The sequence below is a fragment of the Larus michahellis genome, chromosome 1 (assembly GCF_964199755.1).
Source record: "Larus michahellis chromosome 1, bLarMic1.1, whole genome shotgun sequence".
NCBI lineage: Eukaryota > Metazoa > Chordata > Aves > Charadriiformes > Laridae > Larus > Larus michahellis.
In genome coordinates, this window is record NC_133896.1 from 24,952,129 (window position 1) to 25,024,217 (window position 72,089).

The 72,089-nt window shown below is 40.7% G+C and overlaps 1 protein-coding gene across 1 annotated transcript; it reads left to right on the plus strand.

Moving 5' to 3' along the window:
* The first annotated feature begins 8,611 nt into the window (after positions 1–8,611).
* Positions 8,612–34,118, plus strand: SLC13A1 (solute carrier family 13 member 1). The gene is made up of 15 exons (XM_074596124.1): positions 8,612–8,716; positions 10,580–10,708; positions 11,441–11,577; positions 15,605–15,792; positions 16,887–16,944; positions 17,035–17,101; positions 17,620–17,783; positions 22,295–22,414; positions 23,617–23,715; positions 23,805–23,906; positions 30,248–30,351; positions 31,263–31,372; positions 32,036–32,197; positions 33,645–33,782; positions 33,884–34,118. The coding sequence occupies exons 1-15, from the start codon at positions 8,618–8,620 to the stop codon at positions 34,025–34,027; spliced, it is 1,821 nt and encodes a 606-aa protein (XP_074452225.1). The 5' UTR covers positions 8,612–8,617; the 3' UTR covers positions 34,028–34,118.
* The last annotated feature ends 37,971 nt before the right edge of the window (positions 34,119–72,089 follow it).

Genomic DNA, 72,089 nt, shown 5'->3' on the forward strand with positions numbered 1-72,089 from the left:
TTAGCGTGTAATTCACCTCAGCCTGGTATAAGCACCACAGTTTAGCAGGAGGGAAGTACTTACATCTCTCTGTAGACTGTGAAAAAAGGTTATGGTGACTAGTTCAGATATGGATGTGTAAAATTAGCTGAGTGGTGCAGTTGATGCCTGAGGGATGGGATACCGTCCAGAAGCACCTGGACAGGCACGAGAAGTAGGCCCATGTGAACCTCATGAGGTTCAACAAGGCCGAGCAGGGCCTGTTGCGATAGGACAAGAGGTAATGGCTTTAAACTAAAAAAGGGTAGATTTAGACCAGATACAAGGAAGAAATTTTTTACAATGAGGATGGTGAAACACTGGCACAGGTTGCCCAGAGAGGTGGAAATATTCAAGGTCAGGTTGGATGGGGCTCTGAGCAACCTGATCTAGTGGAAGATGTCCCTGCTCATTGCAGGGGGGTTGGACTAGATGACCTTTAAAGGTCCCTTTCCAATGCAAACTTTTCTATGATTCTATAATATAAACTTTCTGTTACAGTAATTAGTCATATATTGGTATAACAAATACTTTGCTGCTAGATTAGATGTGCTTCTCTAAAATATTGCTTATCTCATTCTATAAAGGTATAGTGCTCATCCCATATGATCAACATTTGACAAGGAAATACCGATTTATTTTTATTTCTCCACATTTCCAAGGATCCTGCCCTGCTGAACAGTGTATTAAAATTTTTCATGCTTTTGAAATTCCCAGGAAGTATCATTTAACTGAAGTGTTACTCTTAGTTTTGTACAGTAGTATTACCATTGTATCTGTTATGGACAAATGGTAAATGCATGGTAAAGTGGAGAGTGGTAATATAACTTAAAAGGCCAATGACAAGGTGTGGTGGGTTGATCCAGTTCAGCAGCTAAGCATAACCCAGCTACCTACCTGCTCTGTCCCGAACGGGACAGGGGAGAGAATAGGAAGAGCACAAGTGAGAAAACCTGTGGATCGACGCAGTTTAATAAGCAAAGGAAAGTGGAAGAAAAAAACCAAAACCAAAACAATTGACGCAAAAGCAATCACTGACCACCTCCCACAAGTAGACTAATGCCCAGCCAGACTCTGAGCAATGCCTCCCTTCCCAAAACGCCTCTCTCCCTCAGTTTTTATTGCTGAGCATGATTTTGTATGGCATGAATTATCCCTTTGGTCAGTTTGGGTCAGCTGCCTTTGTTGTGACCCCTCCCAACTTTTTGCATGCCTGCAACCTACTCATTGGGAGGGCAGAGTGGGAATGCCGTGATTCTGTGGAATGACTGCTCAGTAGCCAAAACACTTGTGTGTTATCTATGTTATCACAAGATACAAATCAACACCATACGGTCCACTATGAACAAAATCCAACCAACCCAGCCAGACCCAGTGCAATCTCCACCCCTTATTCCATACCATTTATGTCATGCTCAGGTCTTACACTACCCTGAACATCCCTATTAAGCACCACCCTCCTTCCTGTCATGTGATAAATATGTATACAGATATCATTCTCTTAGTCTATGGGCCATGCCTATAAAATGTTCATAAAATGTCCATTGAGTTAATTTAATCCATGACTTGGGCTTCATATGTTATTGTGGTTGCTCCAGACAAGAGCGATAGCACATTGTGTTAAATTATTGGCTCAGGTTGGGTCACTGCTGTACTTGCCTGGCTTCTTGCGAGGCTTGTTCTCCGTTGGTTCAGGTGATTCTTGATGTAGTGCTTCCTATTCTATGCAACTCATCTCACATATTATTTTCCCCCAAGGTTTAATCTTGGGGTACACACTAGATTTCCCCATTCTTCTGCATTACCCACCCAGTACCCAGGTCTTTGAGTGAAAAAACCCTAAAGCCTGACCTTGGATCTCTCCAGGTGCTTTCTGCCAGAGGCTCCAGTTGAGGTCATGTGTCCTGGCAGCAGCATAGAGAACATTCGTCACATCTGATCCTGTCTGGACTGGCCCATGGGCTACTGCATGAACTATCTGCTCTTTAATCTCTTCCAACAGTTTGTTGTTACTCAGGGCCTCAGTCAAAATAGTTCTTTTGGGTCACTCAACAGAGAGGACTCACAAGCTGACTGTAACCTGGAATATGCATTCCCCAGAATCCCATATGCCTAGGAAAGTTTGGGTTTCTTTTTTGCTAACCAGTGGGGGCATGACTTTTATCTTATTGATCATATCTATCGGGATGTGACGATACCCATCTTGTCATTTTATTCCCCATAGCTGGATCTCTTATGCAGGTCCTTTGATCTTGCTTAGGTTTATGGCAAAATCAGCTTTTGGAAGAATCTGAATTTTTCTTTCCTCTTTCTCAAACACTTCTTCCACTGTGTTGCCCCACACAATGATGAGTTTCTGAACACACAAGCCCTTCTTCAGGTATGAAAGAGAAATAGTAGTCCTCAGTCAAGTTGCAAACTCAGCTATCTGGACAAAGCTTCAGCATAAAAGGATCACCCCCACAGGCTTTCCTGAGATCTGGAAAGATGAACCACAAAACTCAATTTAGCTTCTGAGAAAACACACAGGAGCTGCCCACAGTTAACTCAAAACATAACAAAAATAAATAAAGCATTCCAAGAAGGCAAGGGAGTGAGGGATCGATACTGACCCAGACCTGCTAACAGTGACTGGTGTAATGAAAAATAATCTTTCTCCCTACAAACTTCACCTCCTTTCTGTTTTTTTCGCTGTTGCAAACACATCCTTGTTTTTCAAACTGAATTTACCTTTTTTTCCCCCAATCATTCAGTAATACCTCTAATTAGAAGCCCTTCCCTGTTCACATGCACACGTATGTTTAAGGTCCCTGTAAGCAGCTTTCCATATCCTTGCTTGTTCCTGGTTGCTGCCTATAAGGAAAGTTTTGTGCCAAATTCCATGGTCTCTCAGAAAGCCTTTGGCCTTCCTCCACTAAACTGACTCCACCAGCAATTCATTATTGTGGTAGGTTGTCCTTGGCTGGTTGCCAGGTGCCCACCAAGATGCTTTACCACTCCCCTGCTTCAACTCACAGCAATTCCACAATGAAGGGATCTTCCAAGAGGCCGGGCAGGGTAGACTACTGTTTGATCTTCTCTGTGTTCACAATGGCTACACCAAAAGTCCATTGGTACCTCTTTGGGTCCTTGAAGTACACTCTCCTGAGGTAGTCTATGCCAAAGATAAGCAGGGCCTCTGGGCCCGTCAGAATGGAGCACTTTTGCCGCTTGTCCCCTGTTAAGCTCACCTCAGCCTCCAATATAGACAATTCTTGGCATCCTCCTGTCACTCCAGAGATCCAGATGGGCTCTATGCCCCTATACCCTGGTGGCACCAGCACACACTGTGCATCGGTGTCTACCAAAGCCTGATACTTCTGTGGGTCTGATGTGCCAGGCCATCAAATGCACACCCAGTCATCCCTTTCCTCCTCCTGGTGGAAGGCAGGGACCTTCTATTCCCGCTCCTGGTCAGAGTATTCAGTGCCTGACCCTTGCAGTGCCAGACAAGTCCCCTCACCAGGATCAAGGGAGGTGATCTCAGTTCTTCTATGTCTGGGAGATTGCTGATTGGCTTTTTGTGTGTCTACAGCAACTAAGCTGACAGCCTTCTTGGGTGGCCCCTTCTTACACCGCTGTCTTCCCCCTCAGTTTGTATATGGTCTTCCAGTCTATAGGTGGTTTCACCATCCCACTTCCTCATGTCCTCCCCCTGGTCATGCAGGAAGAAACAGAATGCACCCCACTGACTGGGGCAGGAGATGATTGATTTCTTGGGGCACCCCTGACAGCCAAATCGCCAGCCTGTAGGGATGAGGAGATACAGAGATTATCTTCAGTGTTCTGGAGCCAAGAAGACACTCTCTCCACAGATGATGTATCCATATCCAGGCGATACATCGCTGCCAAGAAGTTAAAATACAATGCTGAGGCACTTTGAATCACCTTCCTCCACATAGCCCACGTGCACAGGGCACCCTCTGGACCTAATCATAGTCTAGATCACAGTAGATGACTTCCAGCACCACTAATTCTCTCAGGTACCAGATGCCTTCCTCTGTGGTAGTCCACTTTCCTTTGGAATTTAAAAGATCTTCCTTGAATGGATATCTTGCCCTCACACTTAAAAGGAGTTGTCTTCAGAGACTACAAATTGCTGCCTCTTTTCCAATTCCTCTCTCAATTCCCCAGTTATCTAGGAAGGGGTCCCAGCTGTTGGGCTTCCTTACCTTCCAATTGTTGACTGTTGACTCCGTTATCCCAGCACCAGAGCAGTCGGGCAACAATCCACTCACATGACTGGCAGCTGTAATCATTCCACACCTCTAGAAGTTTTGATGAGGTCAGGAAGTGGGTAGTTTCCGCTTCCTCTCTGAATTCTCTCACTCCTTCCTCCAATTTTTTTGTCGAAGGACCAGCTTCTTGATCAGACCTTTCCTCATCCTCCTCCTCCCTTACTAATCGATGATATGGACCCATTGTTTTCCTTGACCACTGCTTCTTTTTCATTATGGGGGCAATTACTGTAGTAGTTGGTGGTGGTGGTTTTGTTGTTGTTGTTGTTGTTGTTGTTTGGGTTCCTGCGTCAACCACAGTCCTCTGAGAGTACTAAACTGTGGCTCGATAGGCACAGGCCAGGCCCCAGTACAGTGCTAGAAGCTGCTGATTTTCACTGGGGTAGGCAAGACACCCTTCTATCACATAGAAGGTCGCATCACTTTGCCAGAGTTGCTTGCCTGTTCAGGTTTAAAGTCCTAGGTTATGGGAGGCGATAACCACCCTAGGAACCTGCCCAAATCCTTCCACACATCCCGCCACCCAGGAAACTGCTGCCTCAGAACACATTTCAGATTCCACAAAACCTGATTCCACAAAACCCGATTCCACAAAACCCATAACGTGCTATCAGTGTTAATTAGTAGTATTAAACAGCTTATGTAAGGGTGAACAAGGACCTTGGGAACCTGCATAATAAAACCATTGACATCAGTCCCAGGTAAGAAGAGGGTAATGTATTCCCTCATCTTCCTCCAGCACAGCCAGGCTATCAACGCCAGGGCAAAGCACATAGACGTCGTTTGCGCTAGCATGTTCCCAAGCTCAGCCACATGAAGAGGTAAGCCGTGCAGCCGTCAAACTCCATGAACCGCACAGGAGCTTGCCACTTAGTAACTACTATAGCTGTAGCATGTGTAATGCCAAACTGCCCTTGTCTCACGCCTTATGTTGGGTGCCAAAAAGGGCTGTGGTGGCTCGACCTTGGCTGGATGCCAGGCACCGACCAAACAGGTCTATCGCTCCCCTTCTCAGCAGAATGGGGAGCAGGAGGACAAAATAAGATGGAAAAAAAATCATGAGTCAAGATATAGGCAGTTTAATAAAGCAAAAGCAAAGCTCGCACAAGGAAGCAAAGGAATACAAAACATTTATTCTCTACCTCTCCTCAGCAGGCGATGTCCAGCCACTTCCTGGTAAGTAGGGCTTCAGTACATGTAGTGATTGCTCCAGAAAACAAACACTATAATGACAAATGCTCCCCCTGCTTCTCCTTTCTCTTAGCTTTTATTGCTGAGCAGATGTCGTACGGTATGGAATATCCCATTGGTCAGTTGGGGTCAGCTGTCCTGGCTATGTTCCCTCCTGAGGTCTTGCCCACTCCCAGCCTACTGGTGAGGGGGGAACGTTGGTGGGACAGCCTTGATGCAGTGCGAGCACTGCTCAGCAGTAGCCAAAATACTGGTGAGCTATCAACACCTTTCCAGCTACCAATACGAAGCACAGCACTATGAGGGTTGCTGTAGGGAAAATTAACTCCACCTCAGCCAGACCCAATACAGTTATGTAGCTGAGCATCTATCTGTTGATCCACTCTCAGGTTACCTGTAAAAGCTTGACCGCTCCAGAAACATCTCGGTGTAAGTTTGGAAGGAAACCTCTTCCTTGTAACTCCCAGTTTTGCCCGGGCCATCTCTGGTGGCTGACTGCAGGTCTCAGATCAGGGCCCTGCAGACAGGCTTGAGAATTTCAATGCTAATTCTGCAGGCCAGTTTCTACAGCAATAATTCCCTTGGATTAGTACTGGAAATCTCTTTCCCATTTCTCTTTTGTTCTGAATTGCGTACACCTATTTCCACATAGCATTTTGCTGTAGCCATGATCATCTGAGAATGCTGGAAAAACAGCCTTTATGGTCTAATATAAGCTAGAAGGTATTATCTTTGTCCTGCCCATTGCTAGTTTATGATTCAAACTACTAATGAAAATATGGGCTAGAAAATTAATCAAAATAGACCCCTTAAGGACATCATTTGAAATGTCATCTAAGTATAAATGTGAAATACTCGTAACTGCTCTTCGAGAACAACTTTTTTTGACCAGCTGTGCACCCAACCATAATTTCACCTAGAGAATTTCTTATATGCTTATTTCCGTATTGCTCTTAGCTCATCTAAAAAGTATATTAAAATCAAATAAAATGCATATATTTTACGTCTTCAATCACTAAGCTAGCTGCCCCATAAAATAAGAAAATTAGATTGAGTTCATGTGACGTATTAGCCGTATTTCATCTCCATGTATGCCTGACCAATTTTCTAGGAACTTGCAATCCTCCACAGTTTTTCAAATATATGGCATATCAGAATATATTCAAATATATTCTAAAATAGTTCTCAGATTACTGCATCAATTCTCACCCATGAATTATGGGTGAATTTCATCTGGAACTGTTGCCTTGAATACATATACTAAATCTAAATATTCAACACTCCCACTAGCACTGTGCCCATAGTGCATTCCCTTTTCCACGTTAAAATTAATTTCATTAGAGAATTGACTGTCATTTACCTTTGTGAAGACTCAAGCAAAGTGATGAATACTTCAGAATACTGTCTGCAGCTTGTCTTCCCTTCTGTTTACTAAATCACTCTATTGTTCTCTTCTTACTTTTGAGTTTTTTGTAGAAATTTTCTTTGACATCTCCAACCGAAATACATTTCACGTCACACCCTTCATAAATACATCCGTCTATATTGTTGTTATTCCTTTATAGCAGCCCTCAGACACATGCCAATTTTTCCAGATGTCATACAATTCCTTTTTCATTTTTGGATATTTGAAGCTTTCCTGATGGGAACACACCATAGTGTCCCTCTCTGCTCACTGTTTCTGAATTCTTTAAACCAGGTTTGTCATTATATATTTAGAATAGCCCCTTTCAAAACCTACCAGTTCACTGGAACTTCTTTATCCCTTGTATTATCTTCTCAGGAGGTCTCAGTTTCTGCTCCCTCGGTTGTGTCAAATCTGTTTTCCCAATTCTTTCTGTGCAGCAGTAGAGGCTTTTATTTCATTATTACTTTCATCCCCAAAGTATTTCCCACCTTTGGGTTTTCAATCAATCCTTTCCTGTTAGTTAGATTTGAAATACTGCTTCCTTAGTAAAACCGAAGTCCTGCCTTCCTGAAACCAAAAGTTTGTTTGCAACACTGGCAATCTTATCACTTGGTTTTTCTGTACCCTGACACATGGGATCCTTATAATCAAAAAGTTATATGGGTAGCAAAAATCTACCTTATTACCTGGCCTTTGGATGGTTCTGATGGCAGCTCAAAGACTCCGTCTGTCTCCCCTTCCAGTTTTCTGCTTCATGTAAGATCCTGAGCATGAAACAGTGTGTTCTTTTCCCTTTTGATCTTCACCCACAGATAGTGTACAGCCTCTTTCCTACCTTTTTCTCCTCTTTATTTGATGCTATTCTGTTGTATTACAAAGTCTGTACCAAGTTTGCTTTTATTGAAAATGGGAAAATTCAGGCAAAAGGGTTTATTTATTTTTTACTTTTGTCTCCAAAACTCTCCTATTCTTAGCCTTCCTCAAAGCTTTATATGATGTACATGGAACACCTTATCCTGTTTCTACATGAGAAGAGAAAAAACTATCATACACTCCCTTCCAGGCAAGACAGAAAAAACCCTGTTTTTCTCATGTATTTCAAATTCTAGACAGACAGAATCAATAGAAAGATTAAGGCTGGCAGGGACTTCTACAAGTCATCTAGTCCAACCTTTTGCTCAAAGCAGAGCAAAGTTCAGAGCTAGGTCAGGGTGCTCAGGACCTTGTCCTATCAATTTTTTAATATCTCCACAGTTGGAGATGAAGATGAATTATTTTTAATTCTGTTCAGTAAAATGATCTTGCTTATGTTTTCACATAATGCCATAAGTGATTTTGAACATATATTCTGTGTATATTAGACATTTTGATTTCCTACTGAAGCCAAGAGTGCCTGGGAAAGCACCTGAAAATTTTAGTTATCTAGTTGTCTAAAAGCTTCTCTAATGACATAAACTTGTTATGAGGAAGGGCAGGAAGAGAAAGTCATGAGGAGGCTGACATCTAGCCTTGGTTTATGATGAACACTTATCTTATCAACCTACTGTTAATAAACTCACTAAAACAATAAAGAGCAAGATTTAATTTTAACTTGTTTTACTGGCCTGCTTTAGCAATGGCTAAAGGTGATAGCTTGGAAAAATATTAATCAGAGTCAGCTATTTAAAGTCAGATCTACTTTTTGGCAGTTTCTGAAGAAAAGTTCATCTACCAGCTATCAACCATGAAGATTCTTAGCTACCTCCTGGTTTACCGAAGGTTCCTGCTCATTGTCCTCACCCCGCTGCTTTTACTTCCACTTCCACTTATCATCAAAACTAAAGTAAGTGACCCGCTTTGAGAGGTAATTATTTAACACCTGCATGTGAAGCCTGAGGTTCCCAGATCTTTTCAGAATCACAGAATCATAGTATGATTTGAGTTGGAAGGCACCTTCAGTGACTTCATGTTTGCTTTATGGATTTTCTTTTTTTTTTTTTTTTAAATTTTTGTCAACTCAGGTTATTCGCATAGAAATGTAGAAAGACAACAGCTTTAATGTAATATTCTGTGCTGGTTCCATGAAGTTCTGAATTATATCTTGGTTTTCTTGTTCAGAAAATATTTTTCTCATTTAACTTCATCTGTACTACCTTGAAAATCCTGTCCTAACTATTACATCTTGGCCACTTTTAAACAGCTCGGTATGATTGGCAATGGAGATGAATTGGTAGGAAGACAGCTGCAATTAACTTTTTATTTGATGAAGGGTTTTTTTATCTTCATTGTATATTGTGTTGTCTGATAGCAAATGACTGGAATCAATGATCTGAGAAATTCCTTCTGGTTCCTCAATAGAGCAAAGGTTATGGCAGGACACAGTTTTATTTTACTTGAAATAAATTCTTCTGGTATTCAATAACTCTTGTGGTAACTCCAGGCTGATGAAACAGCTATCTATAAATTATATTAGTGATTCTATTTGGTACAGCTCTGATGTCAGCAGAATGAAACGCAATTCCCCTGTGATGTATTATCATACATGCATCACACATATCACGTGTGGCAATGCATGAAAGTCCAGTTCAGAAGTCCTTGCCTCACAGACAGATTAGTGGTTACAGAGCAACACGCTTCACGCTGTCTCACATCACAGCTTCAGTATTTCAGTTTCCTCTCTCAGAGGAAATTCTTGAGAAATTCTTAATGCAGTAGGACTTAAGCGAGAGGGACATTTGCTATGTGATAAACGAATTGATATTATCAAATTGTTTCATACATAACGCAAGCTTTCCACAAAAAATAAATGCTAGCCATAGCTGACTGAATTAGATTTAACGTTGTTTTCCAGTCAGAGGTTCCCAGAGCCATTTCATTAAGTCATTCCTTTCCCAATACAAACCATATCTGCTGCTGTTGAATAGTTTCATGCCCTAACCAGTAGCATTAAACGATCTAAACCATTTTCCTCAAGAGCAAAAATACAAACCAAAACTACACAGAAGAGGTTTCTAGGATTCTAGAAGAAGCTAGACTCGCTTCACGTCATTATATTTGGCTGTGGCTGCATTTTACAGGCTGCACTGAAGTAAATCATCCTGAAAAAAAAAAAGAAAAAAACTCCTGTTTTCCAGGAGTTTAAATAAAAGCTGCTCACTGAAATTACAAGTCTTAAAAACAACAACTGTGGGTTTCGTCAGTTTTGCACAATGCTTTTTATATTAGTTGATATCCTTGCCATACTGATGCTGATGACAAAATTTCATTGATTATAGGAGAGACCAAATTTTACTTTTGTTGACTGCCACTACTCCTCGAGGTTTAAAGGTTTGCTTGCAGCCGCAGAATGTTTGTGAGTTATGTTAATTCATGGTCTGAGAATCCTCCAGAATGACCTGTGTGACTAATTGTGCTTGAAGGAAAAGGCAGCTGACTTTTTTTCCAGCTTTCGTAAGTGGTAGAATTAAAGCAATTTTACTGTCTATCTCTTAGGAAAAAAAATCTTTAAAACTGCTTTACAGACTATGTTTCATATTTTATCAGGATTATCATTAGCATTCAGTAACTACCCTAAATTCAGGTCCCTTCGCTCGTACTTATCCCAGGCGGGGGAAATCTCTTTACTGACATAACTGGACATTTTGCAATTGTGATTCTTTTCCTGGATGATCCACTCATATTTTTGTTGGTGCCTTTTGTATTCTAGGAAGCAGAATGTGCATACACGTTGTTTGTAGTTGCCATCTTTTGGCTCACAGAAGCTTTGCCGCTGGGTGTTTCAGCTCTGCTCCCTGCCTTTATGTTCCCATTGTTTGGTATAATGGAATCCAAGGAGGTAACTCTTTTTTCCCTCTCTATCATATTACAGATTTAAATGATAAAATCTCCAAATAAAGAATCACATAATGTTGAAACCTGATGGGCTAATCCATGGATTTGCTGAGTGCCAATCACAGTGGATCTGCCTCAAGACTTGCTTACATGCTTTGTCCTCAGGACTTGTTCGTATTTCTTTAATATTTTTTTCTAGATTGTGAATCAGAGCTTAGATGGGAAAATGCTAGGTAGATATAAAATATCTTTAATGTTACAGAAGCAAGATGACACACTAAAGACCCCATGTGCAAAACGCTGCATATACATCTTCATGTCAATGAGAGAACACAGATGATCATACTCTAAGTCTGTGTTTAAAGTTGTTTTGTCTGTTGGATAGATGAATAAATTAATAAAAGCAGAATTTCATTGGTGATTTAGTTCATATGTGAGATGTGACTGAAGATCTTAGGTTGTTCATATCGTAAGCCTTATTTTTCATTTTGTTTTAACTCTATGGGCCTTAGTGCAGTTACTCTTGTACCATTTGGTTAAATGAAATTAAGAGTCTAAATTAAGAGCAGTTACTCTTGTACCATTTGGTTAAATGAAATTAAGAGTCTAAATTTAAGCCAAAAAATATTTCTTGATATTTATTTCAATACATATCCTTACTGATTTTTTTTTTCATTAAATTGGTAATACCAAATACTAACAGAACATCACAAAATATTTTTTGGTTTTATTTCAGGTGGCGTCCGCTTATTTTAAAGACTTTCATCTGCTGCTGATTGGAGTAATTTGCTTGGCAACGTCAATAGAAAAATGGAATTTCCACAAAAGAGTGGCTTTAAGAATGGTGATGCTGGTGGGTGTCAACCCTGCATGGTATGTGCTAAGCAATGTCTCGAAGGACAATATTACTTGTGGAAAGCTATGTATTCCAGAACTAATTGCCTACTGCTTTTTCTGTAGTAGAAGTCCAGCCTTTCTTTTCTACTGAAACAAAGTAGATGATGTGATTGATTCGTTGGTGACACTTTATTATTTTGCTGAAATCCTAATTGAAATTTCCCTGTGGTGATTCTGTTCATAATAAGGAACCTCCTGAACAAAAAATCTGATGAATTTGTAAATAATGTAAGGATCCTATTTCTTAATGGTGGCGGTACATTATGTACCTGATGCCTACAACTGAAAATCTGTGCTATGCTTACTATTAATTCATGTTTCAATACTGTTTGCAAAATTCTGGACACTTCCCAAAAACACAAGAAGAGTTCAAATACACAGTGAGGGAAAAAATAATAAAATTAAGGATGTGGTGGGGAAGGAAATCACATTAAGCCGATGTCTTCATTTATTTTTTTTCTTTGTCTATCTATGAAGAAAATATCAAAGGAATAGGAACTTCACCAGCTGGATGAGGTGATGAGGGAAATGAAATCACACACTACTTACGCACTATCAGCATATCTCTTACAAAGTGAAAACTCGTTTCTTTCCTTGCTTCACAAACTTGCAGAAAAGCTTCAGGCCCACAGATTCACCTCTCAGCACACCAGTAAGGCTGCAGATAAGACCTGTAGATCAAGTCTGGTTTTCCAGAATACACAATGCTTATGAATCCTTGTCAGGAAACAGACAGTGATAGGAAGTAAAAATTCAGAAAAACAGAAGCCCCCGGTCTAAAAAATGAGATGCCTCTTAGGTGATCTAACTAATAACACCTCTTGGAAATGTTGGATTATTTCTATTTCTCAGTGATTTTTCTGTCGTGATTTTAAATATCACATGTACTTTGATTTTTCTTGCATCTTTTGACAGCGGGTAGCTTTATTTTTGACAAAATGTTCCTTACATTCTTGTTCAACTGCCTCCCATTATCTTTAGCTGTAAGCTTGAGCTATGCATATATTTGAGTTATTTAGTTATTTCAACTTCTCTTTTTTTTGATCACTCCTAAATCCTGGCTGAAACCTTAAAAGGGAGAACATAAATGGATGGTGTGAATACTGAATACTGCAGGGGAACTTGCTGTGGACACAGAAACTTGCAGCCAGCTGCTGAGGATACCTAGAGCAACTCCACGGACAGCTTTGTAACCTGAGGAAGCAGTATTCCTCATAGCCATTTCAGCTCTATCACATTTCCTGATCATGGCAAAAGGATGATAAGATTATGATAAGATGATCTGTGAGGGAGAGGATCCTCCCACCTTTCAGCATCTGCTGCTTGTTCGCTGTGCCCACTGCAAAGTGATGCACACTCTTCTCTGTGCAGAGCCCTCCTCCTCTGCTAGCAGGAGTCCCCAGCCAGCCTCTGCACATTGGAGCCTCATCCAGAGGATGGCAGGGATATCATTGTAGGAGGTTCCTGCGTTAGAGGACATGGGGGATGTAGCAGTGGAAGTAGAATAGTGGGAGTCTGCTGGATTCTGCATTCTTCTGGAGAAACTGGCTTGTATCAGAAATGGTGTGGCCAGCAGGACTAGGGGAGTGATCATCCCCCTGTACTTGGCACTGGTGAGGCCACACGTTGAATAATACTGTGTTCAGTTTTGGGCCCCTCACTACAAGAAAGACATTGAGGTGCTGGAGCGTGTCCAGAGAAGGACAACGAAACTGGTGAAGGGTCTAGAGAGGAAGCCTTGTGAGGAGCATCTGAGAGCACTGGGATTGTTTAGCCTGGAGAAAAGGAGGCTGAGGGGAGACCTTATCGGTCTCTACAACTACCTGAAAGGAGGTGTAGAGAGGTGGGGGTCGGTCTCTTCTCCCAAGTAACAAGCAATAGGACAAGAGTAAATGGCGTCAAGTTGTGCCAGTGGAGGTTTAGACTGGATATTAGGAAAGATTTCTTCACCAAGAGGGTTGTCAAGCATTGGACCAGGCTGCCCAGGGAAGTGGTGAAGTCACCATCCCTGGGGGTATTTAAAAGATGTGTAGATGTGGTGCTTAGGGACATGGTTTAGTGGTGGACTTGGCAGTGTTAGGTTAACAGTTGGACTTGATGATCTTAAGGGTCTTTTCCAATCTAAATGATTCTATGATTCTATGAGTTCCTAAAGATCTCCTGTCATTTGAGCTATGCAGCCTGGCCTACAGACTAGCAGGGAAAGGTGAGTACGTCTATGCACCCTGCAAGGACTAGAATGAGTAACAAAAGATTGATTTTGCATTACATAGCAATGAGTGACTTTATAGTTAAATATGAAAGAAGTTATCATCCAAGGTTCCATGCAGAATATTTTTTAACACCACCACAGGGAGAATAATGCAGAAAAAATGAGGCTGAACAGGTTAGGATATATTTTATTGTTTTTTAAATCAATTTTAGAATCACTCATTAGAGTACATCACATTGGACTGAATGGTTACCTGATCATCAGTCCATCAGATGTTGGAAATTTATGATGAACAGTTTTGAAACATGTTAGTGAATGTCTTAATTTGCTTTGGTTTAAAATCCTCTTGCAAGTTGTACTAAAATTATATTTCTTTATAATGTGAACATTCATATTCAGTGTGCTTAGTATGACCATTATTTTCTGCATAAAAATTTCTCCTGAAAGCACAATTCTTGCCCAACTCCCATCTGAGGACCTAATTAAAAACTACATAAAGTTAATGGGTTTTGTACCACTGATAGCAATTTGTGTCGAATCAGGTCCACCTCTTGCAGGTCTGCAGATCATTTCATCATTATACAATTAATAGTGTACAGAGAAAAGACAAGGTGCCCCTGTTGAGAAAAAAAATCATTTGAAATGTTGCTGTTAGCTGAAATGAAAGGCTATGAGAAGCATTTTGAATGGTATTTTTATGTCATAAAATACTGCTTACATAAAATACTGCTTACTGCTTGTATAAAATCTTGTTTTCATGTGCTGAGAAATCCTTATAGTTTTTGTGAAGTTTTTGATCAAGGCTAGGCAAAGAGCTTTACAAATTGCACAAATGACTTTTTAAAAATGCTGTAACCCCACAGTCCCCCCACTCACAGTTGCTCATGGCAGGCGTTTAATGATACTGCTAACACCTTGGGACAGAGGACTACTCCCATTTACAACTCCAAGAAATGCATTAAAAATGACAATATGTTCTGTATTCTAAAATTACTGTCCAACTTCACCAGATATGACATGGAATATTTTTTAGTGTAAAACTAGAGTGACCCCGGTCTCGGATGCAATTCAGTGCATGGCATAGCTGCAATCAGAAATTGCACAGATGCAATTCCTATTTGGTAGTAAACTTAGCATAAGCTATGCCAAGACCAGACTAAGACTTTGTAATGACCTTCATTTTCCCATTTAATATCAAATACAATGTTTATTGAAGCACAAATGATCCCTACACCTGTTTTGGGGCACTGGTTAAGAACTAAGTTAAGCACCACCTACTGAATTGCTAATATTTCTTCCTATAACACCTGGATTGGTATCTAGAGGACTAAAAGCCTAAGTGATAAGTCAAGGTTTTTGAGCTAGCTTGTACAATACAGTATTAATAGCATTAGCAGTATAGCGATTTTAATTTTCATTTGAACTTGTGACATGCACAGTGCTCCTTCTTCAAAGATGACTCAACTACAGTATCAATCTGTAAATAATCTGTCGAGGTTTAGATTGGGCTGGCCACTAAATGAATGACATTATTGCTTCTGTTTTGATTTATAACATATTTGAACCTTTAACTGTAAAATATGATAATTTCAGTGTCTTTGATCAAGGCAATTTTAATTCATAATCTTCCTCAGAGGTCAATTACAAGCTTTACATTTTCAGTACAACCTTGAAATTTTCAGTGTTTCCTACATGCAACCTTTCTGTTGAAAAAGCTTTCAATTTATATTTAATAGAGCGATGACAGTAGGTGTTGGTGTAACAGCCACAGACTCTTCTCTCCTGTTCCAGGCTGACGCTGGGTTTCATGGTTAGCTGTGCTTTCTTGTCAATGTGGCTCAGCAACACCTCTGCTGCTGCCATGGTGATGCCAATTGTAGAGGCTGTAGCTCAGCAGATCATCAGAGCTGAAACAGAAGCTGATGCACTGGAGATGCCTTGCTCTAACGGCTCCACCAACCCAGCACTGGAGCTAGACGGTAGGCGTGCAGTGCGGTTTTTGCCTTTGCCTACCCTCACTTTGCAACAGGGTGAACACCACAAGAAATGAAGTTGAATGGCTAGGGAAATACTAACATCATTACGTGCTTCACTGTGAGACCTTTCTTGGATTGCTGAGTTTGAAGCCTCTCATGTTCACAAAGAGGGGACACCTTATAGCAGCTTTCCAGTCTCTGAAAAGCACCTACAAGAAAGCTCGAGAGGGACTCTTTACAAGGGCGTGTAGCGACAGGACGAGGGATAATGGCTTCAAACTGGAAGAGGACAGATTTAGAGTAGACATTAGGAAGAAAGTTTTCACTATGAGGGTGGTGGGACACTGGCACAGGTTGCCCAGGGAAGCTGTGGCTGCCCCATCCCTGGAAGTGTTCAAGGCCAGGCTGGATGGGGCTTTGAGCTGCCTGATCTAGTGGGAGGTGTCCCTGCCCGTGGCAGGGGGGTTGGAGCTAGATGGTCTTTAATGTCCCTTCCAACCCAAACCATTCTCTGATTCTATAGTTAATTAAAACTGAACAGGTGCAGAATATGTCAGTGGAGAGGAGAGGAGAGGAGAGGAGAGGAGAGGAGAGGAGAGGAGAGGAGAGGAGAGGAGAGGAGAGGAGAGGAGAGGAGAGGAGAGGAGAGGAGAGGAGAGGAGAGGAGAGGAGAGGAGAGGAGAGGAGAGGAGAGGAGAGGAGAGGAGAGGAGGGAAGGCTGGTTTGTTCAGCCTGGTAAAATGAAGTTTGAAAAGAAATATGACTACAGGCTACAAATTCACTGGGATTTAAATGCTATCAAGAGAAAAGAGCTCTTTAAGCTCTAGGGTGATGCTGGGAGAACAAATGAATCTAAAATGGTTATGTACGCAGCTGGATTGTAAATTAGGAAAAGATTTCTCATCATTAGAAGATTAAGACTTTGGGGAATAGGAGTCATGAAAGAGAAGGGGCAACTTAGCTGTTTTTAAGATTTGCACTTGTAAATGTATTTATGGGATGATGTGAAGGGGTTGCATGGAATGGGACATGCTGGTGGAGCCTTTCCAGTTTTGCTCCCTTAAATGCTTATATGTCTTTCCATCAATGTCTTGCAGAAAATGTAGGAGAATGTCAAAGCAGTGACTGGAAAGAGAAAGAAAAACAAGTTAATGGGTAATAGTTATTCATTTACTAAATTCTGCTCTAAGAATATATCTAAACAAAATATCTGTTTATTACAATACATACCTTTTTTTTTTCCAGATATGACAACGATGTGAGTGTTATTGTGTGCACAACTGAAAAGGAAAATGAAAAAGGCAAGGAACAGGTACTTAAGTTGACTTTTTTTTATTTAATGCAGCTAATGCATGTGACTTAATTTTAACCTGAGTCTCACTCCTATGTAACACCTAACATGGCGTTTTTGGGGTGTGCTAAATGAGATAGCAATGAAGCTAGTTTCATATGATTAAGATATATATGTGTAGATACACATACACATACAATTTGCTTATTTAGTTATTTCATTAATGGCTTTGGCTCCCAGTGTATTTTACGCAAGTTAAACCAACCTCACCAGAGAACAAACTCTATATATCAGCACATATAAAGGAAGTTCCTGTGTGGAGACTGAGACAGCTTAGGCAAAGGACTTCAGGATTTGACTCTCCCTTCTCTTCCTTTGCTTGAATAATTGTAGTACCACTGTAACAGCAAACCAAACCAGGCAGCATATGGCTATATTGCCAGCAAATTCTCTATCTGTTCTGGGACATCCTTGAATCCTATTTATGTGCTTGATGATGAGCTCTTCTTATATATTAATTGGTGTATATTCTTTCTAAGGAGAACCTACCACCTGCTGAAACAGGGAGAAAAAGCAGAGAGAACAACCACAGTGGGGTTTTTAAAGTGATGTGCTTATGCGTTGCTTATTCTGCTACCATTGGAGGGCTGACCACAATCACAGGAACATCGACTAATCTGATTTTTGCTGAGCACTTCAATACGTAAGAGACTATATTAAATTATTTTTATTCTTCTTAATCCAGCATTTTAACTGTTCTTTCTTGAGCTCTCACATGGCTCCCTAAAAATGCATTAAAATCCTTATTCTTTGATTTGATATTATTTGGCTCTATTACTTCCTTTTGGATATTTTTTGTTAAAGAGACAAAATGAAGTTGCACGGTTGTATTTGTCCTACACTGGGAAAGGCTGTAAGTGATCACCCAACACACACAAAAAGATGACCATTCTTTGGTTAAGTAATACCTTACTCTTCGCATAGCTGCGCAGAAAAAATTGGCCTCATCTAAGGAGGAAGACACTACTTAGCCTGAATATGACAGACACTATCTGGCCTTAAAGGACTGTTATTCATTTCTAAGTACAGCAGGAGCTAAGTTCAGGTCCGCTTAGCAAAGTGCATCAGGAGACTTTCAGGAGGCTAGCACATTGTTGAAATGATGAATTTAGGTCCGTTAGTCAAAGAAAAAACAAATAATTTCAAACTGGTCTCAGACTTTGCATTCAATGGAACATTTTGGTTTGAGGTTATTAAAAACATTCTTTAATATTCCTTTTCTTTTCTAAGTAGAACCACTTTGAAAAGAAAATTGGCAGATTTCATTCTAAAGCTTTTGAAAACCCAATATTTCTTGCTGAACTTTTTTTCTTCTCCAAACTACTCATTGCCAGAAATATTCCTACTCTAATTTTAAAGTGTAACAAAGTAAAATACAATCCTTTCATTACCCTCTGCCCACTATTCTGTATTGCCTATGTACAAAATGGTGATAGATTTTCTTCCAACTTGTGTTCCATGAATGGATGAAATTTGGCATCAGCTGCTATAGAGAACTAAAGTGACACAGTCTGTAAATCAGACTGTGCTAAGAAAATAGCAACAATGGAAACAGCATGGAAATTATAACAGAGTGCCTGTTACTGGGGCCAAAGAACTACACAGGGCATTATAAGTCCTTCAGACTTAAACTTTCAGACATGTAAGCATTTCTGGTTCAAGCAGGCTTCAACCTCAGGAGCCTAGAAGGATCCAAGATTGATTGCTAGGGGTAAGAACTGTTCTTGTTCATTTCCCCGCAGCTGTAGGAAACTTGGAGAAAACTGGCCTGCAGCTGGTTTTTCAGTTTGTCTTAGCTGTTAACAATCTCTTCAAGAATGCATAAGCAGATTGCGGCTCTCTCCCTGGGTCTTCACCCTCTGCTAGGAGCATGGGCTGTGCATGGAGTGCTGCATGTGTAATCCAGTTTTATACCCCACCAGGGTTTTGTTTAATCTTTACACAACCACTGAGACTAATCCTTAACTTAAGCTGAATCTACCACCTAACTCTGCAAATATTTTTATCTTTAACTGTCTTGCTCCTCTTCTCCTTAGAGGCTTCAGTTGTATTTACGCCCTGTCCGAAGTGGGAATTGACCTGTTAGCACGACTTGGACACATTTGCAGTCTACCTTCATGCATCTGAAGGGAGGATAATTCAGCAAAAGAGCTGTACATACAGCATATTCCTGGGTTTCCCACTCAGTGATAAAACACTTAAAATAGCACTGTGAAATTCCATATTCCTTATATATTCCTGATTGTAGTATTAAATGAGCTGGCATTAGTGTTTACCCTTCTCCCCTTCCCTTCTTTTCATTTGTCACATGAAGAGGAAGGTAGTATATCTGTGTTAGCCTGTGTGCTGCTGGGAATCCTCAGTCTGCTGTTGGTTTAGGACAAGCAATTATGCTGTGATCCACAGGGCAGAAGCATCCCTGCCAGTGAGATCAGCTTCCATAAAGACTTCTTTTCAAGACAGATTTGTTACTGAACCTCTCAGGGTCACTCTATTTGTTCTTTAATTGCATGCAAAGGGACACTATGATAGTGTCTAGAATATAGACAACTGGAGAAAAAAAAAAAAAGAAAAAGAATAAAAAAACCCAGTTTTGACTAAGACACTAAACCAGCTAGTAGGCTAAGGATTACTCTGCTCACACTGCCCATAAGATACCCAGAAGCCTTTACTGGCCAGGGAGGCATCAATGAGGATGAGTTGGGTTGGTCCTCATTGCTCCTTGCAACAGATCCTTGGTGATCCTGAGTCCCTTTCTTCTGACTCCATATTTATTTTCCTTTTTTAAAAATTTTGTATTTATTTTTTATTTTATCCCTTTCCATAATGGTGTTTTTCATCTTGAATCCTTCAGGTTGCTGCAGATCCTCGTATAAGTTATCTCACATCTGCAGTGTCACCTACCTGATCTTACATAGCTGTGGAGACTTTCTCACAGCTCTTTCCCACATGAAGCAGTTTCTTCAGCACTGCAAGCCAAGGATCACAGCAGGGACAAGGATTCTAGGAGCACAGGCAGTGGCACCCCAGGGTGAGGAGAAGGCTGTGGAGAGGTTAGAGAGAGGAAAGGTTACCAGACAACAGCAGGCCGGGGAGAAAACTAAGTTCTCCTGTGCTTGAGGAAGAGTAAATCCTACAATGAAACCTTTGGTTCTCCAGTCAGGCTCACTAACAGGTTACTCAATTTTCTGAATCCTATTCTGGTTATCTACTTTGACCTTCCAGAATCAAACTTTGCCAACATCACATTATTTTCAACCTAAGCAATTTTATAGAAGTCATAAAATGAATAATCTTATCTGGATTTGTTCTAAGAACGAAATTTATTGGCATTCATAGTGTTTGTCTGGAAAGAGCTTGTTGTTATTGGCACTGAATCACTGTAAAATACGGATTATTGAAATGAATCACACTTTTTCATTTTCCAAAGGAAATACGTCTTGAAAATAGTTTGGTGTGTCCTGTCCGTTCTTGTCTCAGGCAAGACCTGTAGTAGATAATCCAACAACAGCAGATAATCCAACCGGCACTACATAATACATCATTTTTTAAATCATTGAAATTGACCATCCAGTCTACCTGAGGAATATTTGCTCTGGAGATGAAGAATAGCTGACTTCAATATCAAGATTACTAGTAACGCTTGCATAGATATTCAGCTCTGTACAAACTCACTGTGAAATCTGACCACAATACATTAACATTGTATAATGGAATTGACTCTTCAGTATAAAGTTTTCAAGAGCTTGTTTTGTTGCTCAATAAGGAATTATCACACATAATTCACAAAAGAAGATGATAAACACTTTCGCAAGTGATGAAATGCTAAGTCATTGCTATGCTGATGTCATTTTTTTCCTACCTTGGAATTTGTGCGTTCAAAAGTTGATGTGGCTAATCATGTAATAAAAGCTAAATAGCCACATAATTAATAAATTATATATAATAGCATAATGCCTGTTCTTTTTCCAGTTTCACTGTCTCCTCACTATGTGCAGTTGCAATTTAGAGCATCACCTCAAGAAGTGGGTAGGAGTTTTGGTTCAGTCTCATCTGGCACTTTAATTGCAATATATGTAATCGTCGCAATAAATATAGATCAACCCTGAAATTTGCACAATACTTGAGAAAGCATTTATAATAAGCATTTACTGCCTCAAAGAACTATGTGACCATCAGAATTCCTTTTCTTATAGCAAGGCCTGAAACACAAAAGATTGTCTAATAATTGGAAATATTGGAATTGGAAAGTCACTACAGCCTTTGCCTGGACACTGTGATTTCCCCTCCATCTGATTTTTTGCATCAAGGAGGAAGGTCATTCAAGCAGACTAGAATTTTTTTGCTTTTAGCATTAGAGCTCTCTCAGTAGAGAGGAGTCTGAGGAGTTCAAAGGAAGAATAACTTCTGTTCATAAAGTAAATTGAAAAACAGGATTCAGTTACCTGACCTTTTTGCTTGTCTGGCATCTATCTTGTTCAACATTAAATTAATTTCTTTCAGAAAACCAAAGCCCATTGCTCCTGTTCTTAAATTTACACGGCAGGGAGAGTTCTGGTTGAATGACCCACATCTTTAAATAGTAGATTAAGACAGCCTCAAAGAAACAAGATGACTGGAGAGACAACCCGCCTAACAAATGAACATTCCTGCCTTTCTTGGAAATTAGTAATAATTTTGTTTCTAATCAGTTTTGAATCCCTTATGGAAACTTAAACAATACAAGTCTCGATGTTATCTCCACTGTTGGCTTCTGAGTTCTTTGGAACTTGTTCATTTGAGTATATTTTCTTCTGCTAAAGCCTCCTCTCAAAAGAACTGCTTTTCAAGTTATGCTTCTTTGTAGTCCTAATGGTCCTTAACACAGTGAGTGGCCCTTCCTTGCCTCCTGAACTGAGGTTAGACACACCTAGATCAGTGTCAGATCCCCAGACCTGTTGCTGATCCCATGGCCAAATAACTGGCACAGCTGGTTCCTGTAGTGGTCATGATGATAAAGAACAGGATGGGAGGGTGAGGGAGGAGGCCACCAGAGGCCACCTCATGCTGAAGTCAGCTAGAAGCACTCTTTTGCTGCAGGGCTTTATAGCACTTCTTCCAAGTCTTCATTCCTTTGCAAAGCTCAACTGAACGGTTTTTTTCACTTTCATCCAGGCGTTATCCAGGTTGCCAGTGCATCAATTTTGGATCCTGGTTTATCCTTTCCATCCCCATCACAGTTGTTATTCTGGTGCTCTCCTGGGTCTGGCTCCAGTGGCTTTTCCTTGGGTTTGAGTAAGTAAATGTTGTAATCAATAAAACTAAAGGCTGGTGATGTAAGAGATATTTTGTAACAGGAGTAAATATTACATCTAAGTTTAACAGACTCAATAGGAAGATATCAACAGTGATTTTTCATCCTTGATTGGTATGGATGAGTTTCGGGGTGGGACAAGAATTTTCTAAAATAAGGACCCTTGACTACTCAGCCCAAAGTGAAAAGTCCATATTACAAATGATGATACCCATCCCCTTAGAATAAACAGACATCATCATTAAACAGTGCATGTGTGCAAGAAAGAAGAATACTGAAATTTTACACAATTTGTTCTAAGACTGGAAGATTTATTATCAGGATGGTGTCCTTCACTGGAGTCAGGGATTGGCTTGAATTCTTGAGCAATATCTGTGTTATAAACTGGATGACTATATTTGTAAATGTGAAGTAAAAAACTTCTACTTTTCCAAAATTTATATGTGGTGGGATGGCGAGTTTTATTCCTCTCAGAGAATGTGCTTTTAAGGTTTTGGAAAGGACAGTACTTCTTTTGGACTAATTCTTCAAAGCCTTGTTCTCCATGAGTTCACTAGCATTCGCAGAGATAACAACGGGGACACCTGTCTTCCCCAATTTCATGGCTACGTATGGCACAAGAGATGAAGAGCGTGACTGTCTACTCTTAAGCAGACTTAAAATCATCCCACGCTTACCACTCCATATGTGAACATTTACTGTTTCATTTTTCTTGATTGTTTTGATACTGTTCTTTTTAACGCTGTGTAAGGGTCTTACCCAACAATGAAAACCGAGCTCGTACCAAACAGCCTGCTGGTCAGTATGCGGGCTACTCAGGAGATACAAACTTTTTCATTACAAAACAAAGTAAAGCAAAGTCATAGATGACTTTCATTAAATAGCCAGGTTATGTATTTGATTGTTTCAATTAGATCCCATGATTAAAGTTTCATCCTTCCTGGGCAAATGAGCTAGACTATAAGAGCACACGTTTTGTTTCCGTCTTTGTCAATCTCCCATTGGGCTTTGTCAATTAATTCCAATATGCTCAGTTTGGCATGTGATAATTAAATGGGAGACACTGCATCGTAAAGTGAGAATTTTACTTTGGTGAAGTGGGTAACTGGAAAGGTTAGACTTTTTTTTTTTTTTCTGCATACACTGTTAATTCATCATTCAATATTGCTGATTTACATTCCAGTTTTAAAAACATGTTCAAGTGTGGCAAGAAGAGAACAGCCAGAGAAGAGGCCTCAGCACAGGTCATTCAGGAGGAATACAAGAAGCTTGGGTCAATAAGGTATGTCAAACTATGAATCTGCAAATCGGAGTGAGTATATCCAAGTGCAAATTCAGGAAAATGTATAACCTATTCTGTTTCTGCTATAGCTACCCAGAAATTGTTACACTTGTCCTATTCATTCTAATGACCCTGCTGTGGTTCACCAGAGACCCTGGCTTCATCCCAGGATGGTCTTCGCTTTTCCCAAAGTAAGTAATCTTTTTGATACACCAACAAGAACTGTACTGTGTCTTAACTACATACATTCTTTTCTTCTCACTTTTAAAAAAAAAGAAGTATTTTTAATACTTCCAAAATATTCCAGACTGAAGCCACTGAAAACATTTGTAGTGTACACAGAAGAGCTAAATCCCAGCAATTTCAGAGATGTATGTGTGCAATACCTGAAATGTGCTAAACCCATTACAGAATACAATAAAGTGCCTCCTAAGAGGATTTATGCCTAGTTTTTAGAGTTGATCCAGTGGGGGAGAAGCATAATGGTGGATGTTACAGTATGCTACTTCCTCATCAAATCTACAAATTCAAGAATAAATATTTGGTTAGAATATTTTGATCTACAACCCTGAGTGACAGTCACACTTGCATGCATACAGGCCAGCATCCCCTGCTTTGACAGCTCTAATTAATGGTATAAATTACTGACTGTTCATCATAACTCTCGCAATGTCACAGTTCAACTAACCACCAAAAAGCCAGGATCTATTCAGGAACTATTAGATTTTTTTTTGCATTCCGCCACAGCTTGGTTTTCAGGTTCACCTTTTTCCCTAAGAAATCGGTTACTCTTCAAGAACTTATAGTACTGTGATATTTCCTGCCCTTTTGCTTTTATTACTGTAATTTCAGTTCTATTCTGTGACAAAGGTCTGAGTTTTGCTCTCGAATGCTGGGAAGTAGTTGCAGGATTGGGAGGAGCAGGACTTTGTGCTATTTAGGCCCTTCTGGCTGCAACATTCATTACTGGATGGGTCAAAGGCCAGTGCTGGACTTGGATGGTAATTTTTCCATTTTGTTTTCCTTCGTGTCTGTCATAAATGACATGTGAACCTGCATCCATCATGCCTCCTTTCTTTAAATATACTCCCACCATTCATACACGCACACACACGCACCAGTGCTCTGCCAGAAAGACTGGTAGGGGATATTACAAGAAATACGTGTGGACCTTTGAAGATCTAAAGTGCAAAGCACAATTATTTTGTGCAGAAGATAGCATTAAAAAGTGCAATAAAAAATAATATCATTTTAAAATTATTTTTTCATTATCCAAAAAATGGCAAAAGAACATTTTTTTCACCTTATAACAACAGCAGAGCTGATGATCGTTGTTCCATATGAAACACTGTATTCTTGAAGGGGTTTTGGAGTGTTGACCTAATCAAGCAATCAGTCAGCTAAGCAATCAGGCTGGCTTTGTTTCTCTTTCTGCTTCATGTTAACATTCAGTGCTCATTGAGCACTGTTTGACAAGATACATCTGATACTGAAAAACAGACATTGTAAACTACCTTTCAAATTTGGGACTTAAGGCTTGAATGGATTATTTCAGTCCAGAGATCCCCATTTTTTTATGTTAAGTTGTCTGTTTGCTGTTGTCTGAGGATTTTGTTCACTGGCAGGGAAAAGCAGAATATTCTCATAATAAGTGTGGTTACAGGTTCTGCACAGGGATGTTACTCTGTGGATGCCCTCGAATGTTTTCCTTGGAAGGGAATGCAAGCACATGTCATGTCACATTAGGCTGAATCACGTTATAATTTGGGTGAGGTAACCTGAAGAGAAACAAAGCTTGTGTTACTGCCTAGTAAAACCTTTAAGGAGAGAGAAAGCATTTCTTACTATTCAGACCTTGCCTATTTCTAGATAGCTTTAATTTATCAATCAATTGCGTTAATTGGCATAAAACCAGGCAGTTGGGTTTTTGCTTTCCTGAGCAACAGAAAACTTCTCAGCCAAGATACACGAGTGGGGCAAGGAGCCAGCACAGGTACAGCTGGGAGCAAGCCATCTTTAAAGAAAACAAGGAAGCAAATGAGAAGAAGAACTCAAATCCCAAGAACTGTGGTTCTGTCAATGGTTACATTGCACTCATCACCGTGATCTCCAAGCGGCTTCTAGCAGTGCGTGAACTGTGGCTTATATCTCTTATGCACGTGTTCCCCGATGCCTCTGCGTACAAAATCGTTCCGTGTTTTGGATTTACGTACACTGATAGGCATGTGCACAACTTCCTTATGTTTATGTTAGAGGAAACAACTGTAAGGAAATATTCTCCACCCGTAGAAATCCGATTACTTATCAGAAACCTGATAGTACTTATTTTGCACAGGACCATATCCCCCAGTCTCAAGCCAGCCTTAGGGAAGTTCTGTCACCTGCACAGATGAGCTCTGTTCTTAGGAAAAGCTGCAATGTCAGAGCTATAAGTAAACTTGAGGCCTTCCATGGCCGGTGAATGGGTTCTATTAGGTATGATTCACACCACTCCCAGCATCTTAAACCAGGCAGGACCCTCAGAGCATTTATTCTAACATGCTGAAGATCACAAGAGCTACGTTATTCTGTGTTAATCCTGGCACAGATTTATTTTATTAGAACATGAGTACCCAGAAAGCAACCAGGCTTGATTTCAGGGTGTCAAAGCACAGTTTCCTCAGATTTTGGAATTTAGCCCTTTCCTTGATAGTCTGTCCTGGTGGATAATCATCTCGGTTGCCAAACTAAACAAGACAAACTCACACCTTGTATATCTTCCAGCCATCTGTCTTTCCCGCTGGATTTAAAACTTTTCTGTGATGATAGGTACTTTAAAGATACGCTTATCTGGTTTGATTATATCCCATTATAAGCTTTGTTTTGACAAACAAAATGTAATGCTCAAAGTTTTGCTTCAAAAGACAAATTCTCACCACTCTCACCACCCATGTTCATATTCTCAGCCCCTTGTTTGCATCCTCACAAGTTACTGAATATCCCTTTCAAATACAGACACTGGGTTTTTTTGAAATCCCAGCAGAAATACTGGTATTCAATACCAAATTAAATATAATACCAATATACCTCCCTGCTCTTTAAGGGTTACTTTTCGGAATGTTGGCCAACTTTTAATCCACATTTGTGCTCTGTTAGTATTGAGTAGAGCTCATTTTTAAGCAGCATTATCAGATGCCTTCCAAACTTACATTACCTTTACCTGTCAATTTTTCTTAAGAAAAATTTGTGAATCTATTAAAGACTAATCCTTTACTGTCCTGCCCTGAGGCCCTGTTACCTCCCTCTGGAGGCAGGCAGCAGGATGTTTTCATAAATGTTGTATAACACTCCAGACAGCAGCACAGGGTAAAACCGCCTGTTTCCTCCCCGTCTGTTGACAGCAGAGGATCACACATCATTTCTGTTACAGCAGTTTCCTTCCATGTCCTGGCCCGATTCCAGGCTGTAGGGTATTAGCTTCAATTAGAGGAGTTTGAAGTTGGCCTTTGGCCAGGACTTTATGAACCTCATAAAAACTGCAAAGTTCAACACCGAGCTGCAGCTGGTAACAACTGATGTGTGCAAGGTGGGCTTCCCTCACACTTCCTCAGATTACTGCCTGAGTATATTTCTTTTTTTCTGCCTGGTTTATTCCTTTCTCTACTTCCAATAAAAGGCCACTAAGTACTTTTGCCCACAGTTCTCTGCAACGATCTCAGTTGGAGTCATTGTGAGATCTCCTTAACTGCTTTTTTTTGCTTCCTCATAGGACAATCAGATTTGCAGTGGGATAAGCAGGTAGATGTTGTATATGCAATTGTATTACAGCTTGGATAAATGGACTTTGAAAAATGTTTATCTCAAAATTTGACAAGGATTGAAAAGTTTCTTTTTGGAATGGTGCCATGTGTGCCTTCATAATAGTAGGATATTGGGTCTGTCCGGAGCAGGTTTTCCAAGGATGGTGTTTTGCATCAGGAATGCTAAGTTTTACAGAGCAAAAAATTGCAGCTCCCCAGTTGAACAAGGGGAAGCGCAAAGTCCAGCACCTGGGGAGGAACAGCCCCAGGCACCAGTACACACTGGGGGCCACCCAGTTGGAAAGCAGCTTGTTGGAAAAGGACCTGGGGGTCCTGGTGGACACCAAGTTGAACATGAGCCGGCAATGTGCTCTGGCTGCAAAGAAAGTAAATGGTACCCTGGGCTGTGTTAGGAAGAGTGTTGCCAGCAGGTTAAGGCAGGTGATCCTTCCCCTCTGCTCATCACTGGTGAGGCCACACGTGGAGTGCTGCCCCCAGTTCTGGGCTCCCCAGTACAAGACATGGATATACTAAAGAGAGTCAAGTCCCACAAGGGGCCACAAAGATGATTAAGGGGCTGGAGCATGTCTCCTATGAGGAGGGGCTGAGCGAGCTGGGACTGTTTAGCCTGGAGAAGGGAAAGCTGTGGGGGTGTCTTGTGAACTTTTAAAAATATGTGGGAGGGTGCAAAGAGGAGGGAGGAGGCTCTTCTCAGTGGTGCCCAGTGACAGTACAAAAGTCAATAGGCACAAACTGAAACACAGGGGGTTCCTCCTGAACATCAGAAAACGCCTTTTACTTGTGAGGGTGACTGACCACTTGCACACGTTGCTCAGAGAGGTTGTGGAATCTCCATCCTTGGAGATATTCAAAAGCTGTCTGGTCCTGGGCAACTGGCTCTGGGTGACTCTGCTTGGGCAGGGGTGGTCGAACCAGGTGACCCCAGAGGTCCCTTCCAACCTCAACCATCCTGTGAAGAAGCAGCTGCCTAGAAGAAAGTGGCAGCATGAATTGCTTCTGTATCTAAATCTTGCCTTCCTCCAAAACTCCTGGCAAGTCTTAATAAAGTGCAGGATAGGATCCTAGAGGAAGAGATTTTCTGCTCTTTAAACTCAGTGCATCTGGGCCTAGGCTAAATGTGATATATAGGCAGAACCCTCTGCCTTAAGAAACCATAACAAAGTAGTAACTTGTATTTTAAAAGTGTTTTCTGTGCTAGCAGACAACCAGAAGCAGGAGACAGAATATATTAGAGACCCACTACAACTTTTATGGCGGCTTCATTTTGTGACAGTGTTAGCTAAAACTATGCTGGTTGTAGGTGTTGGTGTGCTATGCTTATTAAGGTTTTTTGAATCTCACCTAACAATGTTGTTAAAGCAAAGGCGTCTACCGGGTTATACATTTGTAACATATAACTGGGAGAACATATTTCCCTTTCAGTGAAAAACCCTGGTTTAGTACAAAACCTTAAGCTGCTGGGAAGGTCTGCTGGGAAGTCATGCTTGGACCTACTGTAGCTGTATATGCAGAAAAGCATATGGTATGAGGCTGAGAGGACAAATATATGGGTATATTGGTTCAGGAAAACTTATAGAACTTACAGAACTTAAAGCAAATAGAAAAAAATAATAAAAAAGCTTAAGAAAATGTTGGGTTTAAGTTTCTTCAGCAGAATTCTTATTCATTCAAATGCCCATCTTGACTGAAATCAGACAGACTGGGGTATGTCACCACTTAACAGTGTGTAACTTAGATGGATGTGTTAAAATGGCCTTAGAGCTCAGCTTTGCAGTTTACCTGATCTTGCGGCTAATCTGTACAAGTGAGAGGGTTGTTGGATCAGATTAAGTAACGCTAGTGCTTAGTGTTCTCAGGTTCTCAGGCACCAGAAATGGCCAAAATAAACATGGCACTTGTGTCTGTGAGCCTAGTAGTGACAGCCATAGGAGGATGGTAATAAAGCTCTGCTGCATCTCTTAGCTACAAAATCATCATCCTTTGTGGGTATGCACAGTGCTCTTAAGGCCTTTTGGACTGAATCTATTACAGAGCATATTAAAGTTATTAAATTTATCATTGAACTGTGAAAATTAGCTGTTTAAGCATCAGCTATTCCCAAACATTCCCCTCCCCAGCTTATTCTGTGTGACAAAATGACACATGCTTACTCAAGATGCTTGTTTATGAATTTAGAGGGCTTGCAACTACTAATTCTACAGATGTGGTGAATTGACCTTGGCTGTCTGCAAGACACCCACCCAGTCGCTCTCTCACTCCTGCTTCTCAACAGGACAGGGGGGAAAATAAGGTCAAAAAGCTCTTGGGTCGAGTGCCAGTGCCAAACCAGTGCCAACACTCAAGCAATAAAGCAATAAAGACAGGGAGATCCCTTACCAGTTACCATCATGGGCAAAACAGACTCAATGTGGGGAAAATTAATTTAATTTACATGCCAATTGAAAACAGAGTTGGATGGTGAGAAAAAAAGACAAAAATTAAAATACCTTTCCCCCACCCACTTTCTTTCCAGGCTCAACTTCACTCCGTGACTCCTGACTCCTCTACCGCTTTCCACTGCACCAAGCGGCGCAGGTGGTGGGGAATGGGGGAGTTGTGGTCACTCCATAACAGCTCCTTTCTGCCGCTCCATCCTCCTTCTCACTCTTTTCTGCTGCTCCTGGCTACATATATTTATGTGTTTTTTTCTTATTATTTTCTTATTATTTTATCTTATTATACCTTTCTCTTAGGTATAAAGGCTATGCTACGGATTCAACAACTGCCTTAGTGATAGGCGTCCTGTTCTTTATTATTCCAGCAAAAACTTTGACTAGGACTTCAAATGGAGAAAACAGTTGAGTATATTTTGGTGTGGATTTTACTACAATAAGGTATCTAAGATGCAACCATAAATATAAGTTATTGCACCTGTTAGAGGATTGTTGTTAAAAACTAATGTTAAAATCTTAATACAGGATAATATCTTACTGGGATATAAAGCATCCCTGGCCTGGAAACCAGTGCCAACACTCAAGCAATGTGAGCAGCAGGAGCTCGTGCTGTGCAGGAACCTGCTGCCTGCAGCCCATTGCCGCCAGTGGAAACCACCTTTCCATTGACTGCAGTGAATGGGCTTGAAATGGGACTGTATGGGGTAGGGTTGGAATTATTTGTTGAAAATATTACTGCTTATTTAAAGTACTCTATAAAATTCGTCATGGTAAATGAGTCCATTCTCCTTTAATTTTTCCCCTTCAAAATGGGATTTACCCTAATTAAAGTGTACCTCCCGCTTGTCCTCTTTGTGCATTCAGTTCTGCTGCTGAAATCAATGACATCTGGGGGTTCACAGGGAATGCAAGATCAGAGCGTAAATGGGTCTAAGTGAAACAGCATTTGCTCAGCAATCTGTCTGAATAATGCAGTTTTATTGAGTAAATTAAAGGCATTGATATCCCATAGCTATCTTCCACGTAGGGAAGAAGGGGAGAGGGGTCAACGCTCCGCTGGTGGAAACCGGTGTGGCTCTATTGTCTTCAGGCTGTGACAGTTTTCACCAGTTAAGGATTTGTCCCAGAAAGTGCAAGTTGTTCACGTCAAAGACTTTTTTCATGTTATAATGATGAGATTTTGCCTTTGAATATTTCCAGTATTTCCCAAGTACTTCCTCAGAGGGATTGTTTGAAGATGTTTTTCAGTATGTTTTTAAATGTTGGTGGGGATTTTGGTTTGGTTTTTTTTTTTTTTTAATTTTTTTTTCTCTAGCTGCTTTTGGTTACACTCCACTGATTACTTGGAAGGAATTTCAGTCATGCATGCCCTGGGAAATAGCTATTCTTGTTGGTGGCGGGTTTGCACTGGCAGACGGCTGTGAGGTAATGCAATTTATAGAAGATACTGAACAATTAGCATGACCCACATCAGGAGCAATTCAGACATGCAGTCAAGTCACAGTTATTCTGTTGTTTTAGCAAGTTATTCTGTGCCAATATTGATCATGATAAATGTGACGAATATTCAAGACGTTCAGAAAGCAGGGTTACAAAAAGACTTTGTCTTCAAAGACTATGCACAGTGATGACTGCTGTTTGTTATTTAATTGGAACCTGATAGTGGTAGAATTGTGCAGACACACTGTTTCCAAAGCCTTAGGGTTAATGTCCCATGTCACTGAGGCACCTCCCGTGTGGAGCCCTGCTGGCTACTCCAGTAAATCGAACAGGTTTGGCCCCAAACTTGGGTTATGAAGCCTGATATATGCATATTACAATTTTCTGATTATGTCTCCTCTACACATGTCAGAAGTGCAAATATAAATAAATACATTATAGTTTGCATAGGTTCTTATAAGACACGACTGGATTAAAAAAATATGCTTAAAAATGTGTGGTAGGAATATGAAAAATATTTCAGATTTTTCCCCTTTACACAAATACTTCATAATTAACAGATGAGGAAATTATTGTTCTATACCCTTTATTAAATTTTCTTTTAAGTGATTTGTGAAACATAATCATGTTCTTATATTCTTTATGCAGGTTTCAAAACTTTCAGAGTGGGTAGCAAGTAAATTGACCCCCCTAGGATCATTACCCTTGTGGCTGATTATCCTGATATCATGCCTTATTGTCACTTCAGTAACAGAAGTGGCCAGCAATCCAGCTACCATTACGATATTTTTGCCCATACTATCTCCCTTGGTGAGTATAACACAGGTTGTTTTTAATCAGAACCTGCTTTATCATCCATGTAATAATACACCAAAGAAGCAGTTTTTAAAAGTCTCCATAAAATACTTCAGGCATTTTTTTACTGTGCTGTGTTGTGCATTGGGTACTTGGTTGTTCAGGGGCTTTCTTACAAGAGAGGCTGAAAATTCAGTAAATTTAGGTGAAAGTTTAACATGCAAAAATTGAGGCTGTTATTCCTATTTGTGAATAGTCAAAGCACTTAAAAAGGCGAGCTCTCTTAGTGTTTCTGCAGGACCACATCTTCAGTGAAAATGGTGATCACTGCAACTTTCAAGCTGTCACTAAAGAGAAGAGCGGGCTAATAGATGTGCTTTATATGTAATTCTCATTTCTTCTCTCCTTAGCTCAGTTGTGTCCTTTCTTCTCATCTTCTTTATCAAAACACCCAGTTCTTTCTCCTTCAAAACCCACTGATCATCTTCTAGTCCATAGATTTTCCTCTTGGCCAGCCTAGACACATACTAATCACGGAATCACGGAATCACGGAATCTTCAGAGTTGTAAGGGACCTCTAGAGATCATCTACTCCAACTCCCCTGCTAGAGCAGGATTGCCTAAAGCACATCCCTCAGGGCTGCATCCAGGCAGGTCTTGAAAAACTCCAGAGAAGGGGACTCCACAACCTCCCTGGGCAGCCTGTTCCAGTGCTCTGTCACCCTCACCGTAAAGAAGTTTTTCCGTGTATTTGAACGGAACTTCCTATGTTCTAGCTTGTGCCCATTGCCCCTTGTCCTGTCGCTGGGAACCATTGAAAAGAGCCTGGCTCCATCCTCCTTAAACCCACCCTTTAGATACTTGTAAACATTAATCAGGTCCCCCCTCAACCTTCTCTTCTCCAGGCTAAAGAGTCCCAGCTCTTTCAGCCTTTCCTCATAAGGGAGGTGCTCCAGTCCCATAATCATCTTGGTTGCCCTACGCTGGACTCGCTCCAGTAGTTCCCTGTCCCTCTTGAACTGGGGAGCCCAGTCCTCACTTCTTTGTGAAAAACCTCACAAAAAGGTGAGAAAAACCTCAGTCCTCACTTCTTTGAATCCCTCCTATGTATTATATACAAATCCAACTTTATCATCCTTCTTGCAGTGTTTTTCTTTTAGTGCTCGTGCTGTGCCCAGGCTCTTTGCAATAATCTTACTTTATGGACTCAACTACAATTAGAAAACATCAGGCATGAGTTTAAAGTTCAGTAGCTATTCTGTATTAGAATCACCTTTTCTCCTCTGAAGCGTTCCCAGATATAATCTTAAAAACGAGTTATCAGAAAAAGCTATTTCTCACTATTTAAAATGGTACTTCTGTTCACAGTTCGCTTGTGTTAATATAATCAGTCGGTACTTATGTATTTCATTTGACACATGCGTCCCTTGACAGCTGTTCTCTCTCTTTTATTTTGCGACAGGCTGAAGCCATTCATGTGAACCCACTTTTCATTTTGATACCCGCTACCTTGTGTACTTCCTTTGCGTTCCTGCTTCCTGTAGCAAACCCAGCCAACGCCATTGTATTTTCATATGGTCATTTAACTGTTATGGACATGGTGAGTTTTAAGCAAAACTCCCTAAAGGGGATTTTTAGCATTTTAAAAACTTTCCTCAGGGTCTTAATGTGAGTTTCTGCTTTCTTTTGCTTCTCCTTTAGGTGAAAGCTGGTTTGGGCATTAACATCATTGGAGTTGCTGTAGTTATGCTGGGAATTATGACATGGATAGTGCCTATATTCGATCTCTATGCTTACCCAAGTTGGGCACCAAACATTTCTTCTACAAATACCACTGGGCTGTAAAAAAAAAAAAATAATCCTGGGCATTGGTTGGGATTGGTTTTGTTTCTTTTCTTTTCCACTGGCACATGGTGAGTCACTTAAAATGCTTTTTGTTGCCACAACAACAGGGATCTATAAATGACATATTTCACAGTCCGAGATACTGATGACCCAGTCTGAGAGTGTAATCAGGAAGAGTGCTAGACTTTCTAAATATCATAAAATTAGATCAAGTTTCTAATCTAGTTCAGCTAGTCTGAATTTTCATCTCTTCACGTTATGAAGAGAAAAATAAATGTGTATAGCCATTATCACTGGCAGTTTACCCCCATTCTCAGGGTAATGGAATAATGAGATTTAGATGTTATTATTTCAAATACCTTTTCTTACTATTACTTTGGTGATATTTGGGGTTTGTCCAAGAACATAATGGTTTTCTGCTTTCTAGATTCAAACGCTCTTTGAAACGGTGTTGATCACAAACGAAAGATCAGGCAGGGGATTGTCTTGAACATGTACCTGTCAAAAATGCACAGAAAATGGAGAAGAGCAGCATGACCACTTACACAGCACTTTATCTGTTAAGCACCTTGTAATTTGGAAGGAGAATATATACTTAGGCATATGTTTAGTCTACCTCCTTCCAGGACCTCACTGAAACATGTTGTTGTCATTCAGTATTTTTCTGGATAGACATGTATTGATAGATCTGGGTTGATCTATCTATGACTAAATTGTCATCGTACCTCTGCCAAAAGTAGAGATATATCTCCTTGATGATTGAAAGCGCAAGACAGCACGCTGAAGATGTGACGCTCAATCCATCAATCAAGACTACAGTGCATCTTCAGCAGGAGGCTCATGATCTCTACAGGACAGGTGACAGTTTAAGGGTTCTAGACTGTGTTGATGTTGGAGACGCAAAACAGTGCAATGTAGTCAGAATGGAAGTTTGGAGTTCAAAGATATCTTCAAATAATGATGTTTTATATCGTTGTTACATTTTTTTCACTGTAAGGACTAGAGTGTTGTTCTTTTCATCTGTTGGGAAGACTAGTGACAATTTGTAAAGAGTATTTAGTTAATAGTCAGAATAAAAGCTGCACATATTTAGCTTGGGTCATCCCCTGGGGCACCACAGTGATGACTGTAAACCTTAATCTGTCTTTTACTGTAAATTATCCACTTTTTCTAACAACAACAACAAAAAAGGTCTTTTGGTTTTTGATTAGATGGTTTACATCTATTTTTGATAGTGCATATTTAGAGATGTCAGTCATGACTTCTATAGTGCCAGAACACAGTGTGTAGGATTGTTATGTACGTAGTTTTCTTCCTTTAGCTACCGGTTGCAGATTCAGCTGCCATGAGTTATTAAAGAAGCACTTTTTCTTAATTATGATGGTTTTTTGTAAGTAATTGCTGTCTGTACATGCCACCACACTTTTCAGCTTGACTGCAGCTGCTATCTCTTTAAAATGGCTACCTCCATTTTCTTTTTTTTTTTTGTATTTTTTATAAAGTGCTTGACAGAATTGGGCTGTGTCCATGACTAGGCCAATCAGGAGTTGCCACTATACAAATAATGTTAACTGATCCCCTGCAGTAAGGATTATGATTACAGAAATGAAACATCTGGCTAAATGAAGACTCTAACTCATCAGGTACTAGAGGGAAATGTTTATGCAAGTAGCTAATCCAAGACGGAGGTCTTGGACTGTATTGTACTGTGTCTTCCCAGAAGGATGTGCAAGACAGAAATAAGTGGCTCATGGTTTATGAGGGCTTTTGGTCTTGTAGGCATGGAGAGGAGAACCAGCTAAGAGAGAACCTCTTTAAGGTTCCCAGGTATCGCCTTACAGCTCTGTCAGTAATGTCCAGATTGTTCAAGAGCAGTGGAAACAGTGAGTCGTAGCATATTTCAAGTGTAAGGGATTTCAGAAGACCATCTCATCCAACCTCTTGCTCAAAGCAAGGTTAGCACTGAATGCAGACCAGGTTGCTCCGGGACTTGTCTAGTCACATCTTGAAAGTCTCCAAGACCTAAGCTGCACATCTTCCCTGGGTAATGTTATCTAGTGCTTTACTGTCTTTGTGGTGAAATGTTTTGTCTTTAAACAAATGAATGAATATATATTCATTTTAGTGGAATAGACTCGTTTTTCTTACTTTTATTTGGGATAGATTTTTTCTATTTGTAGAACTATTTGTTGGGGGTTTTTTTAATGAAACATGAAAAAGGGGGGGACAGACCTCTTTGTGGCCTTACATTCACTACTCCCAGGGGACGTGATATTTTCAGTCTCCACTGGGCTGCTCTGCGAAGAATCACCAGTATGATAACTATGTGGCAACTGTTGTTCACGTAGAGGAAATTTGTTAACTGTTTATGAGCTGTGCCCCGTTTTATTAATGTTCACAATACAGAATTGGCTGTTGTAACCTCAGCCTTGAACACGACATTGAGGTCTGCAGAGGTCCATGAATGCCTTGCTCTGTGAAATCATGCTTTGACACCTGTATTCTCTCTTCAAGCTGCATACCTTCATCAGAGAAAGTAATCATTTTGCAACATTTAAGAGAACTCTTCAGAAGTTTTCAGCTGTAGTAAGTGACATGGTTTTCAGTGTAAGCTGAAGCTTAGTTTGTGCCGGATGATTTTCAGCCGTTCATTTGCTCTACATTTTGGCTTATTCGTAGGATTGTAGATAATATGATAAGAAAGGCCCATTGTGTCTGAACCCTCAAATAATGCAGACCACAGAATTGCCCTAGACTATTTTTTCAGGACAGACAACATGATAAAGTATCTTGGTAAATAAGGAAGAAGAATCAAATTGTTTAATGAAGGATGCACTTTTAAAAACTATTTTCACTACAATCTGTGTATGGAGTGGACAATATGCAAAGAGAGAAGGGAGGGATTTGTAAAAAAAGTTTGTTGGTCATCTGTTGGGCCATGTGTATTTATTAGTCATCAAAATGAAATGCAGAATTATAAACTGACTTTCAGTGACCAGTATCTTAACTGTCATACTGTGACAAATTAGTGAAACAAAATGAAACTAACGAGCACGAGGTTTTTGAGAGACTATCCTGGAAGTAAATCAGTTATGAATAAAGGAGTCGGTAGTAGTGGGAATGTAGGGTTTCGCCAGGATTTTTTCCTGTTGTTTTGCTAAAAGCTTAAAGAATGGGTCAGACATAATCTTTGAGCTCAGTTATTATTATTGCTAACTTATTTTTAAAGCTTTTAAGAACCTTTTAAGTCAAAATGAAGAACTCTGCAGTGCAGAGGTCAGTATAGCTAGAACTTCCTCATCTGAGAGCATTGAAATGGAAGAAAAAGAGAATTTCAAAATGGATGGCTCTCTGAGTACCCCGTGGGTGGATTTGGCTCTGACTGCGGGCACAGAGCACCGTGCTGACTGCCAGCAGAAAACGTGCTCTTCGTACATTGCTATTACAGTCGTGGCTTTGTCCGGAGTTTGTGAGTATTGTGATGAATGGTGGAAATGTGTCTGTAATTATTTTAAGAGTTGATTAATATATGATGACTACATTAACTATTTGTAAATTGCTTCATGCATAATTTTCATATAAAGTGGTGTGGTTTTTCTTTGTCTCAGCTGAGTCTAATTAGTCTACTGTATTAGTACATAAGTTATATTTATGACTTACTATTTATTTGTGGTCCCATTCCTGCTGAATTAAATGGAGCCTTTGCCATGTATTTCATTAGGGAAGATGTGCCAGGTCATTGTTCTCCTTTTCTATGGCCGTGCTATATCTAATATACTTTCGCTTTGCTTTTGGAAGATGTGCTTTTAGATTACCAGAAACCAAAAAACAAGTGAACCCTGGAAAAAGCTTCTTGACTGTTCTATTACTACAAACAGATAGTCAGATCAATCTTTCAGTGCAAATCCTCTTATGTACTTTTAAAATGAAATATCTGTTTTTGTTTACTGCAAGACTCTTGCTTGTTTAAAGTCAACCAGCCTATAGCCCGAGGGTGTGCTGAGGAGCAATGCAGCACAGCAGCTTAGGAACGGTGTAGCGGAAAAAAAAAGCTTTATGCCCTGCACCTTACAACTTTTTGACTAGGTGTAGACGCCAAGCCAGTTCACATATTCATTACAACTATCAAAAGACTGTTGTATGTTACGTGCAGTTGCTGGCAGGACAGGTAGGCTTCTAGCGACCCCTTAGATGCACAGAAGTCTATTGCTGCCCCCTTCTCCTGCCCCGCTGTTGGCAGCCCCTAGAAGGATGCCAGCTGCCCTGATGGTGACACCCTGCTGCCCCAGAGCTCCCAAGGCTGAGGATATTTCCCAGGGGCCAGGTCTGCACAGATTTCAGATCACTTTGCACCTATCAGTGATAAATCGTATCTTCCGTTACCATCTTAGTTCTTTGTCTCTGCAAAGTTGATTTGATGATGTACAGTTTTTAACAGTTATTGAAGTCTTTGTCAGCGTTATTCCTTAATACTTTTGCCTTGTGTGTTTGGAGGCTGTTGTATGCTACTTTACCTGCATAATGTTCAATTTCTTTACAATTTTCCTTTACAATGCTGATCTACTATTTTTAAAATAAGTATTTCCCAAATGCTGTACAGTCCAACATGTACTTAGTGATAAATTAACAAGAGCTAAAATTGTCATCTGTGAAGAAAGCTTATCTGTCAATAAAAGTGCCTGAGATTTCTTAAACCTTTTTTATTGTTGTAATATCTCAACACCTGATATACGTGGCAGATAAGACTACCTGCTGAGAATAATTTAAACTTACTGGATCACAAAAAAGCCCATTTTTAAAAGAATTCAAAAGCAGTTAAAGTAGAAATTCTGCTCTCTGTTAAGTTCCTCTACAAGCAGAATAAGTATATCAGTCTCTAACTGCTTGGTGCTTCATTAGAAAATCAGAAAGCAATGCATATACCTGGGCAAAATAGCCCCTGAGTGCCTGGTACCTGATTCAGTGCCCCTTGAAGTCAGGAGACGTCATTTTAGGTCAGCATGCTAGAGCAGACACACAAGGAAGAGTCACTTCCAAGCATTTCATTTGGCCATCCTTTGATGAAGGGCCTTGGGTTCTGCTGCATTCAGTTATGGAAAATGGGGAAACTTGGGTGTCAGGCTCCAAGAGTGGGCTTCAGATTGCTGTCCTAAGTTCCCAAAACTCCTGTACAAGATACAGGGGAAAACTAGTTACCACACAAGGGCTGAAGAACCAACAAGCTGATACACCAAACCGTCCAAAATTAAATGGTAATGAAAAGCATGTGCCTGAAACCGTTATCAGGTATTGATTCAAGAGTGTTACAGGGCATTTTTGTGCAACCTGCTTCCTTCACTTACAGATTTCCATTTCCATCCCCCAACATCCTCTATGAACACAGGAAACATGAACACTTCTTTTGCGATCCCTCCTCAGATGCTGACTGATTTGAATCCACAGCTTTTATATCCCAAAAGAGACCTCATTGTTACCAGGCTATAAGATGCATTCTTCTCCTGACAGACTCTGTGTAGCCAACAGAGACAAATTCATGACTCCTGAAAGGATAGTTATAAGCCCATAGCATGGGCAATCAGCTGTGTGGGGAAAGTCTGGGTCTGGCAACTAGGACAAGAATCACACTTTTGCCATCTCCCACTGGTACCCCTCCAAGGCCCAGGGAGAGACCTTCACCCTGGGCAGCTGAGGGTGAGAATGTCTTGCTGCAGCTGGATCGTGGTCCCACACCCCACAGAGAGACATAGGCACAGAGACGCCTGAAGTAGGAATCAATATGAACAGTTTGAGAGAGTAATTTAATATTTCTAGGACTAAGCAGGCAGTCAGATTCGTGGATTTTTCTTTGAATATAGACCTTTGGGTGAGTAAGCATGGAAAAAAAGTTCAAAGCCTATGATAAAATACAAAAGTTGGATCTTCAGGACAGGTGGTTTTCTTTAAGTGAAAAGAAAACAAAATCTTTTTATTATAAGTGTAACAGAGGATTCGCTGAGATTTGTTGGCCTAAGAGGCTCAGTCTTTACAGCACACAGAGCATCACTGAGATAAGCTGTTCTTCACCCCAAACATTGTAACTCATGGTATATGATGTCCACCTTCGCCTGTGCACACCGTGAGTGCAGCTAGCAAAGCAAACATAAATGTATGCACTAAAGATACACAACATAAGCATTCCAGGCATGTGTAACTAAGCCACAAACATTTAATATTTTTACTGTTTGGCTCAGCCGAAGTAAACAGAATGAAAGTCTCTTGTTTATTGTAGCACTTGCTCGAGTGCATAACAAACGACAAAAGCGTTTTCTGTTCTCGATGATTTCTCTGAACAATTGTCCTTTATCAGACTTTTATGTTGTCTTGCAAAACTCTGCTTCTTATTGTAAAGAATTAAAAAAAAAAAGAAGAAAAGAAAAGAAAAAAAGAAAAGAAATGAGAAGGGCAAGGGAGCAGGGAAGAAGGAAAGGAAGTGATGGAGGAGGAGAGAGAGAGAAAGAAGCTAACCCACAATCTGCATTTCTGAGTCTCACCTTTCAAAACTGGTAATGATCCGTGTACAAGACTGACAACTTTTGCTGACATCCTTCATGGATTTGAAAAGTTCAGTTTGCATAATAGAGAAAACCGTGTGCTGGCTAGTTCTTTCTTTAGATGCTGTTATAATGCATCAGAGGAGAAGGAAATGGATGGCATAGATAGCACCATAATTTTCCCTGCTCACACTGTGAAAGCAGATGGAGTTTTGCACCCATTAAGAACAATTCTTCAATTCCAATAAGCCATTAACCCTTTCCTGGTTGCACTGCATATTTTCAGTGTAGCTATTCTAGAATTCACGACTGAGGCAATAACTCTCAAGTGGTATTTCTGAACACCACTCTTGAAATTCTTAGGTGTGGAGCATCCTTCATATGATAGTAGATTATGACTAAAGCCTTATAATCAGAGCCAAACTTCCAGTGCCTTCCTGCAGCCACTTACCCCCTCACTCTCAAGTTGTATTGCACTTCCAGGATGATTTTACAGACCACATGGAAAAAATGGATTGTGTTACACATGATGCTGACAAGATCAATGAAGGCTATTACATGAAGTTGCCGGGAGCATGGGAATTTTCGCCTTCTGCTACACAGTCATGGTGGGACTAATCTGGGGTTGTTTAGCCTAGAGAAAAGGAGGCTGAGAGGAGACTTTATCACTCTCTACAACTACCTGAAAGGAGGTTGTAGAGGGGTGGAGGTCGGTCTCTTCTCCCGAGTAACAGGCAATGGCACAAGAGGAAAGGGCCTCAAGTTGTGCCAGGGGAGGTTTAGACTGGATATTAGGAAAAAATTTTACACTGAAAGGGTTATTTAGCATTGGAACAGGCTGCCCAGGGAAGTGGTTGAGGCACCATCCCTGGAGGTATTTAAGAGACAGGTAGACATGTGCTTAGAGATATGGTTTGTCAGTTAGGTTGATGGTTGGACTAGATGATCTGAAAGGTCCCTTCCAACCTAGGCAATTCTATGAATTTATTATTCTATGAAAACTAAACGTCCTCCTAGCCATCAGGAGATGGAAACTCCTGTCTGCTTTGATTCCCCTTCAAAGGTAGCAAAGCACGGGAGTGGGCATCTGATCTTGGTCCAGTGAAACAGGTCTCTTGTTTATAATGCTCCCTCAAACTGCGTCACAACCCAAGTTGGCTGTTAGCTGGACCCTTAGCCCAGCCGCTCCCCATGGACTTTACTTTGTTCTGTCACCTGGGAGCATAGCTTTGGGGAGAGCTCTGGAGATGGTTTTCCGACAGTGGATACCACTACAAGCAGCTTGCAGCCCAGGGAGGCGTCCTCAACCTGATTCCGCTTCTGCAACAGCCTCCAGAATGAGTCTCCCCTAAGCACATCTTGGGTCTTCTTCCTCATCTGCATCTGAGAAATGTCAAGCTATCTCTCATTTGAAGCCACTGGAGTGTTTTTCTGACAAGTAGATAGTGTTAGCAGAAAAGTAAAAAATACTAAAAGAAAACAATAGTAGTGATTACTGCTAGCTGCTGTATTGTGTAGGACCTTAGCAAAATTCTGAGTGTCTTTTAGGTTAGCAAAGCAAATGAAAGCATAAAACCTTTTGAGAAACTGGTGACAGACAACATTAATGGAAGTTTGGAGCTATTTAGCAGTGGATCAGAGCTATAGAAAATCCCACTCGTTTCACTCATAAGAATAGTCGTAAGCCCTTTCGGTGTGATTACCCAAGGCTGTGAGCTACATCCTGCTGAAATCCATTTGTAAATAAAATTCATACACTTTTCCTACATAAATAAAATCACATCACTTGATTATGGTTGCAAATTAAATAGAACTGTTTCCCAAGATACGTGCTCCCCTAGGATAAAATGATGCATCTCAGCAGGACCAAGCAGTTCATTGCCAGCATTATATTGGCTTCTTTCTTAATTGTGAAAATAGCTAAAGATTGATTGGAAGCAGGAACTGGTTTGGGCTTTTTTCATGCTTTTTTCCTGTGGCTACTAAGACCTCAAAGCACAGAAATACCAAAATGTTTTTGTAGCTACTTATTACTACAAATTCAAAGGGGAAATATTTTTTTTTTTGTAATTTTGATTACAGCCAAGACAGTAATGAAATTGTATTAACAATACTTGTAAATGCAAGAAGTGTGGTAAAATAATGAAATGGTTTGAATCCACGTAACATATTAGCATTTGCAGGTGATAATGCTGCTATTACTTCAGCTAGAAATTAATAGCTAATGAGAAAAGAGATCTGCATTCAGATAAATGCCAAGTTCATCTACTGAATCATTCTACAAAGTAGACTTTGGATAGCACGTTACAGAAAGTTGCATCATACAGATTCTAATCCCTGATATATAATCTAAATTTTTCTCACATAAATTAGTCACGTCTCAGCTAGCACCAGAGAATGTGGTGACCAACTGATCATATCCTTGTTCTTCGTGAATGACTCTGGTTTTGTCTGGTTTTAACACTTAGAGCTGCCATTCCGTCCCTTAGTCAGGCTTCCGCTTTCTTGCCTAAACAACTAAGATGTTTCTGTACGTTCCTGGGCATGATGCCAATGGCCAGTCATGGGTAGAGAAATCAAGCATGTGCAAAGAGACCATCTATACCTTACTCTGTGTGTGAGTCTGATTAGCTGTACTGCTCATGTCATTATCTGTGTATGCCAGCAGTAGCTCCTTTTTGAAATTCAGTAGCCTCAGGCCCTGGGTACCCAGAAAAATTAATGCAAAATTATGGAAAAAGCCATGTAGGTTTTAAGTGAAGTGTAAGTATTTAACTGATAGAGGAAATATTTTGGTAGGATGTCTGACTGGTGGGTTTTTCAACATTTCACCATTTTGCATTGATAAATTACCTCCATTCTTTTCCACTTTATAATAACTATTTTCTAAACATTTTATCCTTTTTTTGTCCTCTTCTGGACCCTTTGCAGTATGGTCACATCCCTCCTGAACACAGGTGAGCCCAAAGAGATGAGGATTCCTGTGGATCCAATAATATAGACAGATATACCTGATAAATCTAGATAAGGGCCCACCGAATGCAAGTTCCGAATGCAATGCAAAATTATGCATAACTATGTTAAACTTCACACCTCTGTTCATAATCACAAAATGAAGATTTTTTTTTTTATTCCTTTTGGAAAAGAAGAAGAAGGGAAGGGAAGGGAAGGGAAGGGAAGGGAAGGGAAGGGAAGGGAAGGGAAGGGAAGGGAAGGGAAGGGAAGACTATTTCAGTTGGAAGGGACCTACAATAATCATCTAGTCCAACTGCCTGACTGATTCAGGGCTGGCCAAAAGTTAAAGCATGCTGTTAAGGGCATTGTCCAAATGCCTCTTAAACATTGACAGGCTTGGGGCATTGACCACCTCTTAGGGAAGCCTGTTCCAGTGTTTGACCACCCTCACGCTAAAGAAATGCTTCCTAAAGGCCAGTCTAAACCTCACCTGGCACATCTTGCCCTGTTTGTGATCCACTACAGATCTTGGACTTTTCTGTCCTACTGCTGTCCAATTAAGAAGTCCTTAACTTCATGAAGGACTTAATGAAGTCTTTAACATCATGAAGTTCAACAAGGCCAAGTGCAAGCTCCTGCACCTGGGTTAGGGCGGTCCCCAATATCACTACAGTCTGAGGGATGAATGGATTGAGAGCAGCCCTGAGGAGAAGGCCTTGGGGATACTGATGGATGAAAAGCTGGACATGAGCTGACAATGTGCGCTTGCAGCCCAGAAAGCCAAACATATCCTGGGATGCAACAAAAGAAGCCTGGCCAGAGGCAAGTCAAGGGAGGTGATTCTTCCCCTTTATTCTGCTCTTGTGAGACCCCACCTGGAGTAGTGTGTCCAGGTCTGGGGTCCCCAGTATAAGACAGACACAGACCTGTTGAAGCAAGTCCAGAGGAGGGCCACAAAAATTATCAGTGGGCTGGAGCACCTCTCCTATGAGGACAGGCTGAGAGAGTTGGGATTGTTTAGCCTGGAGAAGAGAAGGCTCAGAGGAGACCTTATTGCAGCTTTTCAATGTATAAACGGGGCTTATAAGAAAGAGAAACTTCTAACCAAGGCCTGTAGTGACAGGACAAGAGGCAATGGTTTTAAACTGAAAGAGGGTAGATTTAGATTGGATATAAGGAAGAAATTCTTTACAATGAGGTTGGTGAAACACCGGAACAGGTTGTCCAGAGAAGCTGTGGCTGCGCCATCCCTGGAAGTGTTCAAGGCCAGGTTAGATTGGGCTTTGAGGAACCTCACCTACTTTGGACTAGATGATCTTTGAAGGTCTCTTCCAACTTAAACCATTTGTCATGGGCGGAGTGATTAAGTTCACTTGTAAGAGAGAAGTAGTGAAATATTTATTAACATAAACCAGTAATTTAACAAAGTTAGTAGTGAATACGACAGTGTTTTACAAGATTCGATGACAGGGTATACTCAATTATTTACTGCATAGAGGCCAGGGTCAGACAAGCCGTCAGGGAGACCCTCCCATTAAGTCACAAGGTTCAGAAAGGACCCCCTTGCTTTCTAAACTCCTTCTCAGAGACGAGTCTAGGTGTGGCTGGATCCAATCCTAGTCCCAGACTTAGTCAATGGCTTATTTCTAAAGGATTATATATGCGCAATCAATCCTTTATATCACTTAGCTAAGATTTCAAAATTTAGCATGCTATTAGTCACTTACCGAGAATCTGTTGCAGCAAGGAATCCCTCAACCTCGAGGAGCAGAACCTTAAGTGAGCGCCCCCACTCAAGAGGAGATCCCAACGTGCAGCCCTCTGCTGTGCAGGAGAGCTCGAAGGGCTCTTGGGCTGTCCACTATTTATAGAGTAAGATAATTGACCTATAGTCGTATTTGCAAAGGAACAAGATACCTAGGTCCCCATTCCAGACAGTTTTGACTATGTTGCCAGCCATCCCCCATAGTTCAAGTGCAACTCATAACAACTCCTGCTGATGACCATGGCTTGAGCAGGGGCTGAGGAGGGGGGCAGGGGGAAGGGGGAAAAGGGGAGAGCACACCGCCACACCATTCTATGATTCTGTGATTCTAAGTCCCCATTTTTTATTTGTACAGTTAGTGTTGCCTTGCTAAATACAGATCTCTGCATTTACCTTAAGTAATTTTTTTTTATTTTTTATTTCAGATCATTTACCCAATTTAGCAATACAGTATTGGATTTTAACTTGTCTCCAAAGAGCTCACAACCCATAAAGCATTTCTGTTATCCACAGATTTTATTATATCATTCCCTTACACGTGATCTAAATCACAGATTAAAGTAATGTTACAAGAACGCTAAATCTACAATATTCTCCAAGGTACCCCATTGCATACCTGCCTCCACTTTTTTGGCAAGCGACCCCTGTTTTTTGAGTGCAGATTTGAACACAGATGTATGCCCACACTATATACTTTTCTTGTAAGTCATTATCACCTCAGTTTACTTAGGAGAATGTAATGGAACGAAAGCGTTTGTGAAGCTGAGATACACTACTTTTGTTGCTTCTTCATCTACCAGATCAGTCAAAGTCACTAGGTAGTCAGAGAGGCAATTGCTTTCTTTGACGTGACTTGCTCTTGACAAATTAGTGTTGGCTGTTTCTTCTTATTAAATTGTTATCCGCTAGATATTTATAATTGATTATTTCATTATTTGTTTCAGTAGCTTTCTGGATATCAGAGTGAATTTGACTCATTTAGTTGATCTTTCTTTACTCCTGACGGACCTCACCATCTGCTGTAAGGTCTCACAAACAAGTTTTAATTATTCAGAAATCGTTTCATGTAAATTCCTTAAGTACTGAAGAGGGCAAATTTGATCAGTTAACCCTGGTGTGAGTACATCATACGAACCCAGATGTTCTTTCACCTGTTCTTTTCCTATTCTGGCTTGCTTCCTATATAATTTCCATGTGTTGAGCATCTGGTCACAATTGACCTTTTGTATGAAAATTAAAACAAAAGTAAAAGGACTGAAGATTTTGTCTTCTTGGTGACATCATTAATTGCTCTGCTTTTCTGTAAGTTAGGGCCTACGCTTTATATTCTTTCTAATTTATTTGTTAAACAATTTTTTTTCTTATCTTATCTCGTACGTCCTTTGCCACTTGTAATGCATTTTGAATATTGGCTGGGGAGGATTCTGAGAATCCTACTTACCGAGGAACCAGAAAGTAGCTACCAATAAGCAGTCCTAGTTCGTGGCTTCTGCTCAGTTTGGTGTCTTTGTGCATGTCAGGCAGCGGAAATGTGGACATTATCAGATAACTAGACTTCAGGACCCTGCCATTGAAAAGCCAATAGAACCCAGATGTTGTACTCAAAGGTACCCTTTATAAGTCTGCTCCTCAAATGTACACAAAAGAGGAATGGATGTGACTCGTCACTAATTTTTTAACAGAGGTAAGAGTACTTACATTCAATTTATCCATAAAAAAAGAACTTAATCTCTGAAGTTCAATTAGAAGTTCAGTATTTAAGTTCTATGGTTTTGGTTTTACTTCACATATGGAAACCATGTGGTTTAAGCTCTGGCTGTTCTGTACCCAAGTTCTTTCTCATTGGGCCACCAGTGCTAAAGGAATTTTGCAAAAATTAAAATAGAAGAAACGTTCTCAGTGTGAAGAGACAAATAAATGGGCTTTTTGTTTTTCTGCTTCTGGATGCTCATCATTATCGAACTAATTATTCGGGAGTGTATTGGAAGTTCTTTAAACAGCTGAGCAGAAACTTAAAGGTATCTACCTAGGATGTAATGGAGCAGCAATTTTGTCTATTTTATTCCTGAGGAGTGTCCATATTTATCCATGCTTTTCTGGCTTCACAGAACCTTGATGAAGTGCCATCAAGAATCAAGCAATGACATCTAAATTATTTAAGGAAACATTCCTAGCACTATAATGACTACTAACCCATCTCAAGAATAAAGGTCAACAAATCTATTAGGGTCCTTGAGCTTTGCCTGGCTGATATTTCCAATTCTTCTAGCTCAGTTCCGTCTAATTTTTAAGAAAGGTAATATAATTTGACCTTGAATTTATTAATGGCCTATGCCACTAATTGGACTGCAGGTATCAGTTAGAAAAACACAAGGAAGATGAAACTAAATAATCTTCCACACACTTTTTTTAGTTTCAGTTTTAATTGGCATTGCCTCAGTTGATCACAGTTCAGTGAAGTGAACATGCAACATTACATACTCAGCTATAAATATATTTGCATCAGAAGCTGTTTAATGGATTTGTGACCAAATAATAAATTTTGTTAATGTAGTAACATAGTACTCACCTTTCAGCTCTCAATGGCAAAGAGTTCATGTACGGAAGTCCAGTGTAGTGGTTAAGAGAGGACCCTGAGGTAGGAGACATGATCTTCACTGTTTTACTGTTGCCTAATGCAACTCAACCTTCCAATGCTTTTTTTTTTTTCCCCCTGGATGTACCAACAATATTGAAGATGATGGGGAAAAAAACTCTCTCTCACTTTCTTCTAGAAGATTGCTGACATTCAAAATAAGTCACTCAATACTATTAGAGTTAGAATTAATATTTTCATGGGAACAAAGAGAAAAGCCATAAAAAAATGAGATTTATGAAGGTCATAAGAAGGTGCATGGTGTTTTGAAACTTTCACTGTATTCTTTTGTTAAATGTATACATAAAATAAAAATCCTCCCCTGTCAGGATAATACAATTCAGTACATCATACCACTTTCCAGCTTTAGCAAAATGCAACCAACTTGAGGAAGAAATCATTTAAATTGTCTTTAGATGACCTGATCATAAGACTGATTTATATGAAGTTGCTTATCCAATCCATACGTACACAGTGACATGAAGGTGGCTGTAAAGAAATATAGTGTACCACCTGCTGGTAACTGAGAGTTGTATCGATTATCATTCTGCTCCAAAAAAAAAGGAAGGAAAGCGGTACTTGGATTGTCTTAAGGTAACTCAGGTGACACTTATGTTGAGGATAATGTGGTAATATTGCATATTACCCAGGTTTAGTGATGGCAAAGTCAACTAAGGTTAACTGTTCTACTAAGGTTAACAGACTGAGAACTAGCCGTAGGTGAGACAGCCTCCTCTTGAGACAGTAGAGCCCAGTGGGACCAGACATGATCCCTAGACCTCATGTTTTGAAGCTGCTGGATAAAGAAAACCACAAATCCCTTTCAGCACCTAAACCAAGGAATGTTGCAAGCTTCCCTGCTGGCTGGCTGGCTGGCTGGCTTTCCTAGCTAGTTCAGTTTCCAGCCACGTTTTATAAAAACAATTCTTTCCTCTGTATTGTCACAATTCTTTTATCCTGAAAGAAAGGCTCAAGCACATGCACAAAAGAGAAGGCAATTGTTTAGAGATGCCTCAGGAGACTGGATTAGGGTTCAGCTAATCTTGTTCAAATGCCCACAAAACAGTAGGGATGTTTCATTATGCAAAAATGCCACACAGTCAATAAATCCCAAATTTCCAACACCCACAATAACTGTTTGGTCGGTCATCATTGCTTTTCTTTTGATGTGACCCACAACCACACCAACTGGTATTGGGGCAAATTCCACACACAGACAGGAGTGCTAGCATGTGGAGATCAAAAAAGTTATGACTTATTTAAGACACTGTCTTCTCTTCTTGAAACATCCCTTGAAGATATAGTACCAAGAGAACTTGGACACTGTAAAAACAACCATCTGAAAGGGTCTCTCACAGGTGGCCAACTAAGACAGAGTTTTCTGAATAAATACCGTTTATTCACAGAACATAGTTTAAATGAATAGTCCCATTTTGTGGCAAACTAGTGTCTTTGTACTATAGGAAGAATTACTGCTCTACGAGAACTTAAGATTGTGCTATATGGTCAGACACTGTACGGAAATACTATTAATGTGACTTATAAAACTTAAAGCCAAAAGGTGGCTTTTGACCAAAAAAACTGTCTTGACTTCCCTTAGAGATGCTGGAGATAGGAGTTTACCCTTTAACACATGTAACACTAACAACCCTTATCATCCATGGGTTGGATGGTGGTTGGAAAGAGCGTGGCTCTTTCATTGTTCTGTGTTCACCTAAAGGAAGATATTCTAAACCATGAGTTTTGCTGGAAATAAATTAAAATGCTGTGGGAGGGTGCATTTTTGTTGTTATTCTAGTCATTTGGGTTGAAGCTGAATGAGAAAAGTATCCTTTTACTTCAAAAAAAGTGGGGGGAAGAAACAACAACTGCTGGCAATTATGGTAAGCAAATGACAGATGTGAAAATCTAATAACATGTTCGTAAGAGGGTGGAAGAACTAAGCATATATTCACAGACAGAATCTCTGGGAATCCAAATCTAACAAGCTACGGCTATATTTCAGCAACAGCAGCAACAAAATATTGCCATCACAGAAATGCACATTAGCACTCCTTTTTTATTCTGTTCTCTTTATCAAATACATATTCAAAAGCGAATTATTATTTGTCTGGATGTTAGACTGCAGAGAGAGCAACAATTCTGCTAACTGTGTTTAGCACTGACAAAAAAAAAGGGGAAAAAAAGAATAATCTAGGTGTATCTTCACTACATTTTGGTAAAATAGCATTTTTGAATCAACTGCATATAGGTGTCTTTAAGAAGCAGCAGGACAGTATTTGTTGCAGAGCTTGTCAAACTGCTTATCACTGGTTGGTTCCAATATGCTGCTGGGTACTCTGGCTTGAAACCAGGGCATCGTGCCCTTAAAACAAAGCAATGTGTAAGTGCTTTACTGGATAGCAGCCAATGATACCAGGCAAGATAAAGTCCATTGAGCTTTTAATGCTGCAGTTGTACAGTTAAAATTTACAGATAACACAAACTGAATATACCCAAGAGTATCTTAGTCTGTTCATCATATTTGGGAACGTACCCAAGTGTTTTCCTTTCTATTTATTACGAATACATATACGCTGAAGATCACATTTGCTCCTTTAAATTCCACCTGTCCTGTAGGGGATCCAGCTGCCTGACAGCATGAATGCTTTAAAAAAACCAAGCCTAAGTACCTGTAATAAGAGATACTCTCTTTCAGTAGCAGTGATGATGTTTTTAAGATCCAAGACGATCACACTCAGCTGTTTTTGCTTTCCTCACAATCACAGAGACTGTAGCTACGTAAGTAAGGGGGGAAATGAGTTAATATTTTTTTCAAAACTTATCTGAAAACTGTTAAATGATGGGCAGAGGCAATTATTCTCCTGTTTTCCCATTTGTTTTACTCCCTGTCCCTCATGTGTGTTTTGATTTTTTTGCTGTTCTTGGTCAGCCTCTGGGCTGCTCACACACTTTGTACAAACAATACACTAAACCAAAAATAACCTGAATTAATATTTAAATATTTTATGACCTAGGTCCAGAGGCAGATATGAGTTGCTGCTATACACCCCAAAAATATGGTAGGGAGTTTGGGAAAAGAATTTGAAATAAGCAGGGGAGTTTGTGTAAAATCCTGGAATATCCTCAAAAAGGGATTCTAGAAGAGTCAAACTGGAGATAAGGGTGTCACTAAATTTGGAAGAGAAACAAATAGCTCTTACACATTCACTTTAAATTTTATAAATTTTAGAGTCCAAATTGCTTTTCCATTAGAAAAGTCCAAAAGGTTGCTAGTGTTTGCCAAGGAGTACCTCTCTTACAATTTCGTGAATATTGTGGATATGCCCTAGAGAAAAAAAATCAATGCACACAGACTTTTGGGAACTCTTCGCCAAGCCCTGCTGGATGTCCATCACCAGTGATGCATTTAATTGGTGCTCTTCCAGCTTCCAGGCTCCCGCAGGCTCCTAACGTTGCCCTGGAGAGAGCACTCGGCTTTTGTTTCATGCACTTCCTATCCTTTGAATTTTCTTTTCTTTCTCATCCACCTCTCCCCATTGCTGCTGTCACAAGACCTGGGCTCTTCTCCCTTTCCCAGTTTTTCTCCTCCATGCACATGCTGTGTGCAGAGCAGGGGGGAACACTTGGGAGCTGAGAGGGGGCAGGACCTCTTCTCTGTCCCCATCATGGTCTGAGAAGGCCTGGGTTTCTTCTGGCAGCCCTCGACAGAAGGAAGCATTGTCCGTGAGCTCCTATCAATTAAATGCAAATAAATGAGCATCTATGTAAACAAGTGTTTAGACAATCACAGTGTAACCATGCTCTGATGCCTACAGAGGCCCACCTGAGCTTTCTGTCACAAAGGAATTAATCAAGAACAGCTCATCCACATAAAAATACTATCCCTGCCGTAGAGCCAGGAACCATGCTGTCTGTAATATCGTGATCAGTTGAACTGGCTCTTCCGTTGCAAATTAAAACTGCCTGAAGGCACCTTTATTTCATCTAAAAAACTTTTTCATGTCTTCATAGAAAATGATAAAGAGAGACTATAGGCATGATATTGCTTTTAACTGAGTTTATTAAAAGCATTTTTGTAGCCTCTTTTGGTCATTGTCCCCTTCTTTACATGTGCAAGCTAAATAATTCATCTTTAAAGCCCCAGTTGCTGTTCAAAAGAAAGAAAAATCTGAGGTTCACCGAGCAAAAGTACAGGCTGAAGTAGGAGCTGAGATATTTAAAGGTCTAGGATTGAAATGCAGTGATGTTTTTCTCTGCATGAAATTCTTCTCACTACATTTCAGCCACCTACAATATAGGTGTTTCAATTAATCCACTTGCCTGGAGTCCCTATCCTGTTGTGAGGGAGCGAGAGATGCCCCCAGAAGAAGATTCGTTTGATTTAGCAGCTGTCCTAGAGCACAGCTTCAGCCCTCTGAAATGGCTCCATCCACAGGCAAGGGAGAGACAGGCAAGAGGATTCTTCGACTAAGACGTTTAACAGTAAAGCGGTTAAAACTTCAGCCTGCTTCAAAATAGTGCCTCAAGATGTTTATCACAAGGAGCTAAGAAACATCAGCTGGTTAAACCTGGTGGGAAATGTCATCAACTCCACGTTCCCCAAGGTGCTGGCAGGTTGCAGAGCACGGCCGGGCTGTGCAGACCCCGACACATCAATACTAGCAGGCATGGCTGTCGTCTGGGAGCAAAACTTAGTAGCCCTAGAGCTATTGGTTATTGCCTTCTCCATTGTTTTTGGCTACAAATACTCTCCTGGCAATGGCGCAGTGATACAGAGCTTATTACCAGGTCTTTATTCGTCCCTTTCTGCAATTCCTTTAGGGCATTTTGTAGTTTAAGACAGGTAGGAGAAGCAACTGACAGTCAGTAAATTATGGCAATTTTCAGGGAGCCTATGGCTCCTGAAATGATCATTGTCAGTTGGTTTAAATTACAGAAATCTTCAGGCTATTCTGTCAGTGTCCGGATTTCTCAGGGTTATGAGAAAAAAAAAAAAATGAAGGATATTTTCTCCTCTGCTGAGTAAAAGGAAAAGAAAATTTCTCACTGTACGTTAGCTTAAAACAAAAAGAAAAGGAAAAAAAAACCAAAAACCTTTCTCATGAATTTCGTTCATGTGAACAAGACATCAAAATCTTAAATAATGACATTAGAATCTTTTTGATATGGTCTCCAGGGCTGCGGAGAAACAGAACAGACGGAGTTGTGTACAGCCTCACACAACTCACACCGCGGTCCCAGCTTGCTCCAAACACTATCCCATCAATCCCAATTCACAAAGGCAGTTCAACAGAAGGAGGGAGAAAGCCTTGACTGATTGTTCAGTGTTTCATCCCAAGTCACATTCTCTCAGAAATAATTTTTCGACCCATAATGAGCCCATTAAATGGCACTTCTAAAAAACAAAAAAAAGTTTGAAAGGTTTTTTTGATTCTGTCATCTGACTTCATTGTACTTCTCTAACATTCGCCCAGCAATTTATTTAACCGTAACCATAAATTATGTACCTGCTAGCCGAAGAGCTCTTAATAAGTGAAAGTGACAGAAAGACAGAAAGACTGAGATGAGCTGACCAGTTCTTTCCTCCACAGAACCCACAGCCCTAATTTCAAGTCATATCATATTAATTTGCTTTTCTTTCACAAATTATTTTTAGTCCCAGCCCTTTCAGGCTGTTGTGTATAGATATGAAACAAGGCAGGTGCACTAGCTCCCTCCCTTCTATTCCTAGTGTTACATTTGAATATTTACCAGTGGAGAAAGTAAGAGCCGACAGCGAGCTTTCAAGGCAGGATTTCACAGTACTTCTCTGGAAAGATATTTGTATGATTAATAATAGTTGTTGAAAGTACAGGATATGAATCAGCCTCTATGTCCTGACGATTGGCTCTGTAAGAAGAAGAAAAAATCATCATATTGGAGGAAAAAAAATATTTGTGAAAAATTACTGAAAGTTATTTAAAGCAATCTACTTGCTGACTTACTTAGCTAGGTAATCACTACAACTATGGTCTAAGGAAACAAAGACTTCTGGCCTGGATTCGGTTTAAAAACATGAATTGATATCTCAGAACATGACTCCTGAGCAGGCCACTTCTGCTTTTTGTGCACTGGGCAGTTTAACTGCTCGGTGAAAGGCATAATTGCTGTGAATGCAATGTCCCTAGTGTAAAAAGAAAGACAAAACCTCATCACACAGATCTGAATCCTGGTGCAAATGCAGACCTACCTAAGGAAAAAAAAAAAAAAGATGCTGCCTTTGAATTATCTTGGATCAGTAGTGAATCTCTGACTATACACTGCAAAATAGGTATTCCTGTGCATTCTGTGGTACAGCAATTTGTGCTTGCTTTTCCTTTGGTAATAGGTCTTACCTAGAGAAAAGTAGGGATGAACATATTCAATTAGCTTCCTGAAATACAGTGTCATTGTTTCTTTCTCCTACCTTTTTACCCATGGACGTTTTCCCAGTCATTTTTAGTTACTGCCTCCTGTGGGCTTGTGCAGCAGACATGCTGACTCCTTAATTAAAATTGCATGCCAGGAAGTAAGTAAGTGCCAGCTGAATGCTTGCCTCCTACTGTTGCATTCTGTCAGCTCAGGGATGGTTTTTTCTCCTCCCCCTTTATTATTTATTTTTTTTTAAGGAAATGTCAGTTGCTCTTTCAGAAAATAAGTTTGGGAAACTCTGGAAAATGCACTTAATCTGGTGATTAAATCTAGAAAATGTCATTATTGTTTGTGTAGAACTAAAACGTGAGCACATTAAAAGTATGAAGCCAGTTTTCTGGGTCTGAATAACCCAAAGACCATGCAAATGACTATTGGAACAAAAACATTGACGGACAAACCAGTGACTTATGCTGCAGATTGGTGCCCATCTGGGGACATATCTGTGGAAGACTCCTGAAATTAAGCAAGAACCTCCCATGTACATGCCCCAGCCCTTAGATATTTCTCTGTTTTCCTGGAAGTAAAGTCCTGTTCAGGGAGGAATGAGAAGTCTGGACGCCTGCCTGAAGCTTCCCAGGCTTTGAGAAGAGACGTGGGGCAGCAGCTGGTCTTCAGGAACACACAGGTGAGGCATACACGTCTTTGCAAAGCACGCAGGCTTGCACGCTAGTGGCACCTCGGTGGGCTATTGCCGAAAGTGCTGTGGCTGGGAGGCGGAAGGAAGCTGGCTGCCCCATGCTAGCACCCTTCTGGAGGCTGCTGCTTCCAGATATGAGCTTGCGTGGACTCAGTGATCTGAAAGGTGCCTTCCAACCTAGACAATTCTATGATTCTTCTCTGTGCCTGCGCACTGAGCTTCATCTAGGATTTTTCCCTTTGAAAAATAATCACACTAAATTTGCTCCGAACCAAGGTGGGGTGGAGAGTTAGAAGCCATTTGTAGAGCAGGAAGGTTGAAGACACAATCGTTAGGGCCAGAATTAGGATCTTGAATGCCTTGCATAGAGGCCAAGACATACACTCTTCTCTGTTTATACCAACATTTGTTGATTTTCACCATTTTTTCCTGTGACGTCAAGCTCAGACAGTTGCCCGTACTGCTTATAGAAGACTGAGTAAGAACACAAGTCTTCCAAAGTGAGGGAAAAAAAAAGTGTTTGGGAAAAGTTCCCCTGTCCTCCTAATTCTACCTCTCTTTATATTCTTCATCCTGTGAATATAAACTCACGCCTCCAAAGCTTTCCAGATATCTACAGGGTTTTGAAACAGGCTGGGTTTTTTGTCCTGATAAGTGGACTCCACCTCTGTGTTGGCTGCCTGAAAGTCTGAAATTTCATCTTCGCACTAATTAGAACAATACATTCCAGCAAGGACCAAGACCCAGGGCATATATCAAAGTGATCAAGCAATCGTATTCGTTGGCTGTCAGTGTTTCTTCAGGCTCACCTCATTGCTATCAGGAGAAATAGGTGCGTTACAAGCACAGCAAAAATTCCCAAACAAGCATCCGTTTCACTACATTTGCAAAACCACACGGCATTCACAATGGTTGCTGTACACCATTGATGTTAAAAAGGGCAAACAATGAGAACTGCCAGCTTCCAGGTAACTTCTGCTCCACCGCCTCCCCAGAGCAGAGCTCCTGGGCAGCTGGAGGCCTCGGCCGTTTGCCGTTCACGTGCGTGTTGTGCTCCACAGCTTTCAGGGAGAAACGAGAGCTTAGCAGCTGTGATAGCTGGCTACTTTAGCTTTTCATATCTTCAGGGCATGGTTTTCTTTTTTTTTACGATTGACGTTGTTTTTTTCACTTAGAATAAAATCTTGACCCCAGGAAACCTGATAGGAAAGTTCCCATTGATTTCAGCTAAGCTAGGATGTCAGCTTAATATTGTAAAATAGAAAAGCAAAGCAAAGGTTTTAGAGACAAGTAGCATCTTTTATTACAGTAACTGACACGGTTGGAAGAAACAGGTAAACTTTTTGGTGAACAAGCTTTACAGATCATACTGCACTACGTTAAATATTCGTCTGAAGTTAAAATATACATGAGCATAAGCTGAACACAGCAAGAGGAATATTTTAACTAATCCCCAAATTTCTCACACTTTTCAGAATTAATTTTGAAAATACTACTCATTTCAGGCTTCCATTTTTAGGTTGAAATTGATAAAGCACAAAGCTCCACCACAATCAAAACACTGAAAAGGAAAATAAATAAAACAAAGACTAAAAATACCCTTGTGATTTGCTCTAGGTTATTTTCTCTGCTTAAGCCATCACAGTGCAAGTTGAAAACCAGCTAAGAATAGATCTTCATGTAGATGAGATTGCAACGGCTCTCTTGCTCAGGTTTGCATTTTAGTTCTTATTTTCCATGTTTATTGCAAGCAGGTAGGTGCAAAGATTGTGAGTTAAGATGCTGGCTGCATTCAAACTTTCTTGAGTTTAGAATTCCAGTGAGGAGAAAAGGAGCAGAGAAAAACGTGGATAAATACATGATAAAATTTGAAACAAAACTTTTAAAAACTAATCACGGTTGCTAAGTAACAAAAACATACTTAACCTTTGCTAATGATTAACAAACCTCAAAATTCGCATAAGCCAGGAAATAAATAGGAAAGGAGTTTTGCAGACATTCTTTTGTTTTGGGAGTTTTCCAGGTTATTTACAGTTTTTGCTCTTGTAAAATTTGTAAGAAGATAGGAGGGAGGAAATTACCCAGATTATTGAACTAAAGAAGGCGTTGTTCCCCTGTGAAATATTAGCAAGTGATATTTGTGTTCTGAAGATATTTTTTTTCCCTGAATGATACTCATCCTGAAATAAGATCTGAGCCTGATATACCAAGTTAGCTTTAGGGTAGGGGTCTGTTTTTGCAAGGCTTATGTCACCTGCTCATCTCTGCAAAGACACTGCGTAACTTCACTTTGACTGTTAAGAGTCAATTGATGATACGACTCTTCATAGAATATTTTCCCTGTCAGGTCTTTATCCATTTTCTGTCAGTATATGCAATCGCAGTTATTCCCTAAACACTATTATTTCTGCCCTAGAAAATGTCTTATTGCATGCACTAAAGTTAAACTTGGTCTATCTCCTCTGCATACCTCTAACTTCATTTATAAGGTCTTTATCACTGTTTTGCTAATTTTCTTGTAAACTTCCCACAGGATAGTATATAAGGGATCAAATTCATTTTTCTCTAAGGGCCAAGCTGTTAGATAACCTAAGATTGTACTGTGAGGTACAAGCACCAGGCCATGAAAAACACACTCCAGGTTTGTCTTGGATATCCATGAGACCATATTTCAATCCACAGCTATCAATGCCTCCAATGCACTGAATCATAGGATATATGGAGTTGGAAGGGACCCATAGAGATCATCGAGTCCAACTCCCTGCTCCTTGCAGGACTACCTAAAACTAAACCATATGAGTAAGGGCATCTTCCAGGCACTCCTTGAACTCTGACGGGCTTGGTGCCATGATCTCTTCCCTGGGGAGCCTGTCCCAGTGACCGACCACCCTCTCAGTGTTACTTCCCAGGTAGTCTTCGCCTATAAAAATCTCAGGAAATCAGAGACATCATAAGACGGTCTGTCTCCTTGCCTACCTAATGAAGCGTAGCCAGCTGAGTTGAGATTTATCCTTTATTTATCTCTCCTCTAAGTAAGTCTGTTGTGTGTGTCTGCCTATTTAAGAATGGGAGAAGCAACAACCTGCAGTTATGAAAGTAATGAACTTTTGTCTGAATGATTATAAGATCCTTGATGTCTGTGCATTTCTGCTGTGTCATTCCGTTTCTGCATCTAGTAAGATCTTTTTATTATTGTTTTCCTCTCTACTTGCCCTTTCTGTCCTTCATTAGCAGGCAGTACATCCTTGCAGGGTAACCTGATGTCACATAAAGAGTCCGCTACTATCACACAGCCTTTGTTTGGACCATCAAGGACAGGGGAGTAGGACAGAGCTTTCTTATTTTCTCCAGCTCAGAATAGGATGTCACACACCTGTTTACTGGAAAACAAGATAGTAAAACTGGTTGGGTATTTTGGGGATGATATGCTATGTTCTCAGAAAAATAACAATTTCTTGAAATTGAAACATTGAAAAGGCACAGTATTGACATTTTGTGATCCAATTTCTTTTATAAAAATACAAATTCCAATTTCCCAGTTTGAAATTATATTTAGCTTCATAATTTCAGCTAACAAGAGAGGTGTTAAAAATGAACTAATATCTGAAAACTATTCAGAGTCAATTGGAACGCTATATTTTGATTGACACAAACAAACTAACAAACACAAATATGATCATCATCGTGCCAAAAACTTTCAAGATGTCAACTGCTTATCTTGAGCTTGGAAAGGAAATTCTTTTGATATCACAAAAACATTCTTGGGATGAAAAGCTTACTTCCTGGAAAAGTTGAAAGAGAAGTTTGGCAGTATTTTCTCTCAAAAATAAGCCAAAGAACAAAAAGATTCTGAATAGGAATGTCAGACAGATCACTAACATCTTGACAATTTATGTCATTATCAGTTCTAAATTTAAAAGCTTATACTTTAGTAGATGCCAATTTAAACCACCCAAGGACTAAGGTAATAAATATGAATTCCCCCGCTGATCTTCAGAAGACCCTTTGAAGACCTAGATTTGGAGGATGTAACTGTGTATCAGACATCCAGATGTAAAAAATAGTTTTCATAAATCTGTTCAATAGGTGTAAAGTTTATTTCATTTATTTGTGACAGCTCTAAGTTAGGCATCTAAGCCATGGGTGATGTTGTGCTCCGTTTCCAATTGAGGGATTAGAAGAGGCACCTCCTGTTGATGGTTTATCAGGCTTATATTAGAGATGTATCTTAGAATAAGCTGAATTACTCTGCTCACGTATTTACCCGTGTAGATGTTTAAGGCACCAAGGAAACCTAGCTTAGGCTTAGAGGTCTAAGGTTTGGGCACCTAAGTAAAAACAGATGATTTCTCAAGCTTGTTTGTTTTATTTTGAGAGCATATATGACCAAGATGGTGATGTCTTTCTCAGATTGTCATGACAGTTCAAAATGTCTCTCCCTCATGTACGTGCTTTACTCATGATGCTGCCTAAACACAGGTGTGTATACTACTTACCCACCTCTGGAGAAATTATTAGATCTTCATGTAGCTCTAGATATGATTAATCACAAATTAAAGAGTTTTATGAGAGCTCCCAGCATACTAAAATGCTTCCTATGTAAGCAAACTGAAACTGCCCCAGGATTATGGATGCTATCATAATAGCTTTGAAACCATTGCCTTGCTTAATAGTACTGCTCTTTTTGATTTTAAATGCCAAGATCTGAAATCAAGAAGAGAGTTATAACAGAGATTCATAGTTTCATATTTTTGGAGGTTTAGAATTTCAGAGAAAGATTGAACTAGATAAATACACTGTCCTTACTGATATTTGTAGTTAACTCCTCAGATGAAACAGGAGAAAAAATTTGCCATATCCTGATCAGGTTAATAAGGTAGACAGAAGAATCAAGGCTGATGAAATTAGGTACAAACAACAAAACCATTTTCAATGGGTTCTCTTTTTAGTGTGAAAAGTTAGATGAAACTAGCCAATGCACTAGAAAATGAAGGCACTGGTGGGCTGGAGGAAGCACGATACATCAGTCGCTAAATACTCCAGACGTAGGACTTGGTACATTTGCAAGCTATAAGGAGACACAACTGAAGTGAAATTTCAGGCAGCTAAAAATTCATGCAAAATAAGTCACCAACTTGAAAGGTTTCCTGTCAAAATATTCTATAGAAAATTATCAGTTCCATGGCTGGGATATAGAGCTTTGAGCTATCAAAAGATTAATAAGGATAACTTCCTGACACAGCTAGTGAGAGAGCCAACTAGGGAAGGTGCCCTGCTGGATCTGTTGTTTGTAAATAGGGAAGGTCTTGTGGGGGATGTGAAGGTTGGAGGCTGTCTTGGGAACAGTGACCATGAAATGATAGAGTTTTCGATTCTGCGAGAAGCAAGGAGAGGGGTCAGCAGAACTGCTACCTTGGACTTCCGGAGGGCGGACTTTGGGCTTTTTAGGAGCCTGGTTGACAAAGTCCCCTGGGAGGCAATCCTCCAGGGCAAAGGAGCCCAGGAAGCCTGGATGATTTTCAAGAAGGAAGTCTTAAAGGCACAGGAGCAGGCTGTCCCCATGTGCCAGAAGACAAGCTGTCGGGGAAAAAGGCCGGCCTGGCTAAACAGGGAGCTAGTGTTGCAACTTAGGGAAAAAAAGAGGATCTATGGCCTCTGGAAGGAAGGGCAGGCCACTCAAGACGACTACAAAGAGGTAGTTAAGCTATGTAGGGAAAAAATCAGGAGGGCCAAAGCCCAGCTAGAGCTAAACCTGGCTTCTGTTGTCAAGGACAACAAAAAAAGTTTCTATAAATATATTAGCAATAAGAAGAGGACTAAGGATTATCTCTGTCCTCTAGTAGATAGGGCCGGCAACATAGTGACCAAGGATGAGGAAAAGGCTGAGGTACTTAATGAAGTCTTTGCCTCAGTCTTCAGCAGTAGGACCAGTTGTTCCCTGAGCACCCAGACCCCTGAACTAGAAGACAGGGATGGGGAGCAGAATGAAGCCCCCGTAATCCAAAGGGAAACAGTGAGGGACCTGCTTCAGCACCTGGAGGTGCACAAATCTATGGGGCCGGACGGGATCCACCCAAGGGTATTGAAAGAGCTGGCGGAGGTGCTCGCCAGGCCACTTGGTATCATTTATGAGCAGTCCTGGACAACCGGGGAGGTCCCAGCTGACTGGAGGTTAGCAAATGTGACACCCATCCACAAGAAGGGCCGGAAGGAGGATCCGGGGAACTACAGGCCAGTCAGTCTGACCTCGGTGCCTGGGAAGGTCATAGAACAGATCCTCCTCAGTGCCATTACACGGCACATGCAGGAGAACAGGGTGATCAGGCCCAGTCAGCATGGGTTTGTGAAGGGCAGGTCATGCCTATCAAACCTAATATCCTTCTATGATAAGGTGACCCACTTAGTGGATGAGGGAAAAGCTGTGGATGTTATCTACTTGGATTTTTGCAAAGCTTTTGACACTGTTTCCCACAGCATTCTCCTGGAGAAACTGGCTGCTCGTGGCCTGGACAGGTGTACTCTTCACTGGGTAAAAAACTGGCTGGATGGCCGTGCCCAGAGAGTGGTGGTAAATGGAGTTAAATCCAGTTGGTGTCCGGTCACAAGTGGTGTCCCCCAGGGCTCAGTGCTGGGGCCGGTTCTCTTTAATATCTTTATCAATGATCTGGATGAAGGGATCGAATGCACCCTCAGTAAGTTCGCAGATGACACTAAACTGGGCGGGCGTGTTGATCTGCTTGAGGGTAGGTTGGCTCTGCAGAGGGATCTGGACAGTCTGGACCGATGGGCTGAGACCAATGGTATGAGGTTCAACAAGGCCAAGTGCTGGGTCCTGCACTTGGGTCACAACAACCCCATGCAGCGCTACAGGATTGGGGCAGAGTGGCTCGAAAGCAGCCTGACAGAAAAGGACTTGGGAGTGTTTGTTGATAGCCGGCTGAATATGAGCCAGCAGTGTGCCCAGGTGGCCAAGAAGGCCAACAGCATCCTAGCCTGTATCAGGAATAGTGTGGTGAGCCGGACTAGGGAAGTGATCATCCCCCTGTACTCGGCACTGGTGAGGCCCCACCTCGAGTACTGCGTTCAGTTTTGGGCCCCTCGCTACAAGAGGGACATTGAGGTGTTGGAGCGTGTCCAGAGAAGGGCTACAAAGCTGGTGAGGGGTCTGGAGGACAAACCTTATGAAGAACAACTGAGGGAGCTGGGGTTGTTTAGCCTGGAGAAGAGGAGGCTGAGGGGAGACCTTATCACCCTCTACAACTACCTGAAAGGAGGTTGTAGAGAGATGGGGGCTGACCTCTTCTCCCTGGTGACAAGTGATAGGACGAGAGAGAACGGGTTCAAGTTACGTCAGGGGAGGTTTAGATTGGATATTAGGAAACATTTTTTCACTGAAAGGGTTATTAAACATTGGAATAGGCTGCCCAGGGAGGTGGTGGATTCACCATCCCTGGAGGTGTTTAAAAAAAGGGTAGATGGGGCACTTAGGGACATGGTTTAGAAGTGGCTCTTGTCAGGGTAGGCTAAAGGTTGGACTCGATGATCTTAAAGGTCCCTTCCAACCTCAACAATTCTATGATTCTATGATTCTAATCCTATAAACTTCTAAATAAAGCACGGTTGTCTTTATTCTGTTAATCTATAAGAAATGCATAGAAGTACTTACTGGTCTATACTTTTAAACAGAATAACCCCCCTTGCATTTAAAATATAGTGATGTATATTTCCAACAGATATATGCCAAGTAAACTGAGTTGACAAGGGGTTAACATGACAGTGGAAATGTACTTTCGCTGCCCTGCACTCGTTCACTGGCACACTCCAAATTTTTGTCTTTTATACTAGAAGGCTTACATTTGCCATAGAGCTGGAGAATTTTTTTGTGGGCTTGCATTGGGTAAGATAAGGGGAGAATGACAGGGAAAAGTCAGAAGTCCAACTCATTAGTGTAATTGTCCCCCTCCAGGTGTCATTTTCCAAACATGAATTATATCCTGTTGCCCTCTTTCTGCATGTATTCTACACGTATACCCTCACACATACACATCTTGTGCTGATCATTTCTAAACTTACAGCAACTGCCTTAAATTAGTTTACATTTTCAAGGGTCAGTTGCTCTTAACATAGAGAGGGACTAGAGATTTAGTTTTTCAAAGGAGCTCCTTCTCTGCCTTTGCAGCATCTCCACAGGAGGGGGAATTCCCTGCTCTAGCACAATTCAAAGTCTAGTTCTGGAGTTATATTCAGAATTTAAATGGTCTCATATGGCACTCTATAGGTGAAACTCACTCGTATTCTTACAAACAGTTTATTTTTCAATATTCTGCTTGAAATTTTGCATCAGCTACCTAAGTTCCTCATTAAAAGTTGAATTTGTTTTCAAGAACAGTTGCCATAACTCCAGACATTATACAAAAGCAAGGAAAGCCCATTAGAAAGCAGTAGAAAAGGTTTACTATCCTGAGGAAATACGGCCTTTGAGCCAAAATCCAGGGACAGCAGGGACTGAGCATCTGATGTACACTGGGAAATATATGCTTACAGACCTGGCAAAGAAAAGACACTGAGTGACATTTTCATGCCTGACAGAAAACAAACAATTTACGGAAGTTTAACTCTTTTGTCACAGAAGACTTAGTCAGCCTCCTACTTTGCAACGTTCAGTAGTCCAGAACCAATTCTTTTTTCTGTATAAGGACTCGCATATGTGTCTGTACAAAGGAAAGCTCCCCCATGATCAGATGTCTCCTCCACGTCCGATTTCATTGGCAAAGCATCATGGCTACTGGACAGCCGAGAGGCCGGAGAAGGATAGACAGGCTGATTTAATCATTTGCCTGTCAGAATAGAAAATGAGTTCTCAGTTCTGTTTCCATTAGCATTTCAAAGAGAGTGTGACAGGCATATGTAGTTTTAAAAAATAATAATTCTGTTTCTTCCCAGATGCAGAATTCAGCTGTTTGAAACTAGCACCAAAAGAAAAGCAGAGTGCATAGTGTATAATCCAAACGCACTGACACGCCTGGTCTCCACTTAAAGGCTGGATACAACAAAAATGTTTGAAATTCTATTTGATTTTTGAGCTCTTAATTATTTCAGCAGGAGTAACACTTCAAGAGAGTCTAACAAAGCAGTAACAAAATCACAGAGGTTAAGTATAAGATGCAAAAAAAAACCCCACCCCTGCAGGACAGCGTTTAAAATGTCCATAAGGCATAATGCAGGATTTTAGATCAAATGATCCAAAGTGAGCTGCTACTGAATCTAAATTTCACCAGGCGCTTTTATTTTGGCCCTGAAAGCTCTCCTGCCTTTGGGACCTGACCTTAATCTCATGGAGACGCCCTCATGACTGACAGCACCAGGTCCTACAAAAGGCCTAGCTGTTATCTCTCAGACTCACGGCAAATGGAGAGGTGGCAGTGACTCCTACTGTTGGATCCTGCCAAGCGCTACCACCCAGGAAAGCAAGATCAAGGTTTAATTCCCTCCCTAATTGGATGGGATTCAAAGCCATATCCCCCACAAGAATGCTGCAACCATCAGGCTACAAAATACTACCAAGTGGATGGAAGCATCCTATGAGCACACACAATTCATGCTTTTGCTAAGGAGAAACAGGAATTCAGATACTGCCTGTGCATAAGCTCCGAGCAGCTCCCTTGCAAAGGGATTTTCTGTAGACCGCTCAAAGGCAGCTGAATGCCTCAAGTCACTCATCAACGAACCACCTTTATAAGGGAACCTAACTCTTTACCATGACTACATTACAAGGAACACAGTGGCCCTAGTTTGACCCTCCAAGTTATCCTAACGAGGTCAGTGCCTAATTTTATAGTGTTGCATTATTTGATTTGTTAGGGTTTAAATGGCTTGTTTGCATCTCAATCTTACTGCACAAGGCCCTCAAGAGATTCCTGTAGAGTGGTGATAAAAATGTATTCCCCGTGGCTATATGGGAGTTTAGATTTTTTTTTCTGTAAGTACGTCCTTTGGCTTTATGAATGCTTCCACACGACAGAATTTTCTATTAATTACTCTGCATCAAAATCAAAAGGGATTCCAACAAAAAAAAGTCTCATTTCTAACCTGAATGCATGAAAAATGAGTTCTTTCATTGACTGAAAGGTTACTTACTGTGGGATCTAAGCTTGTTGTTTACTTCTGTAATTGCTATATCATTAATTACTAATTATCTTACCCTATGTCATATCTGTGGATGCTTGTTGGGTACCTTTAATATTTATGCATACGTGCAGATTCTTTCATCTTGGGAGGGGGGCTGTTTGCACTCTTACATTCATCAACATTTTCTCTCACAGAATTTCTTGCACAGATTAAGTGCAATTATTATGGGTTTAGAAACAAAATGCCTCTTCACTGCTGGTATTTTCAGAAACTGGATACGGATCAAATTCCTGGCAAATAATTCCAGGCAACACATTGGTGTTCCACTTATTTTCTGCCATTGCAGCATATGATCTCCACTGTTCACTAAGGCTGACATCTATTTTTTCATGTTGATGCGACTTTTGCTTCACATCAACACATAAGACAACTGACAGTTAGCAAGACCAGCCAGCTTTCTACAAATCTCCCCTTCTTGCTCAGATTAGCTCACTGTGCTCCTGTTATCTTGTCAATTTTCTATTGACAAATTTTGTCCTCATTCATACCAAAAAAAGTCAATGGAATTTATTACTTGTATGGAAGAGAGGAGTATTATCCTAATCTTCAGGGAGTATTTAGGAGTTACAACCCAAAAGACCATTGGAAGTTTGCATGTTTGGATTTTATAGCATGTCTTTTGGTGTCATGAACAGAGTGACAGATTCAAGCTCCACCTCCATGCTCTTAATGGTGTGACTGCAGCAGGGTAGGGACACCAAATTAGCCCAGGTATATCTATATATGTTAGACTTCAAAAGCAAAGGAGTCACAGAAGCAGAAAATGAAGGCTATAGCTTAGGCGAGAAATCAAAGCAGTTGCCCAGAGTTTGGATATACCAGAGCTGCTAGTTCAGATGCATGTAACACATCTCCCATTGTATTGATGCAGCCAAAAAGCAAGGCTGAGTGTAGCATCTTTCTGACAGGAGACCATGTCGCATGTCACCTATGTTTTGGTGGTTCACTCAAAAAGCTGTTTGCAAGCATTTTAGTTCTTTCTGTCAATACAACCCTGATTAACCTGAGAAGAGTTGGGTTTTATTCCTGGTTCTGCAATGTGACTTTGGGGAAATCAGCTTTGCTTCCCTGGGTCTCTTTTCCCCTTCCTGTAAAATGGAATAATAAGAGCTATCTAAAGTACACCAAGACCTAAGAGGGGAAGGAAGTACAGAAAGAAAAGCACTGTTATGATACCTTATCTAGACTGTATCTCTTCTTCCAAACAACGTTTTGTTCTAAACAAAAGAAATTCATCAGAAGTTCAGCATTATCCTTGGCCCATCATGTTTCTATGGTTACAGAGCCTGTGTTTTTCATCTGTAGAAACTAGCAAGAATTTTCCCATTTTAAAAGACTGCTGTGCCCTTTCTCTCTGACCCTCCCTTATCAAGGACTGGTTATTCTCACTTTGCCAGCCTCATCAAGCCCTGCACTGAAAGCATCACCAAATCAAACTGCAGGACAAAGCGCTTAAATACAAAGTAAGCATTATTTGCAGTAATACCCAGAAATGTCATCACAAAAAATAGAAATGTAGGAAGGGATGTTAAACTTTACCCCTGAAGGCTTATCGAGTCTCTGTTTTTCAGCAGATTGGGCAAGCCTTTACACGATGGAGGGAACACGATGCTCTTCCTGCCAAAAGCTGCGCGCCTTGGCCTTCCTCTCAAGCCTGTGGCATAGCTCATGTCAGAGAGAAGCCACCAAGCTTCATCTCAGATCCAATCCATCTTGGATATTTTCTCATGCCATTTGATTTACTATATGAAGTGCAATACAATGCATATATATTTTTATACATTTTTATACATATATGTGTACACAGTTGCAGTACATAAGCAATACATGTAAACACACGCACAAGCCCCTCTACTACATGAACCACAGTGAGGCAGTACAGATGCCCTTTCTCACCCCCAACTATTCCTTTCTACAATAAGAGGGCACGCTTATGGAGTAAACTCAAGTTTCCCTTAAGGCCAGCAGGAGCAGGGAGGTGATTGTGCCTCTGTACTCGGCACTGGTGAGGCCTCACCTCGAGTACTGTGTTCAGTTCTGGGCCCCGCTGTACAAGAGGGACATTGAAGTGCTGGAGCATGTCCAGAGGAGAGCTACCAGGCTGGTGAGGGGTCTGGAGACCAGGTCATATGAGGAGAGGCTGAGGGAGCTGGGCATGTTTAGCTTGGAGAAGAGGAGGCTGAGGGGAGACCTCATTGCCCTCTACAACTACCTGAAATGAGGTTGTGGAGAGGTGCGTGTTGGCCTCTTCTCCCAAGTGAATAATGACAGGACCAGAGGAAATGGTCTGAAGCTGCAGCAGGGGAGGTTTAGATTAGATATTAGGAAGAATTACTTTACTGAAAGAGTGTTCAGGCACTGGAACAGCCTGCCCAGGGAGGTGGTTGAGTCACCATCCCTAGAGGCATTTAAGAAACGTCTAGATGTGGCACTTCAGGGCATGCTCTAGTGGCAGAGATTGCAGGTTGTTTTGTTGGACTCGATGATCTGAAAGGTCCTTTCCAGCCATGAAGATTCTATGATTCTATAAGCATAAGCTTGGCGATTCCCTTAACTTCTTCTAATAATATTACTTCTTTTCTCTTCTCTACTTCCCTACGAAGAAAAGCAACTGTCCCTTCTCAGAATAAAAGACAAGCTCATTCCTTCTCAGGGTAACATCAGAATTTGGCTGCTTCTGAAACAGTTCCCTCTTTATTCCCCCTCCTGACCTGTGTATTCCTCATTTGCATTCCTTTCTTTCAGACATCTGAGGGATTTTATCTGTTGCTGTAACACCAGTGCAAATTGCCACATAAAAACTCAAAGTTAGATTGGTGCAGTGATCTACCGCACTTCCTCACAGCATGCTTAATGGAGGGTTTGGTGATGACACAGAGAATACCCTGCACCGGTACTGTGCAAGACGTTCCCTGTGCTCTTGAAACGCTGATGCTGATGCTGCACAATGTATCCATCTCTCCTCCATTTGAGGGGAAAACATGTCAGCTCCCCCTAGGCCAAGCACAACCACGAAGCCCCAGCTCGCAGGCTTTGCTGCAAGTTTGTCCATCTGGAGTCGTTCACATGTAAGCTTTGCTTCTGTGACTGCATCCCTTTAACAGAAACCTCTGCAGGTGCTTTTTCCAAGATTATTTTTTTTTTCCAGAATTCTTTGGGAGCTTCCATCCTCCTTGTAAAGAACCCTTTACCAAAATATTATTTCCCTCATGTCACGTCCCACTCCCAGTAAAGAGGGAGGGTAAGTGACTTCAGATTCGTAAATTCTCAACGGTGCGGACTAAGGTGAGATAAATCTCAAGGTCCATATGGAAACATTTATTAGCTTACCAAAATGGTTAGTATAGGTCTTAACAAGTCCACGATAATTGGTTAGGTATATGACAAACTATGGCAAGTGGTGAGGTGTGCGTTGTGTTACTTAACAACAGGTATAGGACAACTTATGGCAAGCGGTACTTAAGGTCGTACTTAAGGTCGTTACTTAACAATTCTAAGAGAAAAGAGAAACTGAGGGATAGAGAAAGGAAAAGATGGAGAAAAAGACAGAGATAAAGAGATCACTGGTCCTGGTTCCAGCGTCTTTTTCAGGGAATCTTTCCAGGCATAATCTTCTTCTTTCTTGGAAAAATCTTCCCAGGCATGGTCTTCTTTCTTGGGAAGAATCTTCCCAGGCACGGTCATCTTCTACTGTTTCTTCTCTGTTCCCCCTAGGGGCACTTATTTTCCCCTTTTATGTTTGCTGAATCAGCATGGTCCACCCCCCTTACTGACGACAGCCTCGTCTCAGGTTTCTCCCTTCTCCTAGGTGACGTGTAGCATGATTTGGGTGCAGAGACGAGTGCCATAGTCATACATGTTTAGCATGATCTCTATAATCTTCATTAGCATATGCAGGGTTGTGCGCTTTCATATGCATTTTGTGGATAATGAAGCAAAGGTCACTCATCGGACACAATGGCCTTGAGAACTGAGAACTAGCAAGCTCACCACACAAGTGGTAGAACTATCCTGTCTTCACAAGACAGTTCTCCCACACTTTCAGGCACCAGAAGTGTTAGCCTTATCAGTTCTTTGAAGGCCAGGCCTGCATTATTTATTTCCTTGGGAGTGTTTGAGGCGCTCCATTGAAGGCTTGGAGGGCCTTCTGCCCCTCGTCAGGGAATTTACAGTCCATCCCTTACACCTGATCATTCCCGGTCTTATTGCTTATTTTTTGCTGGACTACTGCTAACTTCGCAGGGAAAGACCAGAGCTTAAGGAACCTGCAAGTGTGCCTGAAAGCAGAAACCTAGAAAAAAGTATAAAGCAAGTACCCTCCCAAGCTTCATTAGAGGAAATGGAGATTTCCTCTAGTTCACTAAGGGCAGCTTCTCTATGTTTAATAACTCTCACTGTACTTTTCCTCCAGGATCCAACACAGGCTCACCTTCAACCTATGTCAAACTTCCACAATACCCCAGAGCAAGGAGTTTGGTCTAACTAGGCATGGAATGAAGCACCTCTTCCTTTTCTTTGGCTTTGTACAAATCTCTACTATGCAATTTGAAAGTCTGTTTCTTTGGACTCCATCTTCAGTGCTAGTTCGTGTGAATGTACAGTGAAGCAAAGAGGAGTAATAGATCAATACCCGGCGTGCTGTTCCAAATGATTGGCACGAAGGTTCCACTGAGCAGAGGCTGGCACAACCAAGATGTCATTAATTTAACAGATAGATCAACTAAAACTCATAGAAGAATAAGGTGGTGCTCACTTTTTCTTCTAGACTAGAGAGTTTAGACATAGCATAAATATTTAACTCTGAAAGAAGGTTTACCAGGGGTGACCTTTGCCACCAAAGGGGTAGGAGGATGAGAGCAGGGCTGCCTTGGAGCTAGACATGTCACGGCCTGTGTCTCAAAAGCTGCTGGTTCAGCATGATAACTAAACCCAAATATTCTACTATTGATTTACCTTGTGCCCCCAAATCCTTACAAATAGTGTCAGGGCCAGACAGCTGCTCAGCCTAGCTCAGAAAGAAGCCAGGACAGAACCTGCTGGATAGGCACTTTTGGGGGAAGGAAAAGGACTCTTCTACAAACTTGCCAAGATGGGGAAGTATCCATTCCATGGTGCTCTAAAGCACCATCAGAATTTGAACTACCTGCTACACATTTGTGTAGGACAACCAACCACCTTCATTTTTTTTCACCAAAAACGCATCCACAGAAAATTTATAATAATAGATAAAACTTTAGAAATTAGTATTTGTCAAAAATGTGTCAACACTCAGCTTCTTTGGTATAATTATAATAATTATCATTAATAATTGATGATTTTGTTCTGGATTGTTTTCCCCTCTTGAATGCATCTTGTTAAGCAGTTTGCAGATTAGAAATAAACTAAAGACATCTATCAAATTTAGATTGTAAGAGTTGAAACATAAATATTTCTATAGAATCTGAATAACTGCAACACCAAGGCCAGAGTGCATTTAAAGAGTCATTTTTTACTCCTTTGGAGTCTTTGAGGAAGGATGTAATTTTCTGGAAAGTTCTGAGAAAGATCAATGAATCCTATTTTCAGCCCATTGATGTAAATCAGCAGAGAAAGTCTACCTTCTTTTGACTTCTTTTTACACCAGCTGTAAATTGGGAGCCACAGCTTTAGGTCTGGTTATGGTTAAGATTTATTTTTATGCCTCACCAAAAGCTTAAATGCAGTTCTAATTAAAAATATAAAATAGTTTGATGACGAAGTCATTGCCAATTCCTCCTTAATTATCACATCCACCAAATACTAGAGCAAGCTTGTCAGCATTTTGAATTTTCTAAGTGGAAAGAAGGAGAGGAAACAGATAAGATGTCAATTACAGCGAACTGCAATTAAGATTATTGGCAGATGAAGACCCTCAGGGAACTAGAGTCCCACATAGCAGTAAGCTTGATAATCAGATGGTCCAACCTTGCACTAAAGAAGTGAATGAGTCATGTTATACAATGCAGATTAATCATTTAAAAGAAAAGTTTAAAAGAAAAATGGGATAGTTAAGTACACACACAAAATCCTCACAGATTTCTTTTTTTTCTTTTTTTTGTCTTCTAAGGGACAAACATATTTCTCATCTGATCACAGGTTTCTTGACTACACATAGAGCATGGAATCCAGGAGCTTCTAGGGCACACCAGCCATGTCCCAGCTCCGTACTGGGGTGAGATCTGTGTGTGCTTCTGCCTGAATAACAACCAGCAAGGGAGCCCGAGCATGCAATCCCTGAGGAGAATAACTGCTCCCCACTTTAGCTGGCGGGGGGCGATCTGCTGGACAGCCTTGTGGGGTTGTTGATGGGACCTGCATGTCAGGACTCACCACAGCACACCCCCGGCAGAAAAGCCTAGATGCTGTTTTTGTCTTCTGTCGTTAAACCATAGCAAAAGCAGCCAGATGATCTCCTATGTACATTATCATAACAAAAAAGAAACCCAAGGACTGATACTGAAGGCAACATCAGAAAGTAGGGAGGCTTCCTGGATTACTACCTTCTGTGGCAAATTAATTGAAAAATTACTGTGGCAAGAGAGAAAAACCCATACCCTCTGATGCCGAAGACAATAACTGTTGTTTAAAAACGGTGGCAATTTCCAACAGCCAGCAACCTTGTGCAACAGCACTTGTGTCAAGTGAGAAGCATGAAAACAAGGTTGTTTCCGTTCATATTTTCTTCCACCACATCTCTCTCCAACAATAATGCGGCTGGGGAGAAAGGAAGTCATTGTAGTCTTAACAGCTGTAATAAAACATTCACACCAGCAGATATCATGAGGTTAAACTAGATGAGATAACTCAGTACCGCAAGCAGCATTTCTGTCCTTGACTGAGTAACCACCAGCGAGGCTTTGCCGCGAGCGATGTGCTGT

Bases quoted from the DNA above. Each gene is read 5' to 3' on its own strand.
- SLC13A1 (XM_074596124.1), top strand. From the start codon at position 8,618: ATGAAGATTCTTAGCTACCTCCTGGTTTACCGAAGGTTCCTGCTCATT. The intron at 10,709-11,440 runs GTAACTCTTTTT...GTTTTATTTCAG, and splicing joins GTATAATGGAATCCAAGGAG to GTGGCGTCCGCTTATTTTAA. The intron at 11,578-15,604 runs GTATGTGCTAAG...CTCCTGTTCCAG, and splicing joins GTGGGTGTCAACCCTGCATG to GCTGACGCTGGGTTTCATGG.